The sequence below is a fragment of the Grampus griseus genome, assembly GCF_964374135.1.
Source record: "Grampus griseus genome assembly, chromosome: 12".
Lineage (NCBI taxonomy): Eukaryota > Metazoa > Chordata > Mammalia > Artiodactyla > Delphinidae > Grampus > Grampus griseus.
The window spans coordinates 24,132,972-24,205,060 of NC_139006.1; the positions used below are offsets into that span (position 1 = coordinate 24,132,972).

A 72,089-nucleotide genomic window follows, 5' to 3' on the forward strand; every position below is an offset into this window, starting at 1 on the left:
CTGCGTCTTTATTCCTCTCCTGCCCCTAGGTTCTTCCTAACCTTTTTTTTTTTTTTAGATTCCATATATCTGTGTTAGCATATGGTATTTGTTTTTCTCTTTTTGACTTACTTCACTCTCTATGACAGACTCTAGGTCCATCCACCTCACTACAAATAACTCAATTTCGTTTTTTTAATGGCTGAGTAATATTCCACTGTATATATGTGCCACATCTTCTTTATCCATTCATCTGTCGATGGACACTTAGATTGCTTCCATGTCCTGGTTATTGTAAATAGAGCTGCAGTGAACATTGTGGTATATGATTTGTCTCATCTTTGATGATGGTCTGTTTCCCTTACTGGGCTGGAAGCCCTGTGAGGAAGGTAAGAGCCCTGTGAGTCTTGTTCACAGCTGTATCCCTAGAGTCATTGCACATGACCTGGCACATAGAAGCTGCTCTTTTGTTGTAAGAGTGAATGAATGAATGAATGCCTTTTATGGTCTCTCCTTGGCTGCCACCCATCCCTTTCCTTCTCTGGCCACCTATGTTCTGCTGTCCTAGAAAGATCAAAGAACAGCTTGGTCCCTCCTTTGAGGTCCTTTAGCACTTCCAAGCCTTCCTCCCACTCACGCTTTGGATTTGCTCATTTCCACAGACTTCACTTTTAGAACCGGGCATGGGCTGGCAGCCTGCAGCTGGTGGTTAAAGGCTGGACTTTTCCTGTGGGTGAGCTCATTTCCAGACCAGACTGGAAGTTCCCTGAGGGCAGAGACTCTGCTTGGCAGAGTCAGGTGAAAAAGCTTTGCTGAATGCGGGAACCAGTGGACACAGATGGAAGGCAAGCTGCTCCAAGCTGTGGCTGACTGCTGAGCTCTAGGTCATGGGAGGCATCCACGGTGAAGAGCCCCTGCTTCCAAGATCCCCAAATGGGGAACTTTTTCTTCCTGTGGGCAGGTGTTATGATGGGCCCTTATACAGTTTACAGTCCTGGGGGATGGGTGGGGGAAGTGGGGACAAACAAGCACTGAAGAGGCAGGAGGGCAGTGGCCCTCAGAGGCAACAAGGTGCAAAGGAATGGGCTGCTTGACTTTAAGCAGTGGATGGATGTCTGGTGGTGGGCAGGGAGGGCCTGAGGCAGAATAGCATCCTGGCGGGTTTGGATGGTCCTTCCCCCTCCCTCACCTCATCACCTAGCAAGGGTCCCCTCTCCAAAGTGGCTGCTCTGGGACCTCCAGCACCAGCCCCTGAGAGCATCCCAACCCTCCTCTGAACTAGGGCTGCCTTGGTCTGGGCTGCATGGTCACCTCTGTCACTGGCTCACTGTGTGACCTTTGGTGAGTTGTGCCTCTTCTCACAGTCATCTCTCTTCTGAGCCTTGACTTCCAAATTAGACATGTGTTTCCAGATGGGTAGGCTGAGCCCCCAGAAAGAGCTAGGGTTTGATGAGTTCCTTGGAAGGGATTCTGTAGTATCTTTCCTCCCTCCCACCTGCCTTGGAAGGGCCCCAAATAACGTTACTGGGTGAGGCACAGGGCAAGGAAATAGCTCCCAGGGGGATCCTTTTCCCCAGTCTCAGTTCCTTCTTCCTTACAGCTGGGGTAACAGTACCCCTTGGCGCTGCAGGCTGTAGAGGGAGAGGCAGAAAGGTGGATGGGTGAGTGGTCATCCCACTCACCCATGAGTGGCCAAGATACTGCCATCATGCTGAATTTTCTTCCAGCAACATCCAGCAACTTCTGGTTCTCACCAGAATGTTCTCCATGGAGGCCAAGAACTTGGCTGATTCCTGGAACAGTCCCGCACTCATTTTACACATGGAGAAGCCAGGTCCACAGAGAATACAAGATTGGTCCAACAGCAGGTGGCAGGTGATCTGAAGCTTCTAGGCCCCCAGCACCAGGAAGCCTGGCTCCTCAATGGAGCCGCTGGAGCCCTGGCCTGGGTGTTGCCACACAGCAGCCCAGGTGAAGCTGCCCCGTGCCCAGTGCCGGTGCGGGAGCACAGTGGGCCTTTGTGCTAGGAGGGCACCACTCCCTGGCCGGCCCCACCCCACTTGAGGGAGAGTGCTTATCTACCCGCCCACCTCACCGCCAAAGCTCTGCCAGCTCCTCCTTGTTGTGCACTCAGAGCTGCTCCCCGACGGCGCAGCGCTGGGGCTCCTGCAAGACAGCACTGCTGCCAGACTTCACGGATCCCCTCCCCGGGACTGATCATTAACCCGGAGACCATATAAGGAGCGAGCGGCCTGGGCTGGAGGGACGCATTGCGGCTGCCGTCATGGACAGTAGTACCTGGAGCCCTGCGACCTCTGCCACCGCCGAGCCCCTCAAGGCCTATGAGCGCATCCGCAATGCGGCCGACATCTCTGTCATTGTTGTCTACTTCGTGGTGGTGATGGCTGTCGGGCTGTGGGTATGTAGGGGTCCTGAAACGCGGGCTGAGGTGGCAAGGGCCAAGGGGAGGGAGGAGGGGGCACACGGAGGAGCCACCGCCTTGGTGAACTGCAAGGAGGGGAAGGTGGGCTGAAGGGTGTGTGGAGCCGGGTGGAAATGACTTGGAAATGTTTGAGAGGAGTTCAGGGGGCACCGTGTGAGGTGAGGGGCCAAGCAAGGGTGAGCAGAAGTGGGGGTGCTGGCCAGTGCCTGAGGAGGCTCCCCCACCCCGGCTCTGTGAGCAGAGAAGGAGAGTGAGAGATTGGAGAGGCTGGGGGCTGGGGGTGTGAGGGGCAGGAGAGGACCAGCTGGTAGCTGCAGGAAGGATCCCAGGGCTTGGGAAATGAGCCCCAGGAAGGTGACTACTGTCCTGCCTCTTAGTCATCCAGTTTCAGAGGGGAAAGAAGCAGGGTAGATCCAGAAGGACACCAGCCTCTGCCAGCTGCAGGTGCTTTGGGGCAGCCCAAGGCAGAGGGGCTGCCCTGCGTCCCCCACCTGGGAGAGGTCTTGTGCCCTGGGATCTAGGGGCTGGAGTGAGTGAGAGCTGAAAAGCTGGGCCCAGGAAGAGGAGGAGGAGGAGGAAGACTGGAGGGTGGCCTGGTGCTGGGGAGAGGGAAATGCGTGTGGCTCCCTTTTGGGACTATGGGGACACACCAAACCAGAGAAACTTGTTCTTAGCAGTCTTGAACTTGGAAATTTCACTTGTGACAGACGTCGGCACACCTAGCAACTGGAAGAGAGGTATTTTTAAGTGTGAACATATTCCAGTCACTCTCAAAGGCTTTCATGAGGGACCGCAGGCCAGGAGGCTGAGGTGCTAGCAGGTGGTTGAAGTCGTTTGACTTAGAGTAGAGGAGGGTGGGCATTAACCCCTTCATGGCCAAGAGATTTTTTTTAGAGATAAAAGGAAGTGTTGATTTTTAAAAAGAAAAAAATAATTGTAGAAACCAGATGTGACTGAAAGCCTAAAGTGTCACAAGGAATCTGTGTGGCTGATTCTTGCTCAGTACTCTCAGCTTCCCAGACATGGTGGAAAGTCCAGCCAGGAGCCAGGGTTCTCAGGTTTAGCACTGGCTGTGACACATGCCAGCCTTGCGATGTTGGTAACCCCACTCAGTCTCAGTTTATTCAAATGTGCAATGCGTACAATCTTACCTGTTCTTATGACACCCCACGTGGCTGTGAGGATCTGCAGAGATGTATCTGAAAGCTCCTTATGGACTCTAGGAGTCTTCAGAATGACCTTCAGAATGGTCTTTCCCTGACCAACTTTCAGAGCCTGATTCCTTGGAACTTTTTTTTGTTTCAGCCCTAGCTACCTCCCCTGCTCCTTGGGGCTGTTGGTCCCCTTGCTATTCCCAGAAAAACCACTACAGAGGCCCTAAGACTATGGCCTATGGAAGCCTCCCTGCCAGGAGTCCAGAAATATCTGAGCCATGCTCTCCTTGGCACTGCCTAGGGCACAGGGGGCTCAACAAATCTGTGTTAATTGCCTGTCAAATATAGGTTCCTGCCTCCGTCTTCTGAGCTTCAAGGAAGTAAGGAATGTGGAAGTGTTTCAGAAAGTGAAGTGGGTTGAAGAAAGTGCAAGTATATGGGGGATGGGGGTGATCCTCTTGGCTGGCAAGGTTACTCCGTTCTAGTTTTCTATTAAATTTTTGACACTTCCTCCCCAGGCCATGTTTTCCACTAATCGTGGGACTGTTGGAGGCTTCTTCCTGGCAGGACGAAGTATGGTGTGGTGGCCGGTAAGTTTTCTCTGAAATACTATTTGCTGAACCACGATATTCCCCATAGGAGGCCATTTTCTTGTTGGCTTTGGGTGATGGTTATTCTTTCTTCTTGCCTTAGATCCCTGATAATGGGTCACCTGCTCTCCAGGTCTCTGGGCACCCTTAATCTCTTGCAGTAAGGGAATAGCCTTTAAATAAATAACACTTGGAAGTTTTTCAAGGGATAAACAGAGGAAAGACTTCACAAGGAGGACAGCGTGGAGAAGCAAAAAGAGCACACAGTCCGAGGTGATCTTGGGCAAGTCTGAGATTCCACTTCTCTTTCTATAAAATGGGAGTTGGTAATACTTGCCTTCCAGGAGTATGATGAGAAGCGGAGACTGCTTGTGGGGTGGAAACTCAATAAATAGTAGCTCTTTTGCTACCTTTTTGCTACTTAAAACCCACAGAGGAGAGACTTTATCTCTCCTACCTCAGGAGCCTAACACAGTGCCTGATACACAGGAGGCCCTCAATAAACATTTGTAGAGTGGCTGGAGAAGGAGCCCCCTACTGTCCCCAGTTACAGTTTTCCTCATCTCTTGGTGGATTTTGTATTTTGTATAAACGTGAGGTGTTTTCCCTGACACTTGCACATAGGCAGAAGTATCCCAATCAAAGGACGTGTGCATGGGTGGAAGAGAAACTGGAAGGGCCCTTCCATCCTAACAGCACAGGGCTCTGCTGGGTTATCAGTCAGCCCAATGATTATTTCAATCCAAAGTTCTCATCGAAACTACTGGTTGACCAGATTGGCCAAATTGTGAAATTCTTTGGGCGTAAGATACAAGCAGGACTGACTGGTGAAAGGGGCAGGGGTAATGAAATGTACATACAATGAGAAGAGAGCGACAGCTATGGAGGAAGAGAAGCAAGAAAGTGAAGATTGTCACTGTCGTATACACAGAACAGAGGGAAGGTAGGAGGAAATCATGCCACTTCCTGCACTTGGCCTTTGATCAGCTATTTGGGGATGGATTTTAATATTTGGCATCTTCACAGTTGCTAATGTTATCCCTGAAGTCATTTCTGCTTTACCCTTGGCCAAGAATACTGGGCAGATGCTGACTTCTGTGTTGGGTCCCTCATGGTGGTCTCTCCTGACACATTTTATCTTCTCATGCTTTGGACTTTGGTGCTTTCCTAAAAGCTGGTGTTGGATAGGCAGCTCTGATCACAAAGTTCAAGGCAAGGTTGGAGTAGTTCCTCTAGAACTGCACTGTCCAATATGGTAGCCACTAATCACATTGGCTTTTTAAATTGAAATTAAAATAAGATAAATAATTTGTTTCCTCAGTCACACTAGCCATATTTCAAGTGCTTAATAGCTACATGTAGATGGTAGCCACCATATTGGACACTGCAGATCTAGCACATTTCCATCATTTTAGAAAGTTCTATTGGACAGTGCTGCTGTACAGATTTCACAGCCAAGGCTGGCATGAAATCTCAGTGGACTTGAGATTTTCTGAATTAGAAAACTGAATAGGACCTTGAAGTTTACTTTAGTTGTTAAGAAACAAGTGTATCCCCACCCCATCTAATGCTTCAATGCCCCCAAGAGTAAGCCTGCCATCCAGGATGTTTATCCAGCCTTGGTTTGCATCCTGACCTCTTTTCTCTTCCTTCCTCCCTCTTTAACAGGAAACTCATATCTCTTCATGTAAATTTTCTAGGGCTGATTTATTGGGGATAAGGCCTTAGCTTCCAATCTCTGGGTCTTGGAGAAGCCAACAAGAAGGCAGAGGCATGGGGCAGAACCACCCGTAGGAGATATACATTTTGGGCTAGGCCTGGGAACACATCACATCTTAACCAGTGATGATGTCTTTCTTCCTGATGGCACCTGGGTTTGGATCTGGGCTGAGAGTTGGGTGATGAGAGGATTAGCCCCACCCAAAACAGATAATGTGGGGTTTCCGGTGGGTGTTGTTTTCCTTACTCATGTCTCGGATTATTCTAACCAACAGAGAAACATGACATCATTCCGCTTTTGTGCAGAAGTCCCTGTTTCCTTGATGAGGCTGAAATTTGACTTTTCTTCCTCCAACAACAGTTTCCATCTAAGGTTTCACGAGATTACGTTAATGGTTCATAAACCTGCCCGTGTATCTGAGTCACCTGGATGTGCTTTCTAAAAATACAGATTCCTGAGCCTCACTCCAGACCTACTAGATGAAAAAACCTTGGAAGAGGGCCCCAAGAATCTGCATTTAAAAAAAGCTTACCAGGTGCTTTTGATGATCAGGCAGGCTTGATAATCACTGGTTTGGGTAGACTCTTCCCTATATGGTCAGATTTACCGAGAATATCAACATCTATTAGGGATCCTGGCAAGGGGGATTCTTGAATGGGGATACAATGACCTCTAAGTCCCTCCCAACTCTGAAAATGCTCTAATTCTAGAAAATTCTAGAGTAGAATGAGTATGGGCTTTGAAGTCAGCTCATCTGACCTGCCTCATTTACTAGTTGTATGACCTTGGGGAAGTCACTGAACTTCCCTGAGCTTCAGTTCCTCCCTCTATAAAATAGGAGAATAATATGTACTTTGGAGGGTTCTTGTCAGGATTAAATGAGATTATGCATGTGCAGCACTCAACACTGTGCTTGGCAGGTGCTCAGTAAATGGGGACATTAACAAATGGAAGGAAGGTTAAGAGCGTCAGGGCATCTTACCCCTAAGATGCCCTGACGCTCTTAACCTTCCTTCCATTTGTTAATGTTCACAGACCTACTAGAGAATGGACTTGAGGATATGAGGAGGGGGAAGGGTAAGCTGTGACAAAGAGAGAGAGTGGCATGGACATATATACACTACCAAACGTAAAATAGATAGCTAGTGGGAAGCAGCCGCATAGCACAGGGAGATCAGCTTGGTGGTTTGTGACCACCTAGAGGGGTGGGATAGGGAGGGTGGGAGGGAGGGAGACGCAAGAGGGAAGAGATGTGGGAACATATGTATATGTATAACTGATTCACTTTGTTATAAAGCAGAAACTAACATACCATTGCAAAGCAATTATACTCCAATAAAGATGTTAAAAAAAAAAAAAAGTGTCAGGGCAACGCCCCAGCTGGCACTTGTCTGGTGCCCAGTAAATGGAAGCTAGCATTTATGTGAAGATATTGCTACCACATCACTTAAATTTAACTTTCACATTGTGTGAGTATATGAACACAATTTATATGTAATTTATTTATACTACTGTAAGTCATCAATTCCAGCTACACATTGACCGCATTTTTACAGTTCTGAGATTGACTGTGTCTGACAGTTAGTGGCATGCCATACTTTAAGTGGCAATGTTTTTTCTTCTTCGTGCTCCGTGGTATGTCTTACAATAGTTGGTGTTTTTGATTCAGTAAAGTATGGTTATATTCTAAGGTAGTAGTTTTTATCTTTTATTTTTTTTACATCTTTATTGGAGTATAATTGCTTTACAATGTTGTGTTCGTTTCTGCTGTATAACAAAGTGAATCAGCTATATGTATACATATATCCTCATATCCCCTCCCTCTTGCATCTCCCTCCCACCCTCCCTATCCCACCCCTCTAGGTGGTCACAAAGCACTGAACTGATCTCCCTGTGCTATGCAGCTGCTTCCCACTAGCCATCTATTTTACATTTGGTAGTGTATATATGTCAGTGCTATTTCTCACTTCGTCCCAGCTTACCCTTCCCCCTCCCCGGTAGCAGTCTTTAAAAATATGTTCACTACAACTCTTAAGCGCTGTAGAAATGCCTCAGGGGCTGCCCTCACTCTCCTTCCCAGCAACCCGTCTTTTATTTATTTTATATGAGGGGAATCTGCTAAGATTTTGTTTGAGGGCAAGGTTCTGCTGACTTACAAAATTTAAAAACTGCTAATTTAGAAGAAAAATAAGCATGATGATTTCCATTCTAAAATTTAAAATGATTTTAAAACTATTGTAGTACACACTTGAAAGAACAACAAGGCATGCAAGAAAATGCAAATCAAACTACTTTCTCTCCAAAATTGAAAAATAGTTTAAACTGCATCAAAACTATATTTCAGAAAGAATATATTTCTTTCTTTTTTTTTTTAAATGGATACGGCTGCCTTCTGCAGTCCCCAAATTGGAACATGTGGTTTGACCAGTTCAATTGCACTTCTGGGTGCAAAGGAGAAGCACGTGCGTGGGAAATATGGGGCACCCCCCCCCAAGGTTTTAGGGACATTTGAGGGACCCACACCCTGGTGGGGAGGAGAGGTTTGGGGACCTCTCTTGGGTGGATGCGTGCCTCTCCCAGCCGTCCTTGTCCTCGCTCAGGCCATTGTGCTAATGTTGGCCAGGCTGGAGGGGATCCTTCTGGGTGGGCATTCAGAGGAAAATACCTGAATAGGTAGTGCAGATAATTGGGGCCTGCCAAGACATTCTGTATTTTCTTTTCTTTTTTTTTTTTTTTGGCCGCGGGGCATGCGGGATGGTAGTTCCCTGACCAGGAATAGAACCCGTGTCCCCTGCAGTGGAAGCGCAGAGTCTTAACCACTGGACTGCCAGGGAATTCACAAAACTATGCTTCTAAATTTCCCTTTGGATTAAAATACAAAGTCAGTTTAAGCCTGTCTTCGGTCTATAAGTTTATAACCAGAATATCTGTCCTCAAATGTGCTGGCCCAAGGAGGACATCACAGAGGCCACAGGCTCTTGGAGCTGACATTTCTCTTGGCCTCCAAGGGGACACTTTGCCTCCTTCATCTGCCTTTAGCACTGTTGCTTTGTGCTGTAGGATGTGTGAGCAACCAGAGAAACTTCGGAAGGATAGTCCCAGGGGATTTTTAGGAGGAAAGGACTTGTATTGACCTTGGATTGATACACCTGAGGCCCCGAGGGCTTGGATAGTCACCCATGAGAAAAGCAGGTGGAAATCAGAGCTCATAAAATCTGAAAGAAGATTGGATAAAGGAGACGCCAGTTGGGGGGCATTCCTGGGGGCTTCAGTGACTTTGAATGTGGCAGTTGTGACCTGTAACAGGTGGAGATCCAGGCACTCTAGAAAAGGACCCTGTTCTTAAAAAGTTAATGAGGCCAAGAGGGAGAAATAGTTTGTGCTTGGCCTAGGGATAAAAGTGAGGGACCATTGGGAGGAGGAGCAAGGACTCCAGGGCTGGGTAAAGGAAGGTCAACTCACAAAGAGGGCCAGGCAGGGAGGGCCCCAGAAACCTGAGTCACATTGAGGCAAGCCAAGCCAACTGAGAAACACGAAACCTTGTGAGTGAAATGAAACCTTATGTAATTGTGGGCTGGCACCATGGTTTGGTGCCTTTGATGAACAGCTGCCTGGGTGCTGTGCTATAATGATTCTTTGAGGATGTGGGAGACGTGAAAGCAGGAAAGTGAGCTTTGAAGGGGAAATTCTCCATGCCTTGGCTAGTGGCAGCAGAAATTACTTAGAGAGATAGAGCCCCAGGTACACAGCCCCACGGAGAACTTTTGTTTTGGAAGAGAGTTTGGTCACACCAGCCAGGACCACTGGCAGAGCCAGGTCCATGGGAGCAGCGAGTACAACAGGGCTGAGCCAACCCTTCAACAACCCCCAAGGCATTTTCAAACACTTCAGAAGTAAGTATTCTAAAGGGAGTGGGGACCTCACAAGGAGCCAGAGGACTTGCTTTGTCCTAGATTTGTGACGTCAGGCAAATCATCAGCCTCTCTGAGTCTCAGAGAGTCTTCTCAGTGTGGGAAACAGTAAGACTGAGATCTCAAAGCCTCTTCCAGGACTAAAATGCTGAGATTTCACACCACAGAGGAAGGAACAAGCATGGAGGAAATGGGTGTGTACATGCGAGCCAGTCCATTGCCAGTGGAAATGTGATGGCTGTGTGTCTCTCAATAGCCACAGTTTCTTTCCTTCCTTTACTATTAAAGAATCATCAGAGAGGAGTATATCACAGTGGTTTAGGTCACGGGTTGACAAACTTTCTTTGCAGAGGCCCACAAAGTAAATATCTCTGTCACAACTACTAAACTCTGCTGCTGTAGCATGAAAGCAGCCATGGACAATACATAGATAGATGGGCATGGATGTGTTCCAGTAAAACTCTATTTATAAAAAAAGGAGGATGGCCAGATTGGGCCCGTAGACTCTAGTTTGTTGACCTCTTGTTCAGGTCTGGGCCAGGCTGCTTGGGTTCAAATGCAGCCTCTGCCCCTTACTAGCTGTGTGACCCTGTTTGAGTTACTAAACATCTGTGTGCCTTACATTTGTTTTCTTATAACAGAGATAACAGTACTTACCTGAGGTTGTTTTGAGGATGCACACTCAGTCTCAGAACAGAACCTGGCACACAAACTCTCAGGTTTAGCTCTTGTTCTTTTTTCAATCATCTATCTGATTGAATCCTCAGTGATCCAGCAAGAATGACGATTAACCCCATGGGTTGCCCAAGTTCACACAAGATAACAGTAGAGCTAGGGTTCTCCCTGTTCTTCTGGTTACTCAGGTCTCTTTTTCCTTATCCTTTGAGATGGAAATTTATGAGATCTATAGGTACAGTCTACAGGTTTCTCTGAAAACCAAGACAATCTTTCATTTAGGTTTGACCATAGACCCTGATGGAAATTTTCTCTGAGGAAAGAGGACAGCTTCTCATACTTCTTAGACTCTTTTGAGTAAAATGTATCTGATTAAGTCTCTAAAACCTAATGATCAGATCAAAGTTCAGTCACTTAGGATGCTACTGGAGTGGCCACCGGGAGGCCTGGAACAGCCTGGCAGGCCTAATACCTAGGTGAGAACTCATGAATGAGAGAGGAAGAGCAGGAACAAGGCGAATGGACATAGGAGAGGCAGAGAGCTCACCAAGGGAGCAAGGGTTGGGAAGATGTGAGATGGGAGACAGACAAGTACTTGACCTTCATAAGACCGGGTGACTGCCAAGTCCAGGTGGCCCTGTCTTCCTGCTCTGATTGCATGTAGCTGTGTGTGCTTTCATTTGTCCCAGGGTTGAGCCTGTGTTTTTCTTAATCTTTTTTTTTTTTTTTTTAAATCTCTTCCACCACCTAGTCCAGGGCCTTGCATCTAGTATGTGCTGAATTAAAGGAATGAGAGGGAGAAGAGGGATATGTCCCCAGACCCTCATACTGGATCCCTTTGTCAATGTCACCTGAGCCTTCAGCCTGCATTCTGCTCTCTGGTGCAGTGACTACACTGTGTAGGTGGTGGAAAGAATTCAGGAGATTAGGAGGGTGCTGAGTCCAAGTGAAAGGCTGCTTCCAGCAGTGCTCCACGTTTCTGTTCCTATGTACACAGAACATTTTTTTCCTTTAGGTTTTTTTTTTTTTTCTTGGCTCATGGTAGTAAAACTGGAAAACCAAGCCTGGCCCTAATTAGGGTGCCTGATTTCAGCCCAGATTGGACTCCTTGGTAAAGTCTGGTGTGGCCATGCTTCCTCACTCTCTCAAACATTTGGCTTCTCTCAGTTTAAGTCAAGATTTTGCAAACCTTGTCAGTTCCCATATATCTGTGTCTCATTTGTGGTGAGAGTTTTTTGCTTAGCATGCCAGTGACTGCCTTACTCTCGAAGGACCAGTTCTTTCTCTTCCTCCTCCTCTTTCTTCTCTTCCTTCTCCTCCTCTTCCTCCCCCCTGCCTTCCTCCTCCTCTTGCTCTCTCCCCCTCATCCTTCCCTCTCTCTCTTTGGTGGACCCATTTCCCTCCAATTCTTCAAGGCTTGGTTTCCTTTGAGGAGTTTCTCTGATTCATGCACAGGCACTCACCATCCCATGTATCCTTTGTGTTCCGCGGCCTCAGTTGACTGTGTGTAGCCAAGTTCCTGTCATCTAGTTTGTACCTAAGCTCCTGGCTTCTCCTTTCCCTCTGGCTGTCTTCCCAACATTCTCTAACACACTAGCAATTCTGCCAACAGAGAAAGGGAAAAGTAAGTTATAATCAATATCTCTAGTTGGTTGAGGTCAGAAGAGTGCTGAAACTATCAGCCATGATGAAGTCTTTGGATTGTTCATGTTAGAAATGTGTCTGGGCTTTCCCTGTCTACTAGTGGCATGGCACATTTTGAGTTGGCTACAGCTATATGTTTGTTCTGGATAAACTGTATGCAAGGGAGGTGATTTGGAGTTGGGGTTAAGAGCATAGGCTCCGGATCCAGGCTGCCTTGGTCTTAACCCCAGTTCCATCCATTCCTATCTCTGTGGCCTTGGCTAAGTTACTTACCCTCTCCTGACTCAGTTTCCTCAACTTCAAAATAGAGGTCATAGCACCTACCTCACAGGGTTGTTTTGAGGATTAAAGTAGTTAATACATGTAAATCTCTTAGAATAGTATACAGTTAGTACTACCCAAGTTGGACATTCTTATCATCATCATCATCATTGTCCTTATTATTGTATCTCATCTCCAGATCCTCCTTCTGTTTATTTATTTATTTATTTAGCTGCTCCAGGTCTTAGTTGCGGCACGCGGGATCTTCACTGCTACAGGCGGGATCTTCATTGAGGCATGCGGGATCTTTAGTTGCAGCACGCGAACTCTTAGTTGCAGCATGTGGGATCTAGTTCCCTGACGAGGGATCTAACCCAGGCCTCCTGCATTGGAGGCGCGGAGCCTTAGCCACTGGACCACCAGGGAAGTCCCCAGATGCTCCTTCTTAAAGTGTGAATTCAATCATTTATCCATATATGCATTGCTATTATTTCATTCTACATTTACATATTGATTACCTTCTATGTGCCACATTCTGTGTTAGGTGCTGGCATATATTTGTGTGTGTGTGTGTGTGTGTGTGTGTGTGTGTTTGTGTATGTGTGTGTGACACACATTCTTACAAAATGTATCTGAAATTACAAATAGTGGTGAGGGTTAAGAAGGAAATGTGTTTGAATCTTTATGTACATAAGAGGATCAGGGAAGGCCTTTCTGAGGATTGGGCATTTAGGTTGAGCTCTGAAAGATGAGAAGGAGGCAGCCATGTGAAGACTGGGGGAAGAGCGATCCAAGCAGAAGGAACAGAATTGTCAAAGGCCTGAGGTGAGGAGGAGCTTGGGATACTTGGGAACTGAAAGAGGGCCAGCATAGGGGAGAGACCATGCATATTGATCAGGCCCTTCAGGTGAGCGACCCTGAGTTGTTGATGATCCCAAGGATGAGCCCGTCTGAGCTGGTGAGAGGGTTGGTCTTCAGCCTCCTTGACCTATAAATGCCAACAGAAGACCTCACCCCCCTTTTGTGCCAACAGCCTGTGGGAAGATGCCAGCTTTGGCAGTCGTTTCCTGATTTCACGCCCCTTTGGTTGTTGGGGCAAAGAGAGAGTTCGTGAAGAAAATAAGTGAAAGGCCACCATTGTCCATTTTGAGTTGACATAGGGTAAACAGAGATTATGATGACTCTGGAGAACGCCTGTGTCTAAATATTTACGAGTCTCCAAAATTAAGTAGCCTGAATATGTAAGCCCCACCTTCTCTTCTGTCCCAATCCAGGAAATGTCATCCCTACGAGATGGCAAGGGTCAAAGATTAAACCTTTTCAAACTTCCCCTGTGAAAAGATTCCTTACTAAGGGAACCAAGATGTTAATTAATCAACTTATTTATTTTTAGTTTGGAAAATAGAGTCACTTTTTATTAATACATGTTATTTTTTGTTAACATATAATAAGTCTATTATTGTTATTTTAAATGATTTCACAAATACATATTCTTTCAATTTCTCATTTTATATCTCCAATATAAATATAGATAGATATAATCCTCATAAACTCTTTGGAGTCTTTAAAATTATTTTATTTTATTTTTTTGAATTTTATTCTATTTTATTTTTTTATACAGCATGTTCTTATTAGTTATGTATTTTATACATACTGGTGTATATATGTCAATCCCAATCTCCCAATTCATCCCACCACCACCACCTGACCCAAGATGTTAATTTAGATTAAAGACCGGTTCCCCAGAGGATGAGGGAAGTATCGAAATACAAGTGTGATGCAGACACACACATGCTGTTCCTGAATTTACAATGAGTCAATGAGGTGGGCTGGGGGGTCTGACTGCATTGTGCCCCTTCAGGGAAGTTCAGAAGGGAATGTCTGGGGAGGAAGGGGGAAAGACAGTGTGGTGCTCTGGCCTCTTCTTCTGTCCTTTGGACAGAAGTCACATTGGGCTGTGGGACCTTGGGCAAATCACGTCACTGCTCTTGTCCTCAGACTTCTTACCTGTAAAATGAAGATGAGAACAATATGCACTTCACAGACTGTTGTGAGCATGATCAGATAAGGTGAATGAAGTGCCTGGCCCAACACTTGGCCTCCAAGGAGGCACTGTAAGTTAGTCATCCTCTCTCCCTTTCTTATTCTCCTAGGACGGAGCTCTCAAAGTGTGGTATCCGCAGCAGCAGCAGCAAAAAAAAAAAAAAAAAAACTTGGGTTCTTGTTAGAAATGCAAAATTTCCAACCCCAACCTCGACCAGTGTATCAGAAACTTGAGGGGATCGGGCTCAGCCATCTGTGGTTTAGCAAATCTTCCAGGTGATTCTGACTAGGGTTGCCAGATTTAGCAAATAAAAATACTGGCTGGCCAGTTAACTCTGAATTTCAGACAGTGAATGATTTTTTAGTATAAGTATGTATCACTCAATATTGGCACATACTTTTACTAAAAAATGTATTCTTTTATCTGAAATTCAGATTTAAGTGGACATCCTGTATTTTGAGTCTAGATTGTGGTGCATGCCAAAGTTTGAGAACCACTGTCTGAGGATATCTCGAGGGAGGCATCCAGCACAGCCCAGAGTAGTGGAGAGGAGGCCCTGAGATATCCTGGTAGCATTCCTTAAAGGAAAGACAGAAGCTGAGAACAGGAAGCCATCTCCAGAGCTCTGGACATTCTGGGTGTTATATGATCCATTAACAAAGAAAGTGGTTCCCCGAAATTAGCTGAGTGTATTTTCCATTTGAGCTATGAAGATCTTGCTCCCTCCAAGAGAAAATGACCACTCTGTCTAAGGAAATTCAGGGAACTCCATCAAAACACGGGCTATGTAAAAGCATCATTAATATTTCTTCTGATTAGTATGGCTTTGTGGGGTAAAACTTTCCTAAAGATTTCTCACGTGTCACTTCATTTAAGCCAGAGAACACCCTTGTGAAATAGGCTAAGAAGGATTCTTATCCTCAGTTTATAGTGGAGAAAACTGAGGCTCAGGGTAGTAATATGACTTGCTCAAGGTCACATAATTTGTCCTGGCAGAGCCAAGAATTTTTTTTCTTTGGCCGTACTGCATGGCTTGTGGGATCTTAGTTCCCCTACCAGGGATTGAAGCTGGGCCCTCGGCAGTGAGAGCGCAGAGTCCTAACCACTGGACCAAGATTAGAACTGGGTGGGAAGCCTCTCAGTGTGCTTAATAGGAGGGGAAGAAGGTGGGGTGGGGGGCAGGCACACCGTTTAACTATGCTTTCAAGGCATATACAGGGCACTCTTTTTTCAGTCCAGTGGCTACCTCTGATGGTAAATCTAGGAACACACACAGAGCCATTGTCTGTTGCTTTAGGCAATTCTTGACTCTTCAGCTCGTGGTCCTGAGTGTTCACATACTATCTTACTTTGCTAAGGGTGCGGAAGTAAAGAAAAAATGAATGTGTAAACTTGAATCACTTTCTTCCTCTGGGCTTTAATTTTGTTTTCACTTGAAAGAATAGGGTTGACCTTAATTATTTCCAAGGTAATCCCTGCTCTAACATCAGATGACTGAGTGTTGGCAAGTAATAGGCTTTCCCATATATTTCCTATTTTCTATTTTATGTCATATAAAACATAGTTTTCAATTAGCATTCAATGATATTTTCATGTCTTTTTCTACAACCCCAAAAACAAATACATAACTTCCCTGCATGCTTTGTTCTAAGACTTCAGGCTCTACAAGTTAATCTGAGACCACCCTGGAATTGTTGCCCTTTATTGTTAAAGGTATTAAAGAATTGTGTTCTGATTATAAAATTACACATACTCATTGTGGGAAATTTAGAAAAATACAAAAACACACTTAGTGTTTTTTTTTCCAGAGATAATCACTGTTTAATTTGGATATCTCTCTATATCTATCTATCTATCTTTAAAAATTTGGGGATCATATGGTATATAACTTTGTATGTTTTTTTATTTGACATTTTTGTCACAATCATCTCCTCATAACAAATTCTTCAAAGCTATAATTTTAAAGGCAGTGTAATATTTCATCCTGAGTATGTACCTTAATTTATCCAGTGGTTTTCCTATTGTTGGTCATTGATGTTGTTTCCAACTTTCCTGTATTGTAAATAAGGTAGCATTGAACATACTAAGAAAATCCTTACGTATAAGACTTTCTCTGCATCTCTGATAATTTCTTAAGATAGAATACTAAAAGTAGGATCGTATGGTGGAAGGAGATGATCTTTGGATTTGTGCCAACAAACTGCTTTCCAGAATTACATTTCTATCAGAACTATGTGGGAGAGACTATTTACTTGCCAATACCAAATATTATCACTTAAAATTTTTTGCCTATTTGATAGACTAACCCTCAAGGTCAGATTCCCCTTGAGGTCTTGGTCTCACTAACACTGAGCTTACAGGTCACCCTTTTGACATCTCAGAGCAGTTTAGAGTTTCTAGTCAGCCCCACTGTCTTTAACGGGCCCCGTGTGGGCCTGGCAGGACAGGTTTATTGCTCTTCCTCAGGAGAGAGCCGTCCTTGGCATGTCCGCATTAAGAGTCCCGACTCCATGCAGCCAGTGGGAATAAATGCAACTCAAAGGCATTTGGTCACCATGGTTCCTGTCATTTCCCCAAGAGGAGACTCCAAGGATTTGCTGTCACTCATCCACCCACTCACTCACTCATTCAGCAGACTTTCACTGAGTGCTTGCCATGTGCAAGAAAGGTCCTATGCTAAGTGGAAGCAGAAATGCTCTTCAAGAGCTAGAGGATATTTGGGGGACAACACTTGTCCGGAAGCAGTTACCAAAATAGGGCCTGACAGGCACCGGGAGAGTGCAACAGACGACAGGTGGGGTAAGAGGTCAGAGGAGGAAGAGATTGGTTCTGGAAGGTGTCAGCAGAGAGATGGGACTGGGCTTCCCTTTGGTCACTGGGACAGTGTTTTTGCAGGTAGAGCTTGATGGAGAGGGAGTTCCAAGCAGAAGGAAGTGGTGTAAACAAAAGCAGGAGGTAGGAAAGCACAGGGCATATCCAGGAGGCTGGGTCTGTGTGATTTAGCTAGAGCATACAGGACTTGGAAGAGTGTGGAGGGGCTGCTGGGATTGGAGAAGGAGGATGAGGCTAGATTGCAGAGACCCTTGAGAGCCTGTAATTCCTCTTCCCATTTTCATGCCATGGCAGGGCAGAGGAGCCCTCCAGTCGGCAATATTTATTGACTCTGGTGGTTGAGGTCATCCTCTGGGAACTCTTATAACCCCCTCTCTTGAGGAGACAAATTGTGGAAGGATTTCCCACAAAGCCTTTAAGTGGCTTCTGTAGACTTCCATATGAAATGTCTCAGTAACTTTGCTATGGCATGAGGATACTTGGGAAGTCTTTATTTAACTGAGCCTGCCGGGTCTGGGGTTCACCAGTGAGACTGGTCAAAGCTTGTTTCAGTCCATGTGCTATATGTTGGCATGTAGAGAAGTGACAGTGTCTCCCACTGGGTGGCCCAAATGCCATGGTAAACTCCGGAAGTTCAGTAGGGGATTTTGGAGAGAGAGCCTCTTTCACCCCAAACTTTTTGTTCTCATCTTAGCATCCCAAGTTTGTAGTTAGTCGCTGGCTTCTGCTCCCAAAGAGAGGTCAAAACAAGTTTAAGAAGGAACAGTGACTTTCAGTGCAGTCTAGGGCAGGTTTCTCAAACTTCACTGTGTGTAAGAACTACCCTTACTTCTCTGATTCAGTAGGTGTGGGGTGGGGACTGAGCACTCGTAGCTCTCCTAAGCTCCCGGGTGAAGCCAGTGCTTCTGGCCCGCAGAGCACTCTGTGAGTAGCTTGGTTTAGGGAGCCCATTTCTAGGGCTGAGTTAAGCACTGAAGGAGCGATCACTAGATGGACTGTTGTCTGCCTTTGGTTTGAGAGGTAGATGCAGTCCCTGCTAGCTTCCAACTCCAGACATTAATAGTTGGTATGGGGAAATGAATTTGGCCAGATGTTTTCCTTGTGGTTTAAGTGGTTGTCCCTTTAGAGAAGGCTCATGGGAAAACATCAGATTTGTGCCAAACCCTGGAGGGATTGAAGTGAAAAAAATTTAAGTGATAGAGCCACTGTATTGTTAAGGCAAACCACATTATCAGGAATCTAAATTGCAATGAGAGGAAATCTATTCTTGTTAAATGGTCCAGATAATTTAGAGGCAGATTCTCTGACAGTGATGGGAATAAGAGGGACTGGCTTTGTCCTCAGCACTGCCAAGACCCATGGCTGAGAGGCAGGTTTAAAAGTATTTGAAGCCACATGATGTTAAAAACAGATGGTAAGTCAAGAAGGGCAGCCTGCTTAGCTCCGGACAACCCATGTCTGGACTGGTCTAGAGGCCCAGGGTCTGAGACCTATTTGGGGACACAGGTGGGGCTGAGGGCAACAGAGAGAGCAACAAGGGCCACCAGTGAGGAGCAGACACATGAGAAGAGGAAGCTTAGCCTGGAGAAGATTTGAGGGTGGGTACAACCCTTGTCCTCAGATACTGGAAAGACTAGCTTGTGGAAGAGAGATTTGACTTGTTCTGTTGCACTGTAGAGGGCACAAGTAGGACTAAATGGGGAGATTTAAGCTCAAGGTAAAGGAGGACTTTGCAACCATTAGAGTTGTTCCACTATGGATTCAGCTGCCTCGTTAGGTGGGGCATTCTCTGTCACTAGAGGCACACATCCAGAAGCTGACCTTCACTTGGTGCCGGGGGGGGGGGTGGAGTGTTTCCGAGGGGATTCAAGCTGTGACATCTATGGGCCCATCCAGTTCTGGAAGATTCTGTGATTCTCTAATTTCTCCCTAGGTTTTCCCCTCCTGCCAACCATCTAGGATAGGAAATTTAGGCAGTAAAGTATGATTGTGAATTCCCTAAAGTCAAAGGAGAACGTAGTCTTTTTCTCTTTGTAATGTAATGACATTACATTATTTCCCCAATTACCATGCTGCGAAACCTGTTGGGTTTGGTCAGACCCAGCACATTTTGCACTGTGACAGCAAACCATCTAAATACTTGGAATGGCTTCTTGAGCCCGATCAGAGAATGAGGAAGGCCTGGAAAGAAGTTAGTCAGAAGCAAGGTCAAGCTGGGAACATTTCAGAGGAAGTCTGAAATCCTGAACTGAGAAGGAATGTGGGAGGAAATTACAGAGAAGGACAAGATGCTTCATAGGTCACTCCCTAGATGGGGCATGATTCCCAAGTGGACATGAACATGGGTGAGGTGTGGGCAGAGAGGGCTTTTGGGAAGTCAGAGTGATGAAAGCATTGTTAACAAGCTCCAGTGAGAGGAAGGGTGGTGTGAAAACCTGTCAGAGGAGTGTAGGTGATAAAGCAATGATGTATGTATGTATTAGCCCGCTTGGGCTGCCATGGCAAAACACAACAGACTGAGTGGCTTGCACAACAGAAATTTATTTTATCACAGTTCCAGAGGTTAGAAATCCAAGATCAAGGTGCTGTCAGGGTTGATTCTGGTGAGACCTCTCTTCCTGGCTTGTGGACGGCTGCCTTCTCTCTGTGCACATTCAGTGAGAGAGAGAGAGACGGAGACATAGAGAGAACTGGTGTCTCTTCCTCTTCTTATAAGGACCAGTCATATTAGATTAGGCCTTACCCTTATGACCTAATTTAATCTTAATTTCCTCCCTAAAGACCCAATCTCCAAATATAGTCACATTGAGGGTTAGGACTTCAACATATAAATTTTGGAGGAACACAGTTCAGTCCATAACAGTGTCCATTGTAGCTCTTGTGAACTGTCTTTGAGGGTGAAGTGACTGTCTTCTTGGAGGAAAGAAAGGACACTGATTGAGGGCCTGCTGAGTGTGTCATTACTGATTCATAATCTCCTTTGACTCCTGCACAACCCTGTCATGGGAGAAGATTGAGGCTTGCAGATGTTATGATCACCCAGATTGGAAGAGGGCAAGAGAGCATTCAAACTTTAATTTTTAAGCTCATGCTGCCTTCTCACTGGAGGGAACTTTAGTGTGAAATCTTGCTGAATTCCTGGGACTGCATCTTTAAACCCGGAACTGCCAGGAAAGACTGCTTGGCAGGCTCATTTGGGGGTCCGGAAGGGTCTCTGAATAGGGAAGTGACTTGATCAGAGTTGTGCTTTGGAGAGGTCATGTGGGTGGGGGGAGACTGGAGAGCACCTCGAAGCCTGTTAAGAAGCAATGACAGCCTGTACAAGGGCGATGTAAAAAGTGCTAGCTGCCTATGCCATTGTGAAGGCAGAGTCAGGGTTTTGTAAATGACTGAGTGCAGGTCACGGGGCGAAGCGGGGGAGGTCGGATGAGGCCAAGGTGAGCGACTGGACAACAGTAGTGACCATGATAGAAATGAACTGAACCTGGACTAATACCTGCAAAGCTCCCCTGGCCCCCATTCCATCAGATGGTGAAGGGCTGCCTCAGGAAAGCCTACAACTGCTTAAAGCCCACTGTCCCCCTTTGGGGGGATCTTGGAGAGAAATTCTTGAACTTAAGGTTAATCTAATGCAGTTAATCATTACTAGTAATTATGCTCTTAATAGTATAACATTAGGCTTAATAATTTATCAAGTGAGAGATGATAAATGAAAAAAAAAAGATAATGTGTAATGACAGGCAGGCTACATGCAGAAGGGAATCCTGATTAAAAGTGAATTCTTATCCCCACCAAGCTGTGAGGAGAGGAAGGAGGTGGATGTGTTTAAACAGCCTGCTTTCCTCTCAGTTTCTCCTTCTTGTCCTCCTCCTCCTCCTCCTCCTCCTCCTCCTCCTTCTTCTTCTGCATCACAAAGCATTTTACTGTTTGTGCTATAATGAGGATGAAATGCAGTCTAGATCAATAGAATTTTTACACAATGAGAATTCCACTTATGGTCAGAGCCAATGGTTATTTACTTCTTTATGCAAAGCTTACTGGGTCCTATTCTTTTAACAAAGGCAAGCATGCATATGTTGTACAACACACTTTAAAATACAGATAACAAAAGATTAAACTCTTAAGCAGCAATAATCAAAGTACACAGTTTCCCTTCTTAATGAATGACGTCCACCCAGTTACTAAAGTCCTGAATCTAGGGGTTACCGTTGATTACCCTTTCCCGCATTTCCCACGTCTGATACATCAACAGGGCTCATCAACTTTGTTTCTAAAATGTACCCCAATCTCTATGCTTGTCTTTGTCTCAACTGCCACCACCTGAGACCAAGCCGCTATCCCCTGTTACCTACAGGCAGCAACTGCCTCCCACATGTTTTTTTGTTTTCTCTCTTGCCCCCAACAATACACTCTCCACATACTTGAGAGCAATACTTAAAAACAAGTTAGATCCTTTCCCTCCCCTGCTTGAAACCCTCCAGCGGCTTCCCATCAGACAGAGTAAAATCCACTCTCCTATCCTGGCTTGCTAGGACCTACGTGATGTATCGCCTCCCAACTTTCCAGCCTCATCTCACACCACCCATCACACTCCAGCCACCCTGGCCTTCTTTCTGCTTCCCAACCATGATGACCTTCTCACTTGGGAGGGTGTGGGGGGGTGGCCTTTTCTTTGCTGGAAAGCTTTCCCTCTGATCTTAGCATGGTTGACTTCTTTTATCATCTTGATCTCAGTTTAGGGGTCACCCCACAGAGGGACCTTTCCCAGACTAAAGCAGTCACTCTATCTATCACACCTTCTCTATTCTCTTCACAGCACTTAACCACTCTCTGATCTTTTTTGTTGTTGGTGGTGGTGCTTTTCATACAGGAATCCCCAGTGTCTAGAATGGCACTTAACACACTGAGTAGGTGCTAAGTTAATATTTGTTGAGTGAATGAATGAAGGCACTTACACCACTGTCTCCTTATCATTCTGGAGACCTCCTGGCCCAGCCTTCAGAGATCTCCCTCTCCTCTGACTTAGCATATGGCACTAAGCACCCACTGTTTTATATCAAGGAACAGTTAGGACAGTTTCTTGGAGTAATCTGCCTTTTGGGAAATATGTGTTTTGTTCCAAATTTGAACCATATTGGGGATATTAGACAAATAACTACCAGCCTCCCCCAATTGCTCAGCAAGACTGGGGATAATTATACTAGTTTGATGATCATCAAATGTTGCTATGCCTTCTCCTCCTGGGTACAGAAGAGCTCTAGAACTTTTTGGAGTTCTCTTGGACCTCAGAGGCGGTTGAGTTGATGGTACGGTACCATGATTGGTAAGTTCAAAATCCCTCTCTTGTTTCACCTGATACTTTCTCCTTCATCTCCTATTCAAAAATCCCATTCTCCTTTCCTCTCCCAGGCGTCAACTCTTGGGTATTTAGTATATGTCCTTCCAATTTGTCTTCTAACCTATGTTTCTAGACATATGTATATCTTTGAAAAATGCAGTGTTTTGTGCATGTATCCATAGGACCTTTGTAAAAAAATAAAAATACTATATCGAGGGAATTCCATGGCGTTCCAGTGGTTAGGACTCCATGCTTCCACTGCCCGGGGCCTGCGTTTGATCCCTGGTTGGGGAACTAAGATCCCACAAGCCACGTGGTGCGGCCAAAATAACTACTATATCGACTTAGAGAGTTATTATTAGCATCTCTTGTTACTTGGGAGCTCATGGGATTACAGAATTTAACAGCTAAGAGTCACTTGGAAATTATTGGCTCTACCCCCTGCCTTCTTTGACAAGTGTCAAGTAACTGACGTCCAGAAGCTTCCTTTTAAATGATTTCTTTCAAAAAAACTGTCCACATTTCCTGAGATCCTGTATTGGTCAAGGTACCAAGTCAGGAGTGCTGGGGGACACAGAGATGAATGGCACAGGTCCTGCTCCTGAGCCCTCCGCCGCTGGGGAGACTTCCAGAGGAGGCCGGTCGGGCTGTGGAGCTTCCCATGCCTTCTTGACTCTTGCGCATTGGGCTCACAGAGGACTCACAGAGTTCTGATTTGGGGATACATCCCACGACTCCTTCCGCAGTCCTCTCCTTTTTATCTTTGCTATTACCCAAGTCCTCACATCTGCCTTCTGAACCAGTGGTCCCGGCAGACTCCAGCATAGTCAAGTTTCTGGCTGGCCTCTGCTCTTTCTTGTCCTTCTCTTGGATGTCATGTCTCTTCTATCTTTGGTCCACCCCTGAGAGTCCTGGTGAAGCATGGAGTCCTCACCCGACCTTCTCTTTGTGTTTCCAGATTGGAGCCTCTCTGTTCGCCAGTAACATCGGAAGCGGCCACTTTGTGGGACTGGCGGGAACGGGAGCAGCTGCAGGCATCGCCACTGGGGGCTTTGAATGGAACGTGAGTAACATCAGAGACACTGTGTCCTGGAGCTGGAATGATCTCTAGCTGTCAGCCAGCTCAGTCTATACTCAGAGATGTTCTAGATGTTAGAGAACCTCCCAGGGCCACCTTGGAGTACAGATGGATGAGGGGCACAGCTTCAGGAACCCCAGGGTCCTGCTCCCCTTCCACCATGAGAAATCACTGATTTGATGGCGATAGTGTTTCTTTCTTCTTTTAAAAAGCCAACCCCTCCTGTACCCTTTCAGCCATATCAGAGGTTTGGAAATACCACCAGATTTCCATTATTATTATTATTATTTATTTTTAAAGCTCTCTAAATGGTATTTTACTCCTGTAAACCAGGGAAGAGGCAAAAGGAGCTGTGATGTCAGTGGGTAGCCCCCCGGGTTCCTCTACACTGTTGCCCAGCTGTTGTTCCTGTGGACCAATCAGGCATCAAAGTCCTTCTCCAAGCACTGATGGCCACTTAGGGAGTTGTGCCCAGAGCCCAAAGAGAAAATGCTGGGTGGATGGTCTGCAGCAGCTGCAAGCCCTGCAGGCAGCAGGATGGGCTAAGGTTCCTCCTGGTTTGACTCCACCTCTTTTTTGGTTTCAGGCCCTTTTTTTGGTGGTTCTGCTGGGCTGGGTGTTTGTCCCCATTTACATTAAGGCAGGGGTAAGTATTTGCTCTGTTATTATGTAATATATATTTCCTGCTGGCAAATATCTGTGTGAACTTGGTCCTCCTGGAGGGCAGAGGAGACTTTCTGGGATAAGAGCCTATGACTTGTCTCTCTTTCCTGGGTTATAAAGTTCCTGACTGCTCTCAGGGGCATTCAACAGATCTACTTGGCCACGACTTGTCCCTCTGGGAAGCCCTCCTAAGCAACCTCACTCTATTCAGCATTGAAAGCATCACATCCCCTCGGTCTGGGTGAATACTTGCAAGGCACTGTCGTGCATTTGCACATGATACGTAACTGTCTGCCTCGGCCCCTGGAACAGAAGCAACATGAGAAAAAGAACCATATTTTCCCTTTATTTAAAAACATCAGCAGCCTTTGTTTGCTGAGCATGCATCTGGTACTCAACTACCAAATGCATGCTCGGTCTCTTGACTAAACCTCTGACATTTTACATAAGAGAGCTTTAGCAACATCTGTCCATTGAGATATAATGAGCACCTACCATGTGTACGTCTATACATTAGGAGCTGAAATCAATAAGAAAGAGGCACAGGCAGACTCTGCATCTTCTGGAGGCTCATGGACTGCTGGTGATACATGTCTGATTCCAGGAGACAGCAGGCTCAGGGTTGAGAACATGAGACAGAGTGTGGTTGGAATTTGCAGAAAGGAACTGGGAGAGCAGTTGAGCTGGCCTGCAGCCACAGTCCTTGGCAAGGCTTATGTGCAGAGCAGGGTGAAGCACACACCCAGCGTGGACACCTTTTTTGGTGCACTGGAAAGGTACCACCGTGGTTATGATGTCTTGTTCACAGAAGGTGCTTTGTATAGGACTATCTATCTATTTATCTATCCCCTCCTCCTTCAGGGCAAGGATCTGCCTTCTTGGTTATGTGCAGGCATGTGTTCATTAAAAAAATTGTTTATTGGGCCCTTCTATGTCCTGGGATGCTACCCAGCTGCCTCTGCAGTGGTAGGGCATGTGAGATTGAGATGAGCAAATGGATGGAGGATGGGGACATCTGGCCACCTCGAAGACTTCTCTGACCAATGACGGTTAACCCTTGATCATACCTCTGACACCGGGGTGGATGCCTCTGCTCTGCTTGCTCTGGGCCTTCTGATCACTCAGACTGGCAGTGACCGCCCTTCCATCCCATGCAGGTGGTGACGATGCCAGAGTACCTGCGGAAGCGATTTGGAGGCAAGCGGATCCAGGTCTACCTCTCTGTTCTGTCCCTGTTGCTGTACATTTTCACTAAGATCTCGGTGAGTCCTCCGCCCTAGGGGCTGAGCACTGGCTGTCTCAGAACCTGCCTACCCTCGCTCCTTACCACATGCTGGCCCACCAAAGGGCAGTGCTATATGTTTCCATTAACTCGGTCCCTTAGGCCTTTTTGCTTCTTAGGGTAAAGTCCTATTTCACACATCAAGGAGTGAACACATGGAACTCCTTATCCTCTACTGTGGGGAAGGTTGAAGACATAAACGGTTCAAGAAGGTTCCGTGAAAGCTGTTCTTCTGTTCTAACAGAAGATTAATAGGGAGTTAGGGATGCCTGAGGGCTGGCCCCGACCTTAGAGGTAGTTGTAAGCCTTTATGCCCTGTCAGGGTCAGAATCTGGCTCCAAGTGACATTTCTGATGCGCTTAAACATGGGCAGTCAGTGGCAACTCTGGAAGGGAACTCAGAGATTCCCCCTCTTCCTTCGTGAACAGGGAAACAGAAACTCTGGGCATGGAGATTCTTGCTCAGGAGTAGAACCCAGACTGCTGGCTCCAGCTCACTGTCCTTTTCACTGCACAAGCCTTCTTATATTCATTCAGAATCAGCTCCCTGGGCCTTTAGTTGCTAACCCTCCAGGGGATTTTTGCTCTCTCTGAACCCAACCACTGGGGTGGACCCCCTTCCATTTAGCCTGCCTCCCTGCCAACCTGGAGCTGCAGGCCCCAATATGCAGAGCTGAGATTTCTCAGGGATTGGCTGGCCATTGCGGTGTGTTTGAAAGCTGTGCAGAGCTCTTGGCTGACCCACTGGAGCAAGACTTGAATTCCTTCTTTACTTCTCTTCCTTTCTTGAAAATGTTCAAGTCAACTCCTTTTGATGGTAAAACAAAACAAAGTGAAAGACCCAGGAAATCATTGAAGTTCTGAGATATATTCCCCCTGACAGTCCAAAAGATGGCAGGAAGAAAAAAGTTCGCTTATAGGTCTTGCCTGGAATTTTTTTTTTAACCCCTAAGGAGATTGTCAGTCTGATAAAGGTTAAAGCAACAGTGGAAAAAAAAATTTTAAAGAAGGAAAATGTGAATAAAGAATAACAGAAAGAAAATAGGATCTTGATAAGAAAACTATCTAGGAGAATAATTGGAGGAAGCATGGGGTTGTGGAGGAGCTGGGCTTCTGCTCTACTGCTCGCCAGCGGTGACCTGGGGCCAGTAGCATATTGCTTTACTTCTCTGGAGCTTAGCTTCTTTGTGAGTAGGATGGGGATAAAAATTCTGCCTTGCTTACCTCCCTGGGTGGTAGTGAGGATCAAATGGATTTTCTTGAAAACATGAAACGTTTTTGGGATGTAAGATATGATGATGATGAACATGAGAACCATCGACGCTCCCTGTAAGAAGCTCCCTGGATTGCTTCAGCACCCTAACCTAGCTAGAGAAGAAGGCTATATATTCTGGATACTAGGCCCTTATCAGATATATGATTTGCAAATATTTTCTCCCATTCTTTAGGTTGTCTTTTCACTTTCTTGGTAGTGTCCTTTGATGAATAAAAGTTTTAAATCTTGATAAAGTCTAGTTTATCTGTTTTTTCCTTTTGTTGTTCATGCTTTTGGTGTCATTTCTAAGAATCCATTGCCAAATCCAAGGGCAGAGAGAGAAATGGCATTTTCTGTGCTCACATAGGAAGTGGTTCCAGCTTTCCCCCTTAGCCAGCAGTTACAAAGTACTCACTGCTCTATCAGAGGGGTTATCTCATTGACTATCGTCAATTTTCCTCTTTTTTCTTGTCCTTCCTCATCTAGCACTAAAGGTGAGATTGGACCAATCTCAGCACTCGTAAAAGATCTGCCCTGGCTGAAATCTGAGTCAGTTGGATCTGAACTGAGCCTTCTCCTCTAGTTAGGTAGGGTAATGAAAAAATAGCAGCTCGTGCTTTTATTGCCCTGATTACTTAAAAGTGAGAAAACAACAATATTAGATAACATTTTCAATTTTTTTAATTTTGGAAAATTTCAAACATACACAAGCAGAGATAGAATAGTATAATGAGTACTAATGGACCTAATTCTCATCACTTGGCTTTCACAATGAACAATATTTTGCCATTCTTGGTTCATCTCTCCCTTCCACCTTTTTTCTCCAACAGTATTTTAAGTCAAATCCCAGACATCATGTCATTTCACTGTAAATTCTTCGGAATGCACCTTTAACTTTTAAAGAACTTAACAATTGTGCTATTATCATGCTTAACAAAATGTATAGTAATTTCTTAATTTAAGTAGTTTAATACCTGGTCCATATCCAGATTTTCCTGATTATCTGAAAAATGTCTTCTTACAGTTGATTTGTTTGAATCAGGATTCAAATGAAATCTACACATGCATTTGACTATTGCTTCTTTAGAGGAAACGTATATATATCTCTTCAGCCTACCACAATAATTTTTCACTTTTATGTTATTACTTTCTACATGCATACACTTTTTTTTTTTGACTGGGTTGTCTTTTTTGATGTTGAGTTGAAAGTGTTCTTTATACATTCTGAATACTAGACCCTTATCTGATACATGATTTGCAAATATTCTCCCATTCTGTAGGTTGTCTTTTCACTTTCTTTTGTGTCCTTTGATGCACAAAAGTTTTAAATCTTGATGAAGTCTGATTTATCTGTTTTTTCTTTCGTTGCTCATGCTTTTGGTGTCATTCCTAAGAATCCATTGCCAAATCAAGATCATGAAGATTGAATTCTAGGTTTGTTCCTAAGAGTTTTATAGTCTTAGCTCTTACATTCAGATATTTGATCCATTTTGAGTGATTTTTGTATATGATGTGAAGTAAAGTCCAGTTCTCCCAGAACCATTTGTTGAAGAGACTTTCATGTCCCCACTGAATGGTCTCAGTGGGAACATGTGCTCCGGGATTGGGCTTTGTCTTGGAGTTGGGACTGACACCCAGCCTTACTGCTCCCTCCCTGCCCAGCTTCCTGACAAAAAGTGCTACTGCCCTTGACTGGTGCTTGTGTGCTTTCCCTGCCTATGTGGTGATTCCACCTCCTTCACTTTCTCCTCCTTTCCTTCAGAGTAGTTTTTAATTACAAGATGAAAACCCTGGGCATTTCAGTCTTATTTCCTTGGAGACTGGTGTGCATAGCCTGGACTGGGAGTTGCTGGGAGGGGTAGAGAAATCGGGCTTCCTGAGGCAGGGAAGGTCAGGTGCAAGAGGAGAAAAGGAATGTAAGTGAGAGGGTGGGGAGGTGACCCTGGCACTAGTGGAGGTTGGTGAGGGAACTGCTCCTTGCTCCTTGGTTCAGCTTGTGAGATAGCACCTGTCTACTAAGCATGTAGAGGAGGGCAATGGGATTCCCTTTCTTGGAAGCAAGCCTTCTCCAAGTCCACAGTTCAGGTCGGTGAAAGTCTGTTGGCTGAGCTTTGCCCTTGGAACTGATGTAGCAGTAGTCATAAAAATAATCTTACTGCTCAACATCTTTGCCTGCCTTCCCAATTACCTCACCTATTGTTCAGGTTACTGATTAAACCTCCCTGGACTTGGGAGCCCCCAGGTACCTGAGGGGCAGCCTCCCTCAGCTCAGACCCTGATGGAGTCCATCCCCCAGCAGATGGCTTTTTCTGAATTTTACTTTTGAACAGTACTTAGTATGGTCTGCCCCCTTTCTGTGTGATTTCTGCGGTTCCTTACTGGAGGCCTTGCCCAATGTCCTACCAGCTCCACCTGCTGCCCAGAGCCAGCAAACCCTTGAATAATGCACACGAAGGATGATAGCTGCCTTTTATTTGGTGCCAGTAGCTTTACTTAGTCTCCAGTAGGGGCTTAACTTATTCCATCTCCAGTCCTCATAAGAGTTCTGTGCAGGTGAAGATTTTTATTTAATTTTCCACTTGATGGAGGAGAAAACTGAGTCTCAGAGAATTTAAGTAATTTGTCCCAAATCACATAGCTAGTGTATTGCAAAGCCAGGACTGGAGTCTGGGTCTCTCTAGTCCCAGTGTCTGTGTTCTCACAATTCTGCTCTGTGCTTGGATGGGATGAAGGCATAGGATAACAGGATAGATCATCTAGTTCTATGATCTATGCTCCCCTTTTACAGAGAAGAGAAGGGGCTTTGTGGGGTCAAACAGTAGCAGAACTAGATTGAGAAGCAGAGTCCTTGATACTGAATCAAAACCTTTTGACATTATGTCCCCTGGCCTTCTAAGTCCAGTACAAACAAGTCAAAATTCAAGACCTTGGGGAAAATTTAAATAGCCAGTTAAGTGACCTTCCAATTTAAATGAGTTTCTGAGAGTAGGATTTGAGAGGACTGTAAAGGGAGAACATCAGCTGCACACTGGGTGTATAAGGGATCTGAAGGTGGGACATCTAGGCAGTGGGGAAGGACAGGGAAGGGTCAGACAGGCAAGACTTTGTAAATTTGGCTGACTTCAGGTTCACCATGGGTCACAGAGCATGAAATCTTTAAAAGGATTACACTGATATTGACTGTACTTGCTAGGAGCTCACATTAAGATACACGAGTTCAGGGCTTATGAACAAAAGGAAAGAATTGTTAGTTAACAAAGTAAGGTAATCAAGTATTTACATTGCACACAAACAGAGATTAATCACTATTGTTGTGTGTGTGTGTAGGCATGGGTAAGAAGAGAGGAGTGGCCTTGTGATATCCATGTCCAAACAGGGAACAATCAGGGACCTACCAGGAAGGCTTTGGGAGGATGCAGGGATCCAGTGGGCATGTAATTGATAGGAGAGAAAAAGTGAAATGCATTTCAGGTGGAGAGTCCCAGATGTGGCCCAGGCCATTGAACAGGGGTGGTGTGGAGTCTTGACTATGGCTGCCGTCTTGTGGCTATGTCCTTTTGGTTTCTGAGACTCAGACTTGATTATTCCACCCAGACTTGATTATTCCTCCATGTAATCCTGAATTTTATAGGCTCCTTCCCGCCCACCCACTCCACCCCAGCACCCTGCCTTACCAAGTTCCGAGAAGCATTCTGTTCTGTAAAATTTCCTGGCATTATCTGTCTTATTCAAATGTGCACAATCACTTGAGATAAAGCCTCAGATTTTATGAATTACATGTGATGACCAAATGTCCCTATTTATATTTCCTGGGGCTATTATCACAGATCACAACTGTAATAAACTTTTATAGCAACTATGCTATCTGTTTTGGATCCTTGGGTGAAAATAAGAGCTTCGGAGCTTGCTTAAGTTTTGAATGCTTATCACCTGGTTCATTCACTCACAAATGGAAAGAGAAATTTGAGTAATGGGGCTCTCCATCTCAAACCTCATTGCCAGGCAAGATCTACCGGGTGCTCAGATACAACTAGGACTAGAATGGGCAGCAAATGAACACATGTAAAATCCCAGGATTTCAAACATTAGAGCTGAGACTAAACAAACTACCCAAGGCTTATGGTCAGAGACTGTTACTCTAAGAGGTTTTCCAACTGGATCTGTATTTATTGTCCCCTGTGAGTTCCATGGAGCTTGTTCAGCCAGACTTTCAAAGTGGTGGGCTAAATCCAACTTCCTGTTTCTGTAAATAAAGTTTTATTGGAACACAGTCATGCCCATTAATTGATGTATCATCTACGGCTGCTTTCAAGCTTCAACGGCAGGCAGTCTTGAGCAGGTTGGAAAGCAACTGTATGGCCTGCAAAGCCTAAAACATGTATGAAGTGAACCTTTACAGAAAAAGTTTGCTGACCCCTGGCCTAGAGGACCATAATTGTTTAGTTCACTTCAAGTTAGTTTTGCTTAGCAGCACTGGGGAAATTTGCTTGTTCCCTTATTCCCTCCCTCCCTCCCTTTTCCCCTACCTCCCGTCTTTCCTTCCTTCTTTCCTTTTTTTCTTCTTTATTAAGAGCTAAGAGAAGTTTAGAGAAGGAGCAATCTGAGATGAGCTGTGAAATAAATGATCTCATAGGATTAGAGGAGAGTTCTTTTATATCAAAGTTGGTGGTATATTCCCTATCCAGTCCCTGATTTTTATAAATAAAAAAGTAATGAAATGCTTCAAACATACAGTAAAGTACTATACTAATACCACCACCAGGATTCTGTAGATCTAAACAGCTTATCATTTTTTAAAAAAAGAAATAAAACATAACAGATAAGGCTTATCTATACCCTTTTGACCCTATTTCCTTCCCTCTTAAAAGGTAAACACTATCTTGAACTTGGTATGTATTCTTCTGGTCTATTTTTTAATATTTTTACTACATGATGTGTGTATAGCCATATATCCATCCAGCCAAGTAGAAGGTTCTTTATGGAGCTAAATGAGGCAGGGAGAAAAAGAACTGCATCAAGAACTGGTGAATTTGGGGGTGAAGAGGGAGCAATTCTCCCTAAATTTACATGAGATAATCTAGATAAAACCACCTATCAACAAGCCCGCCACACAAGAGGTTCGTGGTGATGCTCTGGTTGTGTCTGAGTCAAGATGGATCCCATCTGTGCAGAGGAGATAAAATTATGATGTAGCTAACATCTCTCTCCACTCCAGGGTGAGGCGGGGTTTCCCTCTCATGGACTCCAGCACTCAAACTTGCTTTTGGGAATAGATCAGATAAACCTTTTACACTGAGGTGTAAATGAAGGATAGTAGCCTAGAGCAGCAGTCTACCAAGTGGGTTGGGAGGAACCTCAAGGTGTTAATAGTTGTTCCTTGGCAAACAGAGTTCCATAGTTATATAAGTTTGTGAAGGGTCATTTACTATGTTTTCCTCCTGGGGATTCACAGTATATTAGAGGCTCAGAGAAGTTGTGTGGTAAAGAAACTGCTTTAACTTTATTTAATCCAGTATTTCACAGACCTCTTTGACTATGGAATTCTTTTTTTTTATCATGTAATATCTATTATCATTTTGAATAAATCTTGTTGGGAAATTTAGGAATAGAGCATGACTCTCAGGTATTCATATCATTTTTTAAATAATTAATTAATTAATTAATTTATTTATTCCTGGCTGTGTTGGGTCTTTGTTGCTGCGCACAGGCTTTCTCTAGTTGCGGTTTGTGGGGGCCACTCTTCGTTGTGGTGCATGGGCTTCTCATAGCAGTGGCTTCTCTTGTTGCGGAGCGCGGGCTCTAGGCGTGTGGGCTTCAGTATTTGTGGCACATGGGCTCTAGAGCGCAGGCTCAGTAGTTGTAGTGCATGGGCTTAGTTGCTCTGCAGCATGTGGGATCTTCCTGGACCAGGGCTCAAACTTGTGTCCCATGCATTGGCAGGCAGATTCTTAACCACTGTGCCACCAGGAAAGTCCTCCTTTTGTTTTTATTTTTATTTTATTGAGGTAAGTACACTTAGCTTGCCCTCTAGCCACTTGACAGGTTTTGAGTGTATAATACATATTGTTGACTAGGTACGATGTTGCATGGCAGATCTTTAGAGCTTATTCATCTTACTTAACTGAAACATTATACCTGTTGATTAATAACTCCCCCTTCCTCCAGCCCCTGGTAACAGCCATTCCAGTCTCAGATTTTATGAGTTTGACTATTTTAGAAACCTTGTATACATGGAATTGTACACTACTTGTCTTTCATATTCTCAACTGGGGATAAAAATATGAACCTCTAATTGTGGGAGTTCAGCCAAAGGGCAAAGGGGTGTGGGCCAACGTGGAGCCTCGGAAATCACAGGCATCGGCACTACTTGGGAGTCGGCTTCTGCTAACCCCTCCAAGTTCTCCTCCCTCGTCCCTGCCACTGACGTGCCTCAGCCAGGCCCCGTGCACCCTGCAGCCAGTGGCCCCTCTCTCCCCAGCCCCACCTCTTCTCTCCTTCCAGGCAGACATCTTCTCTGGGGCCATATTCATCAACCTGGCCTTGGGCCTGAATCTGTACCTGGCCATCTTTATCTTACTGGTAATCACTGCCCTTTACACAATCACAGGTGAGTCCCCTCGAATGACTCAGCCCAAGCCCAGCTTGGGGTTAGGCACTTGTGAAGACGTGGCTTCTCCTCTCAAGGAAGAGATCCACCCAGGAAACAGTTCGAGGAAACAGTTGTAGGTGGCCCCAGAAAAATCCAGTGCTGGTGGGAACAGTCAGGACAGCTTCTTACAGGAGGTGGGACAGGGTTTGGCTTTGCAGGTTGTGGAGAGAACTTGGCTGAGTCGGGAGAAGCAGGGAGGGAGTGCCAGGCTCGGGGAGAGGTGTGAGCAAGGGAATGGAGTCAGGAATGGGAGTGGCAGTGCCGGGGCAGGGTGAGCAAGCAGATGAGTTCAGCTGGAGGAGGGGCATCAATGGGAGGTAGCTGAGAGTGGGGGGTGTAGACGATGCCAAGACCTGATAGTTCAAGTGGGGTCACAGTGCGGGGGCCTTGGAAGCCAGACAGAGGCCTTGGATTTGATGTGACAGGGACTGGGAGGCACTGTAGGGAGGAAGGGAGGGAGTGACACACAGAGACCTTAGAGGAAGGCTCCAGAGGTGACCGGAGAAGCCGGCGGCACTAGTGACCATGGGGCACCTTTGCAGAGGTTGCTCTGCCCAGTTAGGGGAGCCAGGGCCAGCGATGGAGCTTGCTGCCCAGCTGGAGCCCCATGGCGCTGGGGATAAGAAGTTACTCAGATGACCTGAGAGAAGAGAAAGTGGACTGATTTGGTTATGTCCCCAGACATCTTGTAGAGATGTCAGCTCTTTGCTCTTCCCTGCCTTTGTTTGCGCAGATGCTTCTTACCATAGCCATTTCCTGGCTTAAAGCAGTCACATCAAGCTCTCCGTCCTCAAATAGGGAGAAACATTCTCTCCCCAAGGCCTTTCCAGCATTTCTGTGAAAAGTGGAGATACTGGAACATGCTGGGTGGCAGACCTCTGTAACAGGACAAGGGAGGGAAGGAAAGGAAGGCAGACTGAGGGGTGCAGAAGGTGTGCAGAGGGAGAGGAGTGCGGGTGGGGGTGAGGGTGGGGAAAAGAGGTGGGCTGACAGGTTGCCCTCCTACCTGAGGTTAGATGCCTTGTCTCCTTTGCTTGCTCAGGGGGCCTGGCGGCTGTGATTTACACGGACACCTTGCAGACGGTGATCATGCTGGTGGGGTCTTTTATCCTGACTGGGTTTGGTAAGTGGGGCTGGGGCAGGCTGAGGAGGTCGGGGGGCAGAGGTAGAGGCCCAGGGAGAAAAAACGAGTCCAGCCTCCCTGTCTGCTGCTGTCCTAGACAGTGAGCTGGGTATGCTCTGCTCTCCCCAGGGGAGTAGACTGGCCTAGATTGGCAGTCACTGTGGGTGTGCAAGGGACACCTTCCCTAGCCCTGGAGGTTTCAGGCTGGGCCCGGCCCAGACAATACCTGGATTCCTTGCTGCCCTCTCTAGACAGTCTGGGCCAGTGGGCCCCAGTGTGGGCCGCTGATGTCACGAGAGGTCTTCTCTCCACAGAGAAACTGGACTTAAAAAGGATAAGGCTAAATATCTATTAGGCTAAATATATTTAAATGTTGCATCTTAAATCTCAGATTATGTCATCTACATTTTGATGTTAAATGTCCTTTCTTTTATGAATGACCATTTTCTTATTTATTTCCTGATTTGGTAAAATTTAAAAAATCAGCCACAAAGTAAGTCAGAAAGAGAAAAACAAATACTGTATGCTAACACATATATATGGAATAAAAAAAAAAGGCTCTGATGAACCTAGGGGCAGGACAGGAATAAAGACGCCGATGTAGAGAATGAACTTGAGAAGACTGTGGGGGTGGGGGTAGGGGAAGCTGGTACAAAGTAAGAGAGTGGCATGGACATATATACACTACCAAATGTAAAATAGATAGCTAGTGGGAAGCAGCTGCATAGCACAGGGAGATCAGCTGGGTGCTTTGTGACCACATAGAGGGGTGAGATGAAGAGGGTGGGAGGGAGGCTCAAGAGGGAGGGGATATGGGGATATATGTATACATATAGCTGATTCACTTTGTTATATGCAGAAACTAACAAAACATTGTAAAGCAATTATACTCCAAAAAAGATGTTAAAAAAAAAATCAGCCACTCTGTAATCCCCGTCCTCTCAGTTTTGAAATTTTATTTGTCTATGAAATCCTAAGGACAAGATTGGAAACCCTACAAATAGAGGTACTTGTTATGGGAGGACATAAAATGCCATTTTATTTTTAAGGGGGCCTATGCTCTCTGTGTGTCCTCTGAAGCTTCTTATCCTCTCTCTATGCAATGTTTTCCAAGAGCTTCCATTTGATTTTCCCCGGTGGTCCTCAGGGGTCTGGAGCAGGGGAAAGGAATGCCTTATTCTGCAGCACAGGGTCTGGAATGCCTTATTCCCACAGCCAAGAGGTGGCAGGGCTCCAGACTTCCTCACCCATTCTTTCCCATCCCACCACACTGCTGGGACTGGGGGCCTAATCTGTGTCTGTGTCCAGAATCCCAAAGGCCACTGCTGATAGCAGGGGGTGAGGGGAAAAACAGAGTCTTTGAATCTGGTTCAAAAGCAAGGTCTTTCTTTTAATAATTCAAATACTTTCCCTTTGTAAAGGAGTTTATGGTTGGAGTACTTTCACAGGTTGTTGCTTTGGACCCTCACAGTAGCCCCCTGAGGGGGCTGGGCAGGGTTAATAATCCCATTCTATGGATGAGAAAGCTGAAGCCCAGAATGGGACAATGACTTGCCCAAGACCCCACAGCGAGGGCTCTGGCTGTGGGTTTCTCAGGCATCCACAGGAAGAAACTGCTATGAAGAGTTGAGAGTTTCATGATGTTGACTTATGTTACCACTGTTTTCCAGCTTTTCACGAAGTGGGAGGGTATGATGCCTTCATGACGAAATACATGAATGCCATTCCAACTGTGATTTCTGATGGAAACACCACCATCAAGAAAGAATGCTACACCCCAAGGGCTGACTCCTTCCACATCTTCCGAGATCCTCTCAAGGGAGACCTGCCATGGCCTGGGCTCATCTTTGGGTTGTCCATCCTCGCCCTGTGGTACTGGTGCACAGATCAGGTACCCATGCTGGATGTGTTGGGAGGAGAGGGTCTTCCCCAGGGTGCTACAGAGACTCCTGTCTGCCTGTGGCTTGTGGGGCTGGGAAAGGTAGGGCAGGGCTCACGTGGTCTGAGGGCTGCTGAGCCTCGGTGACATCGGAGTGCCAGGCCAAAGACCCGGGATGGTGGGGGAAGCTGGGGTGGTTAGAGCCTGTTGTGGGGTCTCTTGCCTACACCCCTCCCTCACTGGGCTTTCCCGGGCAGGTCATTGTGCAGCGGTGCCTCTCGGCCAAAAACATGTCACACGTGAAGGCTGGCTGCATCATGTGTGGGTACCTGAAGCTGCTGCCCATGTTCCTCATGGTGATGCCAGGGATGATCAGCCGCATCCTGTACACAGGTGATGCCTTCTGCTGGACTTGCTGGCCTCTCTCTTCCATTTTCCTGGCTCCAAGTCACTTCTAAAGTCCTGTAGGTCCCTGTTTCTTTTTTTCTGCCCTCTTCTTTTCTTGCCATGATTACCAAGCATTATTGTATCCCCCTGCCCCAGACAGTGAGCAACTTGAGGCCACAGAATGTGTGGAGTTGTGTTCCCTGGTTCTTTACATTGGCAATTATTTTTCCCCTTTTGCAAATTCTCTGAAGTCATGACGTGCCTCCAACTATAGCTTCTTCTAGCTAATATTTACTTATTTTTTGCTCTGTCTTCTCCCCAACCCCCAGGCTATAGTAGTATGTATGATGCCCTTAATGTCAAAGGACCGCAGCCAGTCTCTAACTGCTTGCTGCCCTGTTTCCTGGACCATTTCTGTGAAGGGGCCCCGAGCCTTGCACTTTGCTATCCAGGGTGTTAGATTCTTCCTTGGCCTGTTTGTGGCCTCTCCTACACTTCCGTTTGCGTGTGTTTTTCGGTCAGCCATCATAGGTCCAAACTGATTCCTGGAATATAAAATAATGGCAAAAAGAGAGCACCACAGAGTGAAAGTTTGATGAGCACCTTCCAAAATGAAGACAAGACAGTCTGGGGCCACTTGTTGCCGTTGGCTACATGCTCCTAATAGTGCTTTCACCCTCCTATACTGGCTCACCTGTCACGAGAAAAATATATCTAACTGAAGATTTTAAAGTATAATGGATATAACACACAGACAAATATTTGAGGTGGTGCTGTGATGATTTGGTACTATATGGGGCAGCACTAAATGACCTACCTGTAGTAAGTACCTAATAAATGCGTGTAGATCTGAATTCTATAGAAGTTTTTAGAACTTCCTCCAAGTCTCTAGGTCATGTCCCCTTCCCCTCCCAGGTTACTGCCTTTCTATTTCTAGCCCAGATTTTCCACATCTGGGAAGTTCTACCCCACATTCCTCCCGCTGGGGAATTCCCTTAGTTGTCTAGATGTTCAACCCTACTTGCAAGAGCTGTTGAAAACAAACCTCAAAATTAGGAACAGCAAGTCACTGTGATCTTCAGGAGAAACAAGAACACAGTCACTGCTGAGCAGAGTAGCTAGCTAAAGTCTGAGGACCATGCCCTCTTCTTTCCTACGTAAGCATTTCTTTGCTTCTCCCTCATCTGCCTAGGAACTGTCTTTCCTCCCCAGGCAGAGCTTGGGAATGGTCAGAACCAGCAGGGCAGGGGGATGGCATGGAAGGGCTTAGTGGGAGCTGTGCTCTTTGTGGAACCATGTCAGGGCCATGGGCAGGAACATCCTATTTGAAGCCCTGTCTTAAGAAGGTGAATCTTGGAAATAGTTCCCGGATGTCTGCTTGCTGACATGACTCTTCATCTCTCCTCAGAAAAAATTGCCTGCACTGTGCCCTCGGAGTGTGAGAAATATTGCGGCACCAAGGTTGGCTGTACCAACATGGCCTACCCGACCTTGGTGGTGGAGCTCATGCCCAATGGTGAGAGTTGTCCCTGCTGGCAGGGTCTTTCTTGGGAGGCTGATTGGGCTTGGGCTCTATCTACATAGCGGTCTGTGGGCCTTCTGGGGCAAAGCCGTTTCTGAGGCTGGGGTGCTAGTAGGGAAAGCCTCATTCCGGGCATCCTCAGTTTTTGAGCAGGTCTTGCCTTAGTAGGGAGGAGACATCTGGCTTGGTTGGGCTCCATGAGTCCTGGCACTTGTCCATCAGTCAGGCATGGAAAGGAGATGATCTGAAAACATGTTAGGGAAAAACACGACTTTTTCATGCTCATCTAGAAAGTCTTTCGATGCTCTCCAACAGACATTAACATGAGGCTTGAACTAAATGGAGTTTTACCTGGAGAATGAATTGACTTCCAGGCTGTTCCAAAGAAAAACATGGAGAGAAAGGCAAAGAGCAATTTTAGCTCTAGAATGAGGAAGTTCAAGGCAGTAGGTAGATTGGATACAAGGGGGTTTCTCATTATACAGAATGTGGTGTCCTAAGAAAGTGAATACTTAGAGTCCAGAATAGTTAGTTTTGGGGTAGACCTGTATGGTTTACTGTTCATCTTCATGTTGAAGAAAAATCTAATTCTGGCTTAAGGGATGGAAATCTCATTAGGTTAGTGGTCCCAGGAGACAAAAAATTCAAAGGTATGGATCAGGAAAATTTAGAATAAACATAAAATTTTATTACTGAAAGGAAACATGGAGATCATCTAGTCAAACCTGTTCATTTTACAGTTGGGGAAATTGAGGCCTACAGAGAGAAAGTGACTTTTCCAAGGCCACACAGTAACTCAGCGTCTGGCATGGTTAACTCAGCTGAAGACTAGAATTTAGGAATTTGGATTTTTTTTTTTTAAACCACAGACTGGATAGATGACCTTGGGCAAACCCTTTGCATTCAACTTCTATAAAAATGGGAGTAATAGTTAACTATTCCACTGAGCTGGGTTGCTTATTAATTAAGGTTGCAATTAACAAGAATCATGGCTCTTTTAGAGTTCTGGCTGGGATTCTGGCCTCTGTGGCGTGCTTATGCTATTTCCTTAGACTGGCAGATCCTGGGTGAGGACTGTAGCTCTGAATACTGTGCTAGAGTGGATTGTGCATGACAGAAAGCTGTGTGGCACATAGGACACCAAAATGCTGCTTTTGCATGTACCATTGTCGTTCCTCCCTTTTGGCTGGAATCTGGCTTCTGTAAACACCAGATTCCCCAATGACCTCTCCATGCTAGATCAAATAGATATTTTCCATTGGTCCCTCAGTAGCATTCAGCATTATTGATCACTCATCTTTTTTGAGTTATTCCCTTCTCTTGGATTCCATAACACTATCCTCTTCTGTTTGTCCTCCCCCCCGCCCCCTGCCCCCATCCTTTCCAGCTGTTCCTTTTTGTCTCATTTGCAGATTCAGCCTCCTTCACTCAGTCAGTAAATATTCCCCCACCAATCCATCACCAAATTCTGTCCATTTTACCTCCTAAGTATCTCGTATATTCATCTACCTCCTTCTCTTGTTATCTCCATCACTCTACTCTGATATACCGTTACTTGTTGCCTGGACTGCTCTAAAATTATGTTAAACAAATATTTGTTGTGTGAATAAATGAACGTGAGTCTGAGAAGAGTATCATACAGAGGGAAGAAAACTCTATCCCAGCTGAGCAATTAACTGGTAAAGTAACTCCGAGCGAATGGCAGAACTAAGATTTGAAGCCTTACCTACTAACTCCTTGAAATGGATCTTTGTTTTATTAATTGAAAAATGAGATAGTTGGATGAGATGGTCTTTATAACTCCTACTATAACTCCAATAGTCTGTAGTCTACATGATAGACACTCAAGTGGGACCATTAAAAAAAATGTCCCAACAAATGACAAAATAATCAGAATAGGCAACCTTTATTTTTCTTCTTGTGAGGCTGTAGATGAAAACACAGCTATAAAATTATTTACAGATACAATACCTAGAAGGTGACAGAACCATGTTCCAAAAAGATCTCAAGAAGCAGGAATGTTGACTCAAAGCTAACCAGCTGAAGTTTAGTAGAGATATATGTCAAGTTCTATTATACAGGGATAGTACAAGAAACTGAAGATGTTTAGCTTGGAGAAGAGAGAGTTCAAGAGAATATGAGTTGTCTTTGAATATGTGAAAGATGGAAAAGTGGATGAAGAGTAATACCGCTTCTGGTGGGTGGCTGAGGCTATCAACAGGCAGATATCTGCCTAGTTAGGACTGTCCAAGAGGGAGCAGGCTCCTGTTGCTGCAGGGTTTAGGCAGAAGAAAAGTTGTGGAAAGGATTTGTGTATCAGATGGGTGGTAGGCCTAGGTGACACCTAAGGTTACCTTTACTTCTGGGATTGTACTCTCAATAGTGGGCCCTCAGCATGGCCTGGCCTCCTAGCCTCAGTAGGGACAACCTCGTGCTCTCCTTGGTTAGTATTTCACAGAGATGTGAAACTATCACCACAGTCAATTTTAGACAATTTTCGTCATGCCCCAAAGAAATCTTGTACCCGTTAGCAATCACTCTATGTTTCATCCTAGCCACCCCACAGCCCTAGGCAACCACGAATCCACTTTTTGTTTCTATGGATTTGCTTAGTCTGGACATTTCATATAAATGGAATCATGTACAATATTTGTCCTTTTGTGTCTGGCTTCTTTCACTTAGCATAATGTTTTCAAGGTTCATCCATGTTGTAGGCATGTACTAGTATTTCATTCCTTTTTTAAAAGTGATATTCCACTGGATGGATATACCACATTTTGTTTATCCATTTATCAGTTGATGGACCCTGTGTTGTTTCTACTTTTTGGCTATTATAAATAATATTGTTATGAACACCCATGTACAGGTTTTTGTACAAACCTATGTTTTTATTTCTCTTGGGTAGATGCCTAAGAGTGGAATTGATGGGTCATATGTTAACTCTATGTTTAACTATTTGAGTAAATATTTACCACAGTGGTGGTACCATTTTACATTACTGCCAGCAATGTATGAGGGTTCCTATTTCTCCACATCATTACCCATGCTTGTTATTATCTGTCTTTTTAAAAATTATAGCCCCTCCAGGGGGTGCAAAGAAGTATTTTATTGTGATTTTGATTTGAATTTCCCTGATGCTTAACAACTTTTCATGTGATTATTAGCCACTTTATCTTCTTTGGAAAAGTGTCTATGTAGGTCCTTTGCCCATTTTAAATTAGGTTATTTGTCTTTTTATTATAGAGTTGTAGGAATTTTTTATATATTCTGTATAATAGACCCTTATTAGATATATGCAAATATTTTCTCCCATTCTATGGGCTGTCTTTTCACTTTCTTGAAACCTTGTCTTTTGAATCCTAGTTTAACTATTTCTTCATTATCATTAATCTTTTGAGTGAGAGACCTTGTAAAAGTCTGCTCAGATGGAAACACGTACACACACACACACACACACACACACAACACCATCACCACCACCACCATCACCGCCACCACCATCAATCACCCAACAGCAAAGCATTTACCTCATGTGTATTTTGTCCCTAGCTCTTTGTTGACTGCTGTGGGCTTACAATGTATTTTTAAGCTACAGTCCATTCCTTAAAGTTCTAATCTTTCTGGAGAGATAAATCAGAGAATATGGTGTGCTGTAAGAAGGCAAAAAACTTTCTAAGTCTTCACACTTTCCAAGCACAAAAGAGCTGAGGTTCTCCATGTACCACTCAGAACCTCCTTTTCTTTCAGGACTTCGAGGCCTGATGCTGTCAGTAATGTTGGCCTCTCTCATGAGCTCTCTGACCTCCATCTTCAACAGCGCCAGCACCCTCTTCACTATGGACATCTACACCAAGATCCGGAAGAGAGCATCTGAGAAAGAGCTCATGATTGCAGGAAGGTAAGTTCAGCTCCCCCTGTCATGCACCATAGAAAGCTTGAATGATCAGAGAGTTTCCCTCAAGCTGGGGAAGATTGGTACATGCTGGGTAGAATGGGAGTAACCTCTGTGGCAAGTTATATTTGCTTTCAGTGGCATTTAACTTTAAATTAGAGAGCATCAAACAATGTCCTTCTGAAGCAGGAAATGACATCAGAGATCATTGAATCTAACCTCAGTTTATCAATAAACAAGATGAGGCTTGTGCTGCCCAAATCAGGAAGCAGAGGCAGGACTGGAACCCACGGCCAACTGAGTCCTTGTCCAAGGCCCTTTATGCTGTCCCACGCTTTCTTTCTCAGCCCTCCACACTGCAGCTCTCCTCACTGGACTTCTTTTAGACCCAGGTGCCTCCAGTACCTTGACCCTTTGCTGTAACATTTTTCAGGACCATTGTGAGGATTTGGTGATATTACGCTTGTGAACATGCTTTGTAAAGTCTAAAATACCAGGCTATGTGCACGCTTGTAATGGGCACAACAGGATACTGAATGCAGTAAGCATTAATCCGTGGGTCAGGTGTGCCCATTATCCCGATTATCATGGAGCAGATGCTCTGGATAGAGGATTAGCAGAAGCTCTGCTGTGTCTCTCCATGGGGCTAAGGCAGGCCAACCTCCTCAGGGGAGGTGGAAAAAGTCCCTGGGATGTCTGTCAAGGGAAAGGTTCCCAGGGAATGCTGCCACCTCATAAATCTCATGAGCAAGATTAGGGCAAAGGAAGGAAAGGAAAATGGCAGGCCACTTTCAGGAGATGAGACACCTGGCACTCAGGGGAGTTCTGACCACTGGGCCAGAGTCCACCACTCTGCTTCACCGGAAGCAGCACAGTTACCCTGACTGGGTTTTCCTTAGGAAGAAGTTTACTGGTGTTTTTCTGCTATTTATAAGGCTCAAGATGCAACATGGGAAGAAAACCATTTTGTTGCTTTGCTCAGGGCTGGACCTCTTGGCCTGAGATTATGTTGGGGCTCATATATTTTTTGTGCATCCAATGACTGCTGCCCAGGGGTTTGTCCTTGTCCTAGATGAACTTACAGTTACATGAAACAATTCCAAACTTTGCTGTGGCACCTGTAAGAGCAATCAAGGGCTCAGAGAAGGGATAGATGAGTGCACCATGCAGTAGCTGAGGAAGGCTCCTGGGGGAGCAGCATCCAAAATGGCGGATAAGAGTTGGGTAAATGGGAGGCAGTGGGAAGGGCATTTTAGAGGGAGAAATATGTAAGTGAAAACACTGCCCCGCAAAGGTTAGCTTAAGACTCTTGCCTTAAATTCAGGTAGGAGAGATAAGAGAATCACAGCCTTCCTTCTATTTAAATCCAGAGGTTACAAGGAACCCTCCAATCTGTTCAGGACTTGAAGTGAAACTCAAAAGGAGGAAAGCTAGAGAATTCCCTGGTGGTCCAGTGGTTAGGACTCCGTGCTCTCGCTGCCAAGGGTGCAGGTTCAATCCCTGGTTGGGGAACTAAGATCTGCAAGCCACGTGGCGTGGCCAAAGGAAAAAAAAGGAGAGCTGGCTCCAAGGTCCATACCTCTGTTCCTATACTCCACTGCCTCTCAAAGTGGGATTCTCTCCTGGTAGTTACTGGGTCTACTTTACTATTGAAAATCAAGTGCATTTTACTTACAGGTGAAGAAGATTTTCCTGAAGAAGCAGAATACAGAAGAAAAGAGTCTCAGTGAATTTGCTAATTATTTTTCCTTGCTGTGGTCATATAAAACTTTATATCTATCTATCTATCTATATATTTTTATGTGTACATCTATATTTGCTAGTTATACACACACACACACACACACACACACACATATATATATATACACAGTGATATATATTTATTCATGTGGAGGCATTTATTGACACCCTATTGTGGGGGCTTTGATTTCAGGTTGTTCATGCTGGTGCTGATTGGCATCAGCATTGCCTGGGTCCCCATTGTGCAGTCAGCACAAAGTGGGCAGCTCTTTGATTACATCCAGTCCATCACCAGTTACTTGGGACCACCCATTGCAGCTGTCTTCCTGCTTGCTATTTTCTGCAAGAGAGTCAATGAGCAGGTAGGTATCATACATGTCTAGAAAAATCATTCTGGAACAGAAATTCCCATCTGGATTTGTATATTCTCTGGGAGGGATTCTGTTTCCCAGAGATCTTAAGCAGGAATGAATGTGCTGCTGAGGGTTTATATGGAAAAGCCTCCAGGGACCATGGGACTCTCCTGGTTTCACATTCTCTCGGACTTCCCTCTTCTCTTTGCTGCAGGTTCCAAATTAATTCCCAACTAATGATGTATGTTTTCCATCCACTCCTGGTGATTTTGACCCAACTGCATGGCTCTCCCTGGGAAGTTTGTAGCCCCTGGGTGAGCAGCTCCAGAGGAAGTTCTAGCACAGGCTACCTCCTTGGTTCGGCAGTGAGCTAGATTTTCCAGCCAGCACTTTTCAGGGCCCAGTGAAGGACTAAGTAGTGATACTCAAGCAGGATAGGGATGAGGGACTGTCAGGAATCTCACCTGTTGAGAGAGTTTGTGTGTGTGGATAATGGAAGACTCAGCTGGAAAGGCAGGTTAAGGTTAGACTAGGCACAGTCCCTTTGAAAGCCAGGCTGAAGAATTTGGGCCATCAGTGGGGCAACGTTGCAGATTTTGAAGCACCACGAAAAGAATGCCTTTGGATAAGGCTTCTGACTGGGATGTTGCTCAGTGTCTCTGTATCCAACCATCTCTATGCCTGGGAAGGATTGGGAAGGGGTAGGGGTGTTGACTATGTAGCTGACTGTCTGAAACAATATAAACAATGATGTATTTTTGGTTAGACAACCCCTTTCTCTCAATAGGACAGAGACAGATATATATCAGGGAAACACTTCACTGCAGTGACCCAGAGTTGAGGTGTGTGAATCACAACACGTGTCTCTCTTCCTTTGTCATTTGCCATTAGGAACATAGTCCAGATTTGCTGGGAACACAAAACTGGGTGCATGGATAAGTGGCCTTGAGAGATCAGAATTAAACCTGCAAGTGATCTTGGAAAGTTAGGGAAATTGGCACACATCTTGGAATACGTTTCAATAGGGATTGACAGAAACTGGTTCACTGGGAGATTTCTAATATTCAGGTAAGGAAAGTGTGGCTAGAAGCCCAACTGGGTATTGCAGTGGGCCACAAGCAGACTCAGTTCAGCAATGGACCAGAGCTTTCAAAAAGTAAGGCTAGGGACTTCCCTGGTGGTCCAGCGGTTAAGACTCCAAGCTCCCAATGCAGGGGGCCCAGGTTCGACCCCTGGTCAGTGAACTAGATCCCGCGTGCCGCAACTAAGACCCAGCACAGCCAAATAAATAAATATTAAAAACAAAAGTAAGGCTAAGAATTGGAATAGATTGTCATGGTTCTCAACTGGGGGTAATTTTTCCCTTTCCCAGGGGATATTTGGTGATGTCTTGGAACATTTTTTTTTTCGTATCTGTGAACATTTTAAAATTATATTTCATATTTTAAAATTTTGGTCAAACAGAAATTGCTTTGATACCCCAAATCCAGATTATTACCTACATTTCAAAATTCCTTAAGGAAAGGTTCAGTTTATCCTACTATTTTGATTTCCTTGGTAGGAGATATAGCTATATATCTTTATGTCCATGTCTATGACACTCTGAAAGGAATAAACACATTTTGTTAGCATTGTTCTCCTTTATTTGGCAGTTATTTATAACCACTCTTCAACTAACTTCAGAAGTATTCCAAGTTATTAAAGGGAGTGCTTTTTGGGTATGTAAACACCCAATAACTACTGTATTGGGAACATTTCTTTTAATGGTGCACTAAATTCATCTCTTTAATTAGGAAATGAGATGACTAATTTTCACATCATAAATGCAACATTCTCTTATTTCATTATTTTTTTAAAAAATTTATTTATTTAATTTATTTTTGGCTGTGTTGGGTCTTCATTGCTGCATGTGGGTTTTCTCTAGTTGCGGTGAGTGGGGGCTACTCTTTGTTGCGGTGCACAGGTTTCTCATTGTGGTGGCTTCTCTTGTTGCAGAGCATGGGCTCTAGGCACGAGGGCTTCAGTAGTTGTGGCTCGCAGGCTCAGTAGTTGTGGCTCGCAGGCTTTAGAGTGCAGGCTCAGTAGTTGTGGCGCATGGGTTTAGTTGCTCCGCGGCATGTGGGATCTTCCCGGACCAGGGCTTGAACACGTGTCCCCTGCATTGACAGGCAGATTCTTAACCACTGGGCTACCAGGGAAGCCCTTATTTCATTATTTTGGAACATTTTTTTCTTGGCCACGCCGTGCAGCTTGTGGGATTTTTAAAGTTCCCTGATCAGGGATCAAACTAGGGCCCTCTGCAGTGAGAGCATGGAATCCTAACCACTGCATGGCCAGGGAATTCCCATTTGGGAACACTTTTGATTGTTATGATTTGGAGAATGTTACTGGTATCTAGTGGGTAGAGACCAACATTCTACAATGCACAAGACACCCTCCTACCCCACTTCCCCCAACAAAAAATTATCCAGCCCAAATGTCACAGTGCTGAGGGTGAGAAGCCCTGGCCCAGAGTCTCTGGAGAGTAGCACACAGAGACTGCAAAGTGATTCTCAGGACTCATCTTGCACTCTGTTTGCTGAGGGGTGACCAAGTCTTGAGGAAAATTTCAAAGGATCCCAGATTTTTCTTTTTTTCTTTTTAATAAATTTTAAGCTACACTAACTTTTTTTTTTTTTTACTTTTAATTAATTAATTTATTTAGGCTGTTGTTGCGTTTTAGTTGCAGCACGCGGGATCTTCGTTGCGGCACGCAAACTTGTAATTGCGGCATGCATGTGGGATCTAGTTCCCCCACTAGGGATCGAACCCAGTCCCCCTGCATTGGGAGCGTGGATTCCCACCCACTGGACTGCCAAGGAAGTCCCCCAGATTTTTCAAGAGCCTCTTGAGAATAGAGACTAAAGGAATAAGAGCAGACTAATTGCCAAAAGAAAAGGAAAACCTAAGCGAGTTTTATCAATACTATTCACACAAACTAAAATTAAGAAATAAATTTTTTACTGAAAAAGTGTATGAGGGACAAACGAGACCTCTTTTTCTTCTTCCTTATTCATTTATTCATCCAGCAGACACTTCCAGATGCCAGCATAGGGCTAGGCATTAGCAACACGCAGGGAATGAATCCTGGTTCCTTCTCTGAGCAAGCTCCCAGTTCAGATGGGGAGACAGGAGCGAATGCATGATTACATGGCAGTGTGGTCGGTGCTGGTGTGGAGGTGTGTCCACAGTGCTGCAGCCACAGCAAGGAGGATGCACCCACCCAGTTCTGTCTAGGCAGAAGGAGAGGAGACCTTCCAGCTAGGGCAAGGTTCCCAGGAAGGGATGAACCTGTGCCCTCCTAGGTAGAGAGAATGACCTGTGCAAAGAGACAGGACATGAACATACATGACACGTTTAAAGAATAGCTGGTAATTTAGCACACCTGTAATATACAGTGTCGGGGTACAGATGGCTAGCAAAGGAGCTGTTCAGACCAACACTTGACAAAATCACGAAGCCTCCTTTTGGCCACCCTTCTATGTGCTCACTCTGCTTTGTCATTGGTCCTCTTAAAATATGACCTGTAGACTCAGACCTTGTCCTCTAGGTGAGAACTGACTGAAAGGAAGGAAAGAAGGAAGGAAAGGAGGGAGGAAGGAAGAGAGGGAGGGAGGGAGGAAAGAAAGGGTTTTTTTAAAAACCTGAAAAATTGTCCCCCAATGTTACTAGTCTCTTAAGGGCTTTCCATAATTCTAATATGTAAACCCAAAATTTAATGTAAAAACACACAGTATAATTTTATGTTCTCAAATTAAAAACAGTGACTTTGGATCTATAAAAGGGGGTGATGGAAAATTCCTTTCTCCTCTGTCCCCAAAAGACCCAATTTCTTTTTCCATGTCTTCAAGGAATACAAATTACTTCACAAGTAATTGGTGTACATCTGAATGTGCCTAAATCTGGAGGCTGATGGTAAAAGTAGCTGCAGGTAGAGAAATTCAAATTATTTTTAAAGTTAAAGGGAATTAAGGCCTTAGGTTGCTATTCTAACCAGTTATTAGACACTTTACTCCATTATCTTGGGAATCCTTGTTTTATGACTTACGTAAAATCACATTACTGAAACGTGGTAAACGCAACCACTGAAGGCCTGATGTAACATTCCTAGCCGTATTCTGAACTCCACTGTTTCCGTTTTAGATAGCCTGGAGCTCTCATTTCTCTCACTGTTATTCTTTTGCCTCTGTCCCCACAGTGAATGTGCAGCTGTTTTCTGTATACAGTGTTTCTTAACCCTGGTTTTTCTTTCACAGGGAGCCTTTTGGGGACTGATCATTGGATTTGTGATTGGGGTGTCCCGTATGATTGCTGAGTTTGCCTATGGAACTGGGAGCTGCATGGAGCCCAGCAACTGTCCCACAATTATCTGTGGTGTACACTACTTGTACTTTGCCATCATCCTCTTTGTCATTTCTCTCATCATCATCCTGGCTGTCTCCCTCTTCACCAAGCCCATTCCAGATGTGCATGTGAGTATCCATCTGGGAGACCTGTCCTGCCCTGGTTTCATGTTCATGCTGCAACACCCATCTTGGTTGCCTTTGGCTCAATCAGACGTCACCAACTCACATGACTAAAATAGGCCATCCTTGCTTTTGGTGTCATGTAGAAGGATACAGGACAGAAAACATGGTTTCCCAGTAGAGCAGTGTTAAGAGTGTGTCTTCAGCAGGAGTCCTCACAGCAGGCCTCATTTCACTCCAGAGGCTATTCTCTGGATCCTGCTCCCCAAGTGACAGCTCGGTACAAGGGAATGAGATCACATGGGCAGGCACAGGGGTCACCCTGGCTTGGATGCTTATGCCCCAGATAGCAACACATATTTCTTGTAACAATCTCCTGGTCATAGCTTCCAGGGGTCCCAGCAAGGGACATACCTGGTTATAAAAATCACCACGTTGAGGGAAATCTGAAGTATGATTTACCCTTTATTTTTTCCCAATTAAGCCTCCAAACAGTTGCCCATAGAATTTAAGAAATTTCAAATAGTATCAAAGTCTAATTGATTCAAGACTTTAAAAATCGCAAGTACTCTTCTTTAACTCTAGATGTCACCCTTGGTTTAGGGTATGTTCGCAGCCCTCCCAATGCAGATGAAGATTACCAATTATGGGTCATTTTTACCATAAGCAATATAGTCTGATAACCCAGCACAGGTGACATTCTATCCTTTTCAGTTTTCCAAGGAACAGAGCTAGAGAGTTAACCCAAGATCACATTTGTCTGTAGAGAAAGAGAAAGGGTTTTGTTTATCCCTTTCTGGTGCGTGGACAAATACAGGGCTTACGGAATCCCTGAGAGACCTTCAGTCTCACTGCCAAATTTTCAAAACTGTGACCAACCTTAATATCAAACAAATATTGCTTTTATAGCAGCAGAACCGCCATCATGGTTAGTGGCCAAATCTGTCACAGGCTCACTTTATGTTGTATTAATTGCTTCTTGATGTCTCAGTTTTTGAAAGTATTGTTTGTAGCCCCAAACACATTTAATTCCATGCTTCCTCTTGAAGTAAAGTAGTTTCTGGTTTTATGTCAATAGAAACTGCACCTCCAGCTGTTCCCTGTTCTAAATGGCTTATGAGTCTACAATTCTCCCCCCAAAATATAGTACAGAAAACCTGATCTTACACTGCTGGTCTAGATAAATGGGTGTCTAGCCTTGTTTCCCAGCACAGGTGCTAAATGGAACAAATTCACTTATCATATGTAACAAGAGATCATTCATTCAAAACATTTCTATGTTCAAGGCAGTCTCATAGCCTCTGAATATGCACATAGCATAGGGGCTGGTGTGCACGTGTGTAAGATTTATATCCACATTCCCAGCATATTTAGAGATAGTGCTGTGGATGGGAACTGTTATCTGTGTTCTTGATGGTATTGAGAGCCACATTCCTTTTCCTTTCTTGACGTACCTCTCTTTGTTCTCTCAACTTCTTGGCCCAAGACACTGTTTGGATCTTTCTGCTAACCTGTTCTGCTTTCTCCACAGCTCTACCGCCTGTGCTGGAGCCTGCGTAACAGCAAAGAGGAGCGTATTGACCTGGATGCAGAAGAGGAGGACATTCAAGAAACCTCAGAGGAGACCATTGAAACAGGTGATTTGTGGCTCAGAGCCTATTCCTAAGCCCTAAAGAGTTACTCCTCCAACAGCAAGACCACCTTACTGAAGCCTTCACTAAGTGCCTCATCAAAGCTCAGATCTTTCTACTAGAGGGGAGTGAGGAGTGGGGTGTGGGGTGAGATGGATAAGTGGGTTTTGAGTAGTTTACTCAAGGTCTGGTCAAGGGGAGGAAGGGGATACCAAATCATCCCAGCTCTTCAGTCCCTGGTTTTTAGTGCTCAGTGAATAAGCGTGGGTGAGATACATGCCACCCTGACTTGATTTGGGGCTTGGCTAGGGACAAGGGAAGGCTCAGGACTCTTCCGACATAGCCTGTGAGCTGAAAGAAGTTGGAACCAAAGCTATGGTCAGTTCTAGTGATATCAGGGGGATGGGATAGAGGCTCGTAGGGTCTTGTGTCTTACCGGCTTACCACATCATATTTAAAAAATCAAATTTCCCTGGAAGTCCAGTAAGATAATTCTTAGGCAATGCCAAGAGACTTATCCTGATCATAGAGCAATGCTTTCCTCAACTTCTATGTTGCAGCTTTTCCTCCCTAGATGGGAGGGGTGCACACATGGAGGATGGTTGTGGTGATGTGCAGTGTGCAGAAGTGTGGTAGCACAAGGTCATATGTGTTTTACCTGGTACTGGGCTGGAGGTCTCATCACTCCATCTGAAGGGGAGCATGGATGCTGCACAACAAGGTCTGAATCTGGCCATCAGGAAACTCATAGAACTAGCTCTGGAAAGGGCCCTAGAGATTGTTTGGTCTTATCACCTCATTTTACAGACGTGGATATTGAGGCCCAGGAAAGGAGAGGCTTTGCCTATGGTCCCAGCTCTGATGTAGTCTGCTCTGAGATCTCTAAAGACCTCTCAGTTCTGAAATGTAACCCTGCAAGTGCTGGAAGGAACCTAGAGCCATAGGCAGCTGACCATGGTATTGAAAAAGGCTGCCCCTTCCTGCTTCCTTGGGACAGGCAGGTGTGAACATGCCCCCTACTTCTCCCACCCCTCAAAATGTCTCCACATTGAGTGAGAATATCAGATTTGAAAGGAACATGGATGAGGCATATTTTGCATGTTTTAATGTGGAAGAAGAGATTAGCTCTGCACCACAGGGAAGGCTTAAGACAGATGGGTGGAAAGAACTCTTCCAATTTAACTTGAAGTATGGAGGCAGGATAGTGCAGAAACTGTGTGGTATTTGGATTTGGGGAGAACTGAGGTTGAATCCTGAATTCTCTACTTACTACCCTGGGCAAGAGATTCCATTTTTCTAAAGGTCAAGTTCCTCACAAAAGTATTCTAAATGATAGGCTACACTTCATAGCATAATCCTCCACTATAAGCATAATCCTCCACTATAAGAATTGGCTATAGTTATCACCGTCATTACTGATACTTAAGGAAGAGTTTTCTAACTGTGTTTGTCTGGAAAGGGGTGGGCAGCAAGTATGCATCTAACAGGGATGCCATAGAGGAGACTCCTACACTGACTAGAGAACTGGCTTAGTGACTTCTGAGGTTCCTGGCAGCACTTGAATTCTGTTGTTTCTTGAACTCATGGTGAAATCAGACTGAACACTCTGCCCTATTAAAGTTCAAAAAATGAAGATCTCTTGAGGGCTTTTGCAGGCAATAGGTGTGACCCTCAACATTCTCTGAGAAATGGCAGCATGAGGAAACTTGCAGCTGCATCATCATCATCCCCATATCATCACCACCAGCACCATTGTCATCATGACTGATATTGATATGATCATAACATTTTAATTATGAATACTTTAGTCTAGTGATACATTTTAGCACTGCATCATACTTATAAGGCATATAATGCAAGTGTAAGTCTTCCAATTTTACAGATGAGGAAAATGAGACATAAAGACTTTCTCAAGGCAACCCAACTTTTTATTGACCCAGATAACCAGGCATTTCTCACTTGGGCTGGTTAGTGAGCCCAACTCCTTGCTAATCCCTCCCCATTCTCCTATTTTGGTAGAGTTTACTGAAATGGAGGGGTACAAGGAGGTTTGTCTATCTTTTTTATGTGTGTGAGAGAAAAGAGAGGGAATGGAAGGAGACTAACACTTCCTAACCCCTACTACACACTGGGCACTCTCTCAGGAAATCTTATTAATGAAGAAGGTGTTATTTATCCAACTTTATGTATACTTGAATATGAGAGGTGAATTAAGAAGGCCATAAAGTGGATTGACATATATACACTAATATGTATAAAATGGATAACTAATAAGAACCTGCTGTATAAAAAAATAAATAAAATAAAATTCAAAAAAGCAAAAAAAAGAAGGCCATAAAGCTGGGTTTTGGCTCCAGTTCTGACACATGTATGTGCTTGACCACTGAGGTTCTTTCCAATTCAGTAAGTCTGTGATTCTTAGAACTGGGAGAGTGGAGAGCAGTGGTCCCTGACCATGGTGCTGAAAACACAGTGGGCTTGATTTTGTATCTAGTGAGTCACAAACCTGAGATTCTAACCCAGGTCTGCCTACCTCTAATGCCACACCTGGGCTCAGCAGACAGAATTAGTTCCCTTGGTGGGCATCCACTTTGAATGGCAAGGTCAGTTGAATGGTTCGACACAGCAGTATCAGATCTTAAGCCCTGGAAGTGTTGATCACTGCTGCCTTGTATCAGGGACTATTCAGACCAATCCTTATCACATGGCTGGATCTGTTGTGAAGCCTTGGAGTTTCCAGGTGTAGCCAGTGCACTCCTGAGTCATGCCAATCTCATTGCTTTTCAGTGATGTAGCAAACAGACATGAGTTTCTGTGTTTGGGAGGTGGGTTTTCCATGTTCTTCATACGTCACAGTCCCCAGCCAATTGTTAACATTTCTCTCTCATAAACTATTATTTCCTGTTTGATTCTGACTGTTCTAAATTAAAATGTATTTACATTGGGCCCAACAGAGATAAAACGTAGGCAAGCTGATCATAAGGATGTAGAATCCATCTATTAACATCATCTTATAATTATGTTTATACAAACATAAATTTGTACCATTTTCATTCTTGCAAACAAGAAAACTGGGAAATGTCTGCAAAATGGCAGATGTTTCATGGAATGGCATCTCCCCTGGAAACCTTTTCTGGTGCCTCCTGCTTCTGTATCCAACAATCCTTTTATGCTTTGCCCTTGAAACAGAAGTTCCTGAGGAGAAAAAAGGATGCTTCAGGCGGGCCTATGACCTGTTTTGTGGTCTGGACCAGCAGAAGGGTCCCAAAATGACAAAAGAAGAGGAGGCAGCCATGAAGCTGAAGATGACAGACACCTCGGAGAAGCCTTTGTGGAGGACGATAGTGAACATCAATGGCATTATCCTGCTGACCGTGGCCGTTTTCTGTCATGGGTATTTTGCCTGAGTCCTGCCTTCTGCTGCAGGCTGTGCTTGTGAAGGCTGGGATCTTTATTCTGTCTCCTTTTAATCCCGTTCTGCAGTGTTGAAGGGACACCAGCTAGTTGTAAAGTTTGCCCAGTTGATAAATGTGTACATTTGTAATTACAGGCTAGCTAGAGAAAAATTGCTGTTTTGCTGTTAACTTGTATTTGAGACCAGTGTGATACAATCATCTGTACATATCGGAGCTGCAGAAGGAAATTCCACTCAGTCTGATGTCTAGGAAAAGGCAGTCTGGTGTCTAGGAAAAGGCAGACTAAGAAACAGAAGCCCATGATGTCTGATGCAAGTTTGTCTCAGGTAGATTCAGCACGTCAACATTGTTTGTGACCCTTGAATATTATGTTAAGAGTTGTGGTCTCCCTGGTTCCTACCACTTTCCCTATCTAACTTCCCCCTTCATTTTTTTTTTAAAAGAAAAATCTCCCCCGCCTCATGATATCCCAGTCAAGGTTTTCCTGGCACAGGAAAGATCAATCTGATAAACTGATGAACACGTTGAAGCTGAGGATGTGAACTTGATGGGGTCCCTGTCCTGGGTGTTTGCTCTTTGAAGGAGGGGCCTGGACATGGCAGTACTAACACCAAAGGGAGGGACCTAGGCTCCAGCCTCAGGCCAGCGGGGAGAGCAGATAATTCCGAGTCAAGGGGATTTTCTGGTTTTCTTAAAAGTGTCCATTGTCAGTTCTTTGTGTTGAGATTTCATTCATTTTAGCATTTCCTGTGCCTGGACTCTCTTAACCACTCAGTAATGTTTGTGGACTGAATGAATGATGTGGGTATTTGTTAATAAATGCTTGCTTTATTTTTGGTTAACCTTATGGCTGCACAGAGTACACACTCTGGTGACTATAATGAATTGGGGTGCATTTTTCAGAGGCTCCTCTTCCTCATGGTGCTGATATTGACATACAGGCTTAGTAACTGACTCAGTGTCACAAAATAGAGCACATATGCCTCTTGGGGGCATCTGTCATCTCAAAGCAGCTGCACTCTCCTGAAACACTGAAACTTTTAGCCAGAGATCCTCCTCCCTGTGAGTTCATGTGACCACAGCTCTTCTTTTCTTAAGTGTCTTGATTGGTGGTCATCCATTGACCAAGTTTGGGGTGGGTGGTCTCTGTTCCAGGTGGTAGCACTCAACACTTTTATTTCTTGTTTTACCTGTTTCCTAGGGAGAAATGTTTTAAATTAAAATTAAATTTAATTAATTTATTTCTTTTAGTTCCACCTGTGGAATCTTAATCATATTGTAATATAATCCTGTGGAAGTCATGATATTAGTATTGACTGATTTCAGGCTAGCTTAGAAAAGAGCTGAGAGTGGTTCCTTGGGTATAAAAATGGTTCAACAGGTAAAGAATGGCTTCTTCTTGTGAAAGGAAAAGAAAACATTTGATGTGCCCTCATACTCCCCTTAAGCTAGGCAGAAAACAAGGAAAAGTGGAGAATTTCACATGGCTAGTATTACTCAGAGTACTCAGTTTTGTGGGGAGTTTGTGATATTTTTGAGCTTTGAGAGGATAAAGGGAGAGGATTGAAAGCTAGTGGATGGAGCATCATAAAGTATCTAGATTGTCCTAGATTCTGTTTCTGACCTTGTCAATGATTCACTATATATATTGTGGTAAATTATTTTGTCTCAACTCTGTATTTTTCTCTTTGAAAAATGGGGACCTTGGTGCTCATAGCATCTACCTACCTCCTCTGGGTGTGACGAGGTCACTTTGAAAAGAGGATGAGCAATACATACATGAAAGATGCCAAGCAGATGTAATATTAAGCTGCATTTAGTCCTGTACATTAAAATTTATTACTTTGGTAAAAAATAAAAACATTAAAAAACCATAACATCCTGATTTCCTGTTTTCTAGAGATTCTAGACAAATACTGAGCTTGTCTGTGGTGAGCATTTGTTGGTACAAGATATGGATTAGGAAGCAGGATCCAGGACAGTTGAGAATAGAATCTAACAACTTGAACAGTTTAACAACAAGTAGCAAAGTTTGAAGATGATTTCCACTTGAAAACCACTAGTAAACATGAGGTGAGTAACTACCTTCAATGCACAATGTCCCATTAGAACAGACTGAACCACTTGGGTAACCAGGGCCCAGTAAGTGATAAACTATACTAGAATAATTTCAGGGATGCAGGAAAGAGCTATTCGTTTTCTCAGATGGAAGGTGTGTGTTATGGTGCAGAGTGATTGCTCATTAATGCTAGTTTTTAGAACTGAAAAACCAGGCACTGTCAGGAATAAAGCTTCTTTAAGTATGGATGACCATTTTAAAAGGAATCTTTCAAAATGAGAAGATAAAGCTCCTTGTCTGCAGAGTGACGTTGGTCCTGGGGCCTTTGACATACCTGGGAGCATTTCTTACTTCCATATAACTGAGTCAGGCATTGGTGTATACGTGAAAAAATTTCTACCTCTGAAACTCACTAGAACCCACTTTTTCCTAGTACTGAAATCACCATTTCCTAAAAGATATGCTACAGCTTGTTCTGCTTCACGAAGGCAAACCTTGGGAGAAAAACATGTGTGTACTTAGTTGCAGGAGAGAGATTTTTTTAACATTACCCCAAACTCAGCCCGAAGAGTACTCCTTCTAAACTCCAAGTTGGATTTCGGTGAACCAAGTTGTTTGAATGAGATGCCGTTGCATTGATGGGTTGGTGGGGATGGAATTAGGGAGATGTGGGTGAGGTTAATGGGGCAGCATTATTTGACTAGCTCTGGAGGATTCAGGTGAGTGTTATTCAGTCCCCGAGGTCCACATTGCATCCCTGACCCAGCCAGCTTTTTCTGTCAGAGGAGCTTCTGCTCTTCTATGAGGGCTCTTCCAAGACTCCCAGGACATGGATAATGATGCTTTCTGGTTCTAGGGCACCCCTAGCTTGAGAGAAGTTGGTCCTTGAGTGGACCTGCATTCCTAGATCACACTCAAAGGCCAAATTGTCAAACTAAACACTAGATATTTCAGATTGGAGAAAATTCAAATTAGAATGCTGGTGCTTCGCTTTATTTTCTGATAGTCCAGGAGTCAAGGTGCCTGAGTCCTGGGAGCAGCAGATGCTTTCTCATTAACTCTTTGTTGAAAACCTCTGTGATCCAGCCACCCAAAGGCGCTGCCCCACCTGCCTTCCCTCACCCTCAGGTCCTATATGTTTAGTTCGTAATTCTATTTCCTTTTGCTGCATGACATCCACTTTAGATTATTTTTTCCACAGGAACCCATGACTTGGAAATCCATAAGATGCATAATTAACTTTACCTGTGCTATAAGCTTAATTGTGTTCTCTTCTCCCACGCATTCATTTGTTAAAGTCTAACCCCTCCAGTACCTCAGAATGTGACTGTATTTGGATATAGGCTCCCTAAAACGGTAATTAAGTTAAAATGAGATTACTAGGGTGGGACCTAATCCAATATGACTGATGTTTTTATAAGAGGAGATCAGGATGCAGGTACACACAGAGGGAAGACCATGGGGAGACACAGGTAGAAGACTGCCCATCTATAAGCCAAGGAGAGGCCTCAGAAGAAACCAGCCCTGCTGACACCTTGGTCTTGGACTTCCAGCCTGCAGAACTGTGAGAAAATAAATTTGTGCTGTTTAAGCCACCCAGTCTGTGGTACTTCGTTATGGCAGCCCTAGCAAACTAATATAATCTGTAAGGGGATTAGATCCTGTTCTGCATTTTCTTAGATTCTGTATTTGTCAGTTTGATAGGCATTTATCACAGAGTCAAGTATATTAACTATATTTTCCTATTTTCTATACTTTGATGCTCTGGCATTTGGAGGCCTTGCAGACTGGGGAGAGATGGCAAAGTGCTTGTTCCGGATCACATCTGTCATAAACTGACCAACCAATCATGTCTATACACCAGTCACCTCCTTATCTAACTCTCACACACCAAGGCAATATTTCCTCTGTCCTAAATCATCCCAGGGCCAGGTACTGGGCAATTAGAGACCACCTCAATAGCCCAAAGTGCACCAGAATTACTCAAACCGGCCAATCCTAAGTTGTTTACCTGCCCTGCCTTGCCTTTCCTGCAGAAACCCCAGTAAAGTCTGTGGCCTAGGCCTTCCTCTTGCTCCTTTCTGCCTTCTGACTGACAGTGGTGCTTCCCCCTGTGGCCCTGCATGGCATGCAGTGCCCTCCTCTTTGGGATCTGTGACTATAATAAACTTCTGCCTTTCAAGCCTGGTTCTCTTCTCTTGTGGCTGCACCGACTTCACCATACCATACCCTACACCTACATTATTAGAACAGACCCACTTCTCATAGCTGTCTCAAAGGTCTATAGGGCACCATCAGACAGACTCTTGATCAGGAATTGCATTTCCATTTCCTTACAAGACTATCTGTCTTCTTCTCAACCTTCCTTCTTCTTAACCCTCCTTTATTCTTCACCCTCTCTTCTTCTCTCTCTGTCTCCATTCTTGTCTCCTCAATAGTCATTCACCTGGTCCAGCCATCTTGCAGACTCCATTTTTTTCTACTCAGTGAACCCAACACCACTTTTCATCACTTTCTGACCCCTCTTGAAGCCAGGAACACACCTATGGCCCCACAAAGCTAGGTTGGTTCAACTTGCTTCAGCAAGGGAGACAATCAAGCAGAAGTGCAGCTTCTCACCAAATAGAGGAAGAGATAGAGTTACCAGGGGATTTGGAGGAAGTGTGGAGTTTAGGGAAAATTTAGGTGAGACTGTGTTTGGCTCAAAGTAAAACAGAGAGAGTGTGTAAAGGGGTTAATATACAGGCTGGTCTAAGAAACAGATCCAGGGTTCCTGTTATCTTGGAAATTCAAAGTTAAATGTGGAATATTATGTCTGAAGGCCCCTATCTGAAGCTCTGTGCCTGGGTTGGAAAGTGAGGCTGTTTCTCTGTTAGTGACCTGTGTGACTCAGAGCCATCAGGCAAGAGTGAACTATTTCATTCTCACTGATATCATTTCAAATAGCCAAGCTTCTCAGTCTATGATTTTAGAGAACAAGTTTTCACACCATGTCCACGATGTTAGTTAGCACAAGCTGTTTTTACAGGCTTACATTCCTTGTCTCTCATTCTCACACCACAACTCTGACTGCTCCAGGGCCAGGGTCCTGACTTCTGAGTTCCAGTTTGTTAATATTGTACTATACTATCTACCCAAAGATATCGAAAAGGGAAATTTAACTTGTTGAAACAGAATACTTGGAAGATGGGCTAAATAGCAGAATGGACAGAACTGACCTTAGTGGATGGAAATATGAAGCCCATGAATTATCCTAAAACGTACTAAAAAGAGGTAAAGTGATAGAAACTGTGAAATAAAATTCAGAAGACATGGACCCAGGAAGGCCAACATTCATCTCTTTGACGTTCCAGAAAGAGAGTAGGCAGAACATGAAGTGAGGAAGTAATACAAAAAATAGCAAGCAGTTGGTAGGTAGACTATTCAAAGGATTCCCGCGAATCAACGAGGAAAAGATAGCAGGAAACTATTAGGGAAAAAAGGACAAAGAATTTAAAAAGTCTTCAAAGAAAACGAAATCAGGAAGAGATCATAAAAACGATGATGTCTGCAATACGGTGGAGTAGGCCACTCCAAACTCTCATCCTCCAATAGAAACATTGAAAAATGAGCAGAATGGGGACATATGTATATGTATAACTGATTCACTTTGTTATAAAGCAGTAACTAACACACCATTGTAAAGCAATTATATTCCAGTAAAGATGTTTAAAAAAAAAGAAAGAAAAATGAGCAGAAACTGTCAGAACCAATTTTGTGAGAATTATGGAAAATGATTTATAAAAGTTTATAGCGACCAAACAAGCATGGAATCAAGAAAAAGTCACTACAAAATGGTAGGAAGATTTTGTGGCAATCTTACTGCCCTTGCCTTACCCTCTCGCTGTGTGGTGGCAGTTTTAAAGCAGCACCAGTCATAAATTGGCACCAGTTTTAAAGTAGGGGTAGCTCATGTCCCCAGTGTGGAACCATTTCCCTAGCTCCAGAGGGAGCAGAGCAGACCACATTCACAAATTATTGTGTATGCCTCTTCTAACCTGTCTGGGAGGCTACCTGAAGGACTGACACTAGGTACAGCTCTGTTTTACCTAACTCTGAACTCAGACTGGAAAATCTTGAAAACACTGCAAGCCAAACTTGCAAAGACTCTTGTGTTGTCAAAACACAACAGACTGCCTAAGGCAAAATCTGGGGAAAGTGTCTCTGGGAAATTAAGACATCCAAAAACAACTGTATATAATGGGGAATTTAGAAAGCCATATTTATGACCAGGGTAAGACACATGCTTAGAAAAGACCTGAGAAGACCCTAAGCTTTCACCTTGGTCAGATCCAGTGCAAGCCTGGCTAGGAGTTGAAGGAGGCCCCCAGCACAGTCAACTTTAAAAGACTGGGAGAGCTTCTGTCACTCAAGGAAATCTCTATCAAAACAGTAGCTGAGGGCTTCCCTGGTGGCGCAGTGGTTGAGAGTCCGCCTGCCGATGCAGGGGTCACGGGTTCGAGCCCCGGTCCGAGAAGATCCCACATGCCGCGGAGCGGCTGGGCCCGTGAGCCATGGCCACTGAACCTGCGCGTCCGGAGCCTGTGCTCCGCAACGGGAGAGGCTACAACAGTGAGAGGCCCACGTACCGCAAAAAAACAAAACAAAACAAAACTGGAAAGAACTGTTTTTGCTCTAGTGTCAGAATATTTCATTGTTTCATTAGTTAAGAGCTAGATATAGTCATTGATTTGTGTTTTGCTGCAGTGTTGTTCAAACAACAAAAACTTCTCTTTCAACTCTAGGCTCACAGAGTCTCAGTCAACAAGATATTTCCTTCATGAGAGTGTCATGGGGAAACAAGATGGATACTGAAAATAGGAGATTTATGCACTTAACTTTCACTTACTCTGAAACATGTGCTCAAAGTATTAAAATGGCTTCAGGACTATCTTTATTGTTCCAGCTATACTTTTTCTTTATTTTTCCAACTGAGCTGGTATAGTTTAATTTTCATAAGTTAGTATGCATGAGGTGCTACACCAAAATATCTGGTTCATGAAAGCCTGCTTGAACTATTACCACACATCTCCTCCTACAACCAACCCACTGCCCCAATTTTCCTTTCCTGATTCTGTGCCTTGGCATCGTGTATTCATTTGGGCCCTGCCTTAGATTTGCCAGTCTCAGGTCTAAGCCACTATTTTATCCTGACCTCCCATGTGTATGATACACTGGGTTCCAAATGCCACTCTGCGTACCAAACACATAGCTGGGCCCAGTCACCATTACCCCATCCCATTCACTATATCATTAGGTGCTCACACCAAATACTGAGGATTCTGTTTTCTTTGCTCTAGCTGTGTTTCTGGGTCTGTGCTTGAATCTCACAATGGAAATAAAAGGATATCCTTACATGGCAGTGACAAGGCTAACACTGAGGATGCTAATGGCAGGTTGGGGTGAGATCAGCAGAAGTAGCGTGACTGAGCCAAACATGCAATGGACTCACCAGTGGTTGTGCAAATGGCAGTGATAGCTGAGAGGATGAAGATCTCCAGATAAAGGTCCAATCCCAAGGCCAGTGTGATGAATATGGCTCCAGAAAATATGTCTGACTAAAGAGGGAACAGTCAGGATGGAAAAGAAACATGCACTGCGTCACTTAGCTCTTCACTGATGACTAATATTTACTATAGTATACATGTCACTAATATTTACTATAGTATACATGTCACCTCTACAATCCAATTATGAACACCTTAGAAGCCAGATCTCATCCTCAGAGGATCAATTACTGGACTGACCATCGAGGCTAATAATGAGTGATTGAACAGAAGGTGAGAAATGTTTGCACTATAGCTTGTGTAGACTACTCTTTAATGATGGTCAGCAGAGAAACAACAATAAAGACTAGACTAGTAGATAGAGGAGATACAGAATAGACGAATAGTTATGGCCAGGAAGGAAGATACTTGAGCATGCTTGGGGTAACAGAAAGTAATAGGTAAAATATGATGGGAGGAGGGTAATTATGAAGCAAATAGCCAGAGGCATTGAGAAGAGATGGGATCAAGAGTAGGCAGAGGTCAAGGGATTGGCCTTTGACAAAAAGGAAGACTCCTCATCCTCAGAGTAGTGGGAAAAAGTAAGAACAAGGTTATTTGGGTGGAGGAGGGTTGAGTGGTTGGTTCATGCCTAAATTTTCTAGATAAAGTGAGAGATGAGGTTTTCTGATAAGAGGCAGAGGTCCAGGAGGTAAAAACATTGTGGATGGTTTAGAATAGTCATTGAGAGGACCAGGGAGAAAATCATAAAGAAACACAGATAAAAGGACTATTGGTTGAGGTTTAGAAGCCAGCAGGGAGTCCTGCAGAGGGATGCTGAGATGCAAGGTCATGTCCACCCAGCTCTGTTGGCACCCCTATAGCCCCAAATTGTGCTTCCCAGCTTCTCTGATCTTTCTTCAACACAACAGGTGTTTCTTCAGCTCTGATCCTCCCAGGCTTCATATCAAAAACCAAACCCAAACCAAAACAAAAACCTGAGAAATAGGATGTAAGCATGTTAGAAACACAGAAATAAAATCTCTGGGTACAGGCACAGAGTCAGAGGGAAGCTGGATTCAACCAGGGTTGGACTTTTTGCCAGGGGAGTTCAATGGAAGTGGAGATAGGCAAAGAAACTGAGGCTATGTGCTTAAAGAGTGATTATAAAGATGGATCGTGGAATCTAAGGGAAAGGAAAGCATGAGTGGGGTCAGGGCAAAGGATAAGGCGGCAGGATTCAGAATCAGAAGAATTAGAGGTAGGTTTCTTTGTAGAACTTGGGTTTGGAAGGTGTATAATAGGAGATGGTTGCTTTTTTCCCCCCATGAAATTTGAAATAAAACTTGGTATTTTATCATCTCACCAGACATTCGTCTTGTTGAAAAGCCTGTTCTTGATGATCTGAGCCTAGAGCCTAACTCTGTGTTACCAACCCAAAGTACTTTCTGCAATGTTGTTATCACTGGGTTTTCAAGGAATGCAATTACTGTGTAAATTGAGGGAAGATTGGACTTTTTACATAACTGGATAGTTACAAAAAGTCTATTTATCATTTCAGAAAAGATATCACCTACTGAGTTGTTACTCATTGTATTTGAGTTGCCATGAAACATACCTGCATCCGTCTGCATTTATGGCTGTCACATTCATACCGACGTACATTGTATGTACAATTATTTAAGCACAGTATTACGACTTGTGTACTCATGCATAATTATTTACATATGAAAACACACATTACTGTATTATGAATTCCTTGACTTTGGTTTCTCTTATATAGTACAAGAAAGGCAATAAATTGATAGTCTTGAAATTATAAATAAGCAGCTTATATTACTAATGACTTTTTATTTTTTAAATATTTATTTATTTATTTAGGCTTCACAGGGTCTTAGTTGCAGTGTGAGGGAACTTTAGTTGCGGCATGCGGCAGGGATATAGCTCCCTGACCAGGGATCGAACCCGGCCCCTGTGCATTGGGAGCACAGAGTCTTAACCACTGGACAACCAGGGAAGTCCCACTAATGACTTTTTATTGTGGTAAATATATGTATATATGACATAAATTTTGCCATTTTAGCCATTTTAATGTGTATAATTCAGTGGACTTAATTACATTCACAATAATTATAAAATATTTCTCATAAAAAGGAAGCATTTCATGATTCAGGATTTTCTTTTGCTTTTAAAGGACGTTAGTAGGACAATTGTCATATCTGAATAAGGTCTGTAGGTTACATATTAGTAACCTTAGTTTGTATCAAAGTTAATTTCCTGGTTTAAAAATTTGCAGTGTGTTTTTCTAAAAGAATATCAATATCTTTAAGGCATACAGGTTGAAATATTTAGGGGTAAAGGTGCATGATGTCTGATAGAATACATATAATGATTCTCAGTATATGTATTATTGGAGGTTGAGAACCAGTGAACAAGATGATCTTTTTAAAACTTGGGGCAGGGGATGACTGTGAAAGTTTGATCTGTTTAATAAGTAACCAGGACAGAATCTGTTATAGAGTGTAATAGTACACAAAAGGTAGTATCTAAGATTATTAATACCACTTAAAACATAACCTTGTAGGGACTTCCCTGGTGGCGCAGTGGTTAAGAATCCACCTGTCAATGCAGGGGACATGGGTTTGAGCCCTGGTTCAGGAAGATCCCACATGCTGTGGAGCAACTAAGCCCATGTGCCGCAACTACTGAGCCTGCACTCTAGAGCCTGTGAGCCACAACTACTGAGCCCGTGTGCCTAGAGTCCATGCTCCGCAACAAGAGAAGCCACCACAATGAGAAGCCCACATACTGCGACAAAGAGTAGCCCCCACTCGCAGCAACGAAGACCCAGCACAGCCAAAAAAAAAAATTAATTAATTAAAAAAACCAACACCCCCCCCCCCAAAACCACCATAACCTTGTAGGTAAGAATGGACTCCTGCCACTGAATCTTTCCAGGTGACCACAGCAGACCCTGCACAGTCACACTCATGCTCTTGGCCTTCCCTGCTGTTTCATTCAGCTCCCCAATATTCCATCCCCTCCCCACAAGCAGGAACCATCTACTCCAAGAGTCTACATCCCTTGGGGGCCCCTTTGGCCACGTCATTCTGCTCCAGCACCTTGTTCATGCTCTTTAGGATCATAAAGCTCTAGATGTCAGAGCCAGGGAGAATGGAGATCACTAACTCCCACCCACCCGAGGAGCATGTGAGCATAAAGCCCCGGACACCTGCAGGCTCCTCTGCCTCCCTTGGGCTCTCCTCACCTTTCTGTCCTGGGGCTTAAGTGCCCCCAACCCCCATCAATGAGGATGACCTCCAATTCCAATTCCACCCAACATGGACTACCACCCTCTTTCCTGGTCTGCAACACATTTCCTGTACTTGTCCACACACCCTAGTCCAGCTCTTAGTTTAGTATATTTGCATATATTGTCACAAAGTGCTATTTCATGTGTAAAATTCTTACACCCTTAACCACGTGGTGAACTCCTAGTGAATAGGAATCTTGTTCCCCCTGACATGGAGCTCAACAATTTATAATAAGTGCTGGGAAATACTCACGTTGCATTAGAAAGGCTCATGCCATTTAATCTAAGCAACTGGTTTACTTCCAGTCATGATTCAACTCAACAGAGGAGCAATAAGGATGGTGAGCTTCTGCTCTCATGAACTGCCTAGACTATAAACTTGCAGGAGACTATTTCCTTAGTCACCGATACATGAGGAGCTTTTTCTTTGTTTTCTACACGTACTGCTGAATCTTCAATTTCCTTTCTTCTTTCCTCAATGATTATCTCCAAGGGTTTTAACTGTTAAAAAGCTTTAGAATTCCATTCATCTGTTGATGGACACTTAGGTTGCTTCCATGTCCTGGCTATTGTAAATAGAGCTGCAATGAACATTGTGGCACATGACTCTTTTTGAATTGTGGTTTTCTCAGGGTATATGCCCAGTAGTGGGATTGCTGGGTCGTATGGTATTTCTATTTCTAGTTTTTTAAGGAACCTCCATACTGTTCTCCATAGGGGCTGTATCAATTTACATTCCCACCAACAGTGCAAGAGGGTTCCTTTTCTCCACACCCTCTCCAGAATTCTTTTTTTTTTTTTTTTTTTTTTTTGCGGTACGCGGGCCTCTCACTGTTGTGGCCTCTCCCGTTGCGGAGCGCAGGCTCCGGACGCGCAGGCTCAGCAGCCATGGCTCACGGGCCCAGCCACTCCGTGGCATGTGGGATCTTCCTGGACCGGGGCACGAACCCGTGTCCCCTGCATCGGCAGGCGGACTCTCAACCACTGCGCCACCAGGGAAGCCCTCCAGAATTCTTTTAACACTTATTTGTGACATTTGTTTTGTAGGGGCGATAAAATAGGGTACATTTAAGCAAAGTCAGTATAATAATACAAAACACTTTCCTTCTGGTCTACACGTCAGATAATCAAGCTGAAAAGGAAAAAGTAAACCTAAACTGGCTTTGACAAAGAGAATAAAGAGGTTATTGTGCAGGGGGGAGCCAGGGTGCCAGAGAATCCTTCTCGTTTCTACTACTAAATAGCTGTGCTACTTGAATGAGACATTCCGATCTTTCTGTACATCCATTTTTTTTCACATCCTTAATGAAAGGGTGGGTTTACACTCTGGAGCCTCTCGTGACATGTAATTCTTTTTTTTTTTTTTTTTTTTTGCGGTACGCAGGCCTCTCACTGCCGTGGCCTCTCCCGTTGCGGAGCACAGGCTCCGGACGCACAGGCTCAGCGGCCATGGCTCATGGGCCCAGCCATGGCTCATGGGCCCAGCCATTCCGCGGCATGTGGGATCCTCCCGGACTGCGGCATGAACCCACGTCCCCTGCATCGGCAGGTGGACTCTCAACCACTGCGCCACCAGGGAAGCCCTACATGTAATTCTTTTACTCCACAAATGCAGGGTCTCTGAAGTTCCTTTTTTTTTTTTTGCATAAAATCTTGGTAGAGAGACCCCATGTAGTTTTAAAACATCTATATGGCTTGACCTTTAAAGGCTCTCTGATCTTAGCACTCTCATCCCTCATGAAGCTAAAATGCCAAGAGGGCATTGAACTCACTGAGATTCTCAAAGCCACACAGATGAACAGGGAGAGAACGGAGAGGTAGTGTGGAGTTGCTTCCCACCAAACCGCTTCCTCATATATTCTGGCATGGTCATCACCTTCAGAGACAGACATCAGCAGGGATTCACCTTCAGGGTCCAGCACATTCAGATCATTCAACACTTATTAAGCACCTGTGGGCAGGTGACTGTGTGTGGCACCTTGGGAAGACACAAGTGAGAAAGGCACAGTCCCTTGGGAAAGCAGCAAGGCTGGAATGCACACAGGCATTGGAATCAGGCAATCTTGGGATCTGTTCCCAGATCCAACATTTACTGGAATATGAACTTTGGCAAATGACAATCTCTCTGAACCTCTGTTTTCTCATCTGTAAAGTGGGCCTTTAATATGAAGGTAGATGTAAAATACCTACCACAACACCAAATGCATGGTAGACACTCAACAAATATTTTTTTATTATTTTCACCAATAATGTTGCAGTCTAGCAAAAACAATATAAATAATGAACCATAATTAGGATTACATAATAAATTGATAATTCAACAAATTGCAGATATATATTCAGGTGTATATTTACGTGATTATCTTTATTGAAAAAAAGAGAGTTATATTAACTCTTATGTAGAGAAAATTCTGAGGTTATCATTACCGAAATACGAGATCAGCTATGTGATCAGTTTAAAAGGTGCATTTTTCTGGTTCCTTCATAGTAGTTTGAGCTCATGATTTCATCTCCCCCCGTATAAAAGAATGTTAAGTAAACATTTATATAATATTATCAAAAGCAAGAAGGGAAATTCTTGGGGCTCAGAAACTGTGCAGAACCCCCTCAAAGATGGTAAGCTATGTCCAAGAACACATGCATAAGTTCTGTGGTGTGTATTCTTACACCAAGGAGAGCAGAGCTTGTTCAAGCCTGGCACTAGAAGGGACTCAGGATGAGCAAAGAGGGATTATATAGTGACCTGCAGAGGTACTAGACAGAAGGCTTGCCCCCTGGACACCGTCATCCCAGGAATTATCCCAGGATATAGCACCCCTCAGCCTGTGCACCAGCTGCAGAAGGAATAAGCATGGGAGCTAGGCTCAGAGAGGCAGAGCAGTGCCCTAGTTGGTTGACAACACCGAAGTTGAAGGGGAGCCACCAGAGCATGGTATTTCCAACTCCTCATTAAAAAAAACAACAAACTACCTTACAAACATCAGAATGGCAAAAATCAGAATAAAGGAAAATACCATGCGTTGGTGAGAATGTGGGAAAATGGGAACCCTCACAACAGTGATCAGCAAGAGGACAGTGGATTGCAGCCGTTTTCAAGAGCGATCCGGCAGCACTTAGCGGTCTCATGTAAATGTAAGCCCAGAAATCCTGGGACTAATGATATTACCCAGGTTTCATGACTTTGCAGAAAGAATGAGTGAATAAATGAATGCTAGAAAAATGCACCAGAGAACACCTGTGGATGCTCACCCCTGCCTTGATGTATATGGGGACAAAGAACCACCCTAGGACCAGCAACAACAGCAAGGCCTACAAGAAACCAAGAACAGAGTGGAAATTAGAGAGGTTTGGCTTGTGGGCTTTTTCACCTCATGACCTCTGAGTCTGAAAATAAAATGCTTACTTGGATCCTGTCCCACTCAACCAATTATGACCCCAAGACAGCTGTGGGTCCCTTACCTCTGTTTCCATGATTCAGAGGTCACCGTTTCCTGGGGCTTAGGATGTGACAAAAGATGTATGGTGAAAAGTAGACAAAGAGTAAGAGATATGAGCTCAGCTGGACCACTAGAAGGTCATACAATCTTTGCCAAAAGGAATTATTCTTGAACGTCAGGAATTTCTTTCTCAAACCAATGAGAAAGAAATTTAGAGATAGAAGAATATTCCCAGTGACTGCCCCCAAGTCTTGCCATATATAATAATGATAATGGTATAGTCTTACATGAATATTAATGTTTGCAAAGAGCCTTCACTTATATCACTCATGCTTTTCTTACAACACCAGGTGAGGCAGATGTGATAAGCACAGTTATTCCTGTTTTGTGGAGGGGTAACCCAAGCCTCACAAAGATTAAGGAAGCCCAAGGTCACAGGCTAAAAGAGCCAGGCTCTCAGCAACCTGTTAGTCACACCCACTGGGGCCATAGGGTATTTTGTCCACACTTCTGGAGACTGGCCCCTTTCTGGAGTGCATGGCACTATCAAAACAAAACTCGGACCATAGGGCATGTGTGGAGGCTGGGTCCATTCTGGAGTCTCTGATACTACTAAAGTAAAACTAGGGGCAAAATCTTCAACAAGAGAGGGGCACAGTTATTTGTGATGACATAAGGTCACTTTCTGAGTCTATCCAGGGATGGTCTGTTTATACATTTGCTATGATCCAACTTTCTTCCACATAAGCATCTCCCTCTGACTGATAGGCATATATATGCATGTGCAAACACTAGAAAGGATAAGAGACTAGACCTGAAAAAACTCAGTCAGCTCAAGAAATATTTATAGCATGTGCTCAGTCAAATGCTGGATGATGGGGTAGTGTGAGTGACACGAGAGGAAATGGTCCCTAGTACTTAAGGAACTTAGGATCTAATTAAGAAGACACAGCTTCTACTGCTGAGATGGCAGTAGAACAATTAGGAACTTAATCACCAAGTCTTGAAGTTTTGATCTACTAGCTCTAAATCATTCACTCCTTACTATGCTATCACTTTCTTCCTCAATTTCTACTCATCCATCTGGCATCGGCCCCAGGAAGCTCCCTGGACATGTGCCAAGTCCCAGCCACCATCTAGGATGGATGCTCCTTCTGTGTGAGGTCTCTCAACACTGCATGCATACTTCTTTCTTTGTAGTTTCTACACTGTAGTGAATGTTTATCTGTTTCACTGAGATGTAAGCTTCTCAAAAGAAGGGATCATTACTTTTACATTTTTTAATTTCCTGCATCTAATTCAGAACTGGATATATAGTGTAATAGCTCAAGGAGGAGAGATAGAAGTGAGAGCTAAAATGATCAAGGAGGTCAAGTGATAGTGGGGATTAAATGATATAGAAATGACATTCTTGGTGGGAATAACTGCTTTAGTGAAATCTCAGAGGGGGGGAATGATGTGACTGGAATGACCCAGGCAGAATGGGCCACACAGGGAAGGCCCTGAGGTTTATCAAGGGATGGGTTAGGAAAAGGAGAAACAGAAATCAAACCAAAGAGGAGTTTGTCCTATACAGACTCCCAGACAAACATACCTAGAGTTCTGATTTAAAGAAAAAAGCTTATGATGCCACTTACATTCCATTCAAATGCTGCAATGGCGATTCCCGAATCCGCTCCCATCCCTGTCAGCCCCACGAAGTGACACACTGGCGATATTACTGGCAAAGAGAGAGGCGTTCAGCTGGAATCCAAGAAAACAGACTAGGATCAGAGTTAAAAGTCCCAAAACAGACTTCTTGAAAGCAGGTGAATGTTGAGATGTTTCCATCACTTCTCCTTAGGGCAGGAGTCAGCGAGCTAGAGCTCATGGCCTAAATTTAGCCAGTCACCAGTTTTTGCATGGTTGGTAGATAAGAATGTTTTCATACTTTTGAATAGTTTTTAAAAATCTTAAGAAGAATGATATTTTGTGAAATGTGAAATTATATGAAATTCAAATCTCAGTGTCCACAGATAGTTTTATTGGAATACAGCCACACTCATTGGTTTTACATATTGACTAAGGCTGCTTCTGTGCTACAACAGTAGTTGTGTTGTTGCCACACACTGTATGGCCCATAAGCTCTAAAATACTTACAATCTAGCACTTTATGGAAAAGCTTTCTTTATTTTTTTAAAATAAATTTATTTATTTTTGGCTGCATTGGGTCTTTGTTTTTGGGTCTTTGTTGCTGCGTGCAGGCTTTCTCTAATTGCAGCGAGCAGGGGCTACTCTTCGTTGCAGTGAGCGGGCTTCTCATCGTGGCAGCATCTCTTGTTGCAGAGCTCGGGCTCTAGGCACGCGGGCTTCAGTAGTTGTGGAGAGCAGCCTTCAGTAGTTGTGGCATGTGGGCTTAGTAGTTGTGGCTCACGGGCTCTACAGCGCAGGCTCAGTAGTTGTGGCACACAGGCTTAGTTGCTCCATGCCATGTGGGATCTTCCTGGACCAGGGCTCGAACCCATGTCCCCTGCATTGGCAGGCAGATTCTTAACCAGTGCACCACCAGGGAAGCCCCTGTCTATTTGGAAACTTTTGTGGCAGGATTTTTCCCCTATATCTGTGAAAAAATATCATTGGTGTTTTAATGGGAATTTCATTGAATCTACAGATTGCTTTGGGTAGTGTGGATATTTTGACAATATTAATTCTTCCAGTCCATGAACATGGGATATCGTCCTATTTATTTATATCTTCTTCAGTTTCTTTCATCAAGGTTTTATAGTTTTCAGTATACAGATTTTTCACTTCCTGGGTTAAATTTATTCCTAAGTATTTTTTTTTTTTTTTTTGCGGTATGCGGGCCTCTCACCGTTGTGGCCTCTCCCGTTGCGGAGCACAGGCTCAGCGGCCATGGCTCACGGGCCCAGCCACTCCGCGACATGTGGGATCCTCCTGGACCGGGGCACGAACCTGCATCCCCTGCATCGGCAGGCGGACTTCCAACCACTGCGCCACCGGGGAAGCCCTATTCCTAAGTATTTTATTCTTTTTGATGCTATTGTAAATGAGACTGTTTCATTTATTTCTTTTTCAGATAGTTCATTGTTAATGTATAGAAATGCAACTGATTTTTGTGTGTTGATTTTGTATCCTCAACTTTACTGAATTTATTAGTTTGAACAGTTTTGTGTGTGTGGAGTCTTTAGGATTTTCTAAATTTTAGGATTTCTTGCCTAATTGTTCTGGCTAGGACTATCAGTACTATGTTAAATAGGAGTGGTGAGAGTGGGCACCCTTGTTTGATTCCTGATCTTAGAAGAAAAGCTTTCAGGTTTTCACCATTGAGTATGATGTTAGCTGTGGGCTTGTCAGATATGGCCTTTATTGCATTGAGGTAAGTTTCTTCCATACCTGAGAAGTATGAGAGTTGTTGAGAGTTTTAATCATTAAAAGGTGTTGAATTTTGTTAAATGCTTTTTCTGCATCTGTTTTCACATCTGTAGATGGGACTCCAATCAGTGAGTCAGCCACCTGGGCGTGGGCTCACCTTCTAAAAATTTCCCTCCTTGGTCTTGGACTCCATCAGGGATTCACACAATTCCCAAAGGCACTTTTGCCCACGGAAGGATACCACATTATTGTTTCTGAGGAGGAATACTAGCCAGGGACCTCCTATTCCACCATCTTGCTGATGTCACCTCATGAACGCCCATACCATTTTGAAGATGTCTTTTTCTTTGTTGAACATTTGCTTGATTGTTGTCAACCTTTGACTGTTTTCCATTGTTTCCACAATGTTCTGGTT

At 44.3% G+C, this 72,089-nt stretch overlaps 1 protein-coding gene across 2 annotated transcripts; it reads left to right on the forward strand.

Annotated features, from left to right (window-relative positions):
- Positions 1-2,263: 2,263 nt before the first annotated feature.
- Positions 2,264-53,959, forward strand: SLC5A1 (solute carrier family 5 member 1; the record flags this gene model as incomplete). Of its 2 annotated transcripts, XM_082668234.1 has the most annotated exons (15): positions 2,264-2,398; positions 4,095-4,166; positions 23,550-23,654; positions 24,256-24,315; positions 25,490-25,594; positions 33,370-33,475; positions 34,560-34,640; positions 36,311-36,531; positions 36,777-36,912; positions 38,315-38,422; positions 42,176-42,326; positions 44,257-44,425; positions 48,712-48,927; positions 50,453-50,558; positions 53,742-53,959. In XM_082668234.1, the coding sequence occupies 15 exons, from the start codon at positions 2,264-2,266 to the stop codon at positions 53,957-53,959; spliced, it is 1,989 nt and encodes a 662-aa protein (XP_082524360.1). The 2 variants fall into 2 exon arrangements, with proteins under 2 accessions (XP_082524360.1, XP_082524361.1); XM_082668235.1 differs by lacking the exons at positions 2,264-2,398; positions 4,095-4,166; positions 23,550-23,654 and having other exon boundaries at positions 24,267-24,315; positions 53,745-53,959.
- Positions 53,960-72,089: the final 18,130 nt, after the last annotated feature.